The sequence below is a fragment of the Schistocerca nitens genome, chromosome 7 (assembly GCF_023898315.1).
Source record: "Schistocerca nitens isolate TAMUIC-IGC-003100 chromosome 7, iqSchNite1.1, whole genome shotgun sequence".
Lineage (NCBI taxonomy): Eukaryota > Metazoa > Arthropoda > Insecta > Orthoptera > Acrididae > Schistocerca > Schistocerca nitens.
The window spans coordinates 352,543,845-352,615,933 of NC_064620.1; the positions used below are offsets into that span (position 1 = coordinate 352,543,845).

A 72,089-nucleotide genomic window follows, 5' to 3' on the forward strand; every position below is an offset into this window, starting at 1 on the left:
GATCCAGAGTTTGAAGTCATTCTTGGCACTCTGTAGGATGGAGCAGTGGTTGTTACACTGGACTTGCATTTGGGAGCATGACAGTTCAAATGTCCATCCGGCCATGCAGATTTAGATTTCCGTGGTTTTCCCAAACCCATTACGAGAATTTCCGGGATGATTCTTTCGAAAGAGCGTGGCCGATTCCCTTCCCCGTCCTCCTAGTAATCCGACGTCGTGTTCCGTCCCTAACGACCTCACGTCGACGGGACGTAAAAAAAGGTATCAGACATAAAATCAGACTATACCATTGAATACCATATGAGCAATTTCTGTGTTTTTGATTCTAGTTGAATAGAACAGAAACAAAATTGATAATGTATTCAGAAACAGCTCTCAGGAGAGATAAGCTAACTGGACAAAAAAAATTAATCACCCTTAGATAAATCATTACATGCAACATTTAATACCGTGTTCTTCCACTCCTGGCCTTGATAACAGCCTGGATTCGTTTAGGAAGCGAGTGCCCAAGTTTTTTCAGATTCTTCGTATCCAAGTTAAGACTAACTGGGGATTTTATTGCGGAGTTCTACCAAATTGTGGGGATGCTGATGTAGAAGTTTAATCCATTGTTCCAACATGTCCCACAGATTTGCTATGGGGCTCAAGTCAGGTGATTTCGCAGACCAATTGTGAATTAATATGGTATGGAAGTGTTCAGAAATCCAGTCACCTATTCTTCCAACGCGAGATGGCCTACTCCACATGTTCATCACACGCAGTTCCCGTCGCATTATTCTCTAGGTAACATGTTGGGATGGAAGTTCGTTCATTACGGCAGCAATTCCTGTAGGGAATGGAAGCGATTTTCATTCAAAAGCCATGAAACGCCTCTCCTGTCTCTCTCAGTCAGGATCTTCTTCCGACCACAATTCTGACACTGCGTTTCTGGCCACTCGTGCTGCACCACTCCTTGTAGTCACGCTGAAACACAAACAAATCCAGCAACTTTACACGCATTATGTCCATGGCCACGGCCAAACACGATTACCCCTTTATGCCCCGCTGTCACGTCTTTCCTTTTACTCCTGTTTACGTTTTATGTCCGGTTGAAACATAAATGTCTCATTGATCATAAGTAACGTATGCTCACGTACAGACCTTGCGCATGCGGTGGAGCATGTGACTAGATCGCTGCATCATCGGTAATCGCGTAACGATTAATCTGTGCATGCGCACTGGAGTGACTACTTTCATATCCGTAGAGCTTACGTGGTAACTGTCGAATGATGAACGGCTTACCGCCTATTATTAGCGAACTCTGCTTCAGGCAGTACAAATCATATTTTTGTTGTTGATGTTATTGTTGTTGTGGTCTTCAGTCGCAAGACTAGTTTCATGTAATTCTGCATAATTTCTGCAACTTACATCCATTTGAAACTGCTTACTGTCTCCCTCTATTATTTTTTCCTACCTACATTACAAAACTGACGATTCGTTCATGCCTCAAGACGTGTCCTATCAATCCGGCACTACTTTTAGCCAAGCTACGCAATAAATTTATTTATTCACCTACTTAGATTCAGTACCTCCTCATTAGTCACTAGATCTACCAATCTAATCTTCAGCATTGTTCGTTAGCATCACGTTCCAGAACCTTCTGCTCTACCCGTCACCCTCGTTTCACTACTTTACGAGGCTAAAATCGAAGCGTCTACAGGTGAGACATCCACATTTTCATACAAAACTTCCTAACACTTAAATTAATATTTGATATATTTCCAATCCATATCTGGTAACTTCTGATACATCTCGGTAGAGCGCCTACGCATCCAGCAACCTGCACAACAAATAAATCAGGCAGGTCCCGTACCGAGTAGGAGCCAATCTGACGGCCGTCGAGCAGAAACCAGGTCAAGCCGGCAGTCACTAGTAGGTACCAGTTACGCAGCTAGAGGTCACAACGTACAGAAACCAGTTTCTTAAGCACAGACACGTGTTTAACACTGTTACGCGGAGTATTCTGCCGGGGGCAGCCCATTTAACGCCGCGCACAGACCACAGATTGCGGTCTTCACCGAGTACGAGTAAGCCGCTAGGACAGGCGCCGAGATCAACTGCTCTTCCGCAGTCAGGAACTTACTAGGCCACTTCTCGGAAAACACGTCCCAGTCAACCGCCAGCTACGCCACCGAATCGTACTCCCGGGGGAACCGCATGGCACCGGACGATTACCGTATAAACAATTTGGGCTTTTAAGTAATACTAGTTGTTATCTTTGGCTACACACTGTAAGTCCTCTGACTCAATGTGGACGTTAACTTGCAGTCATTAATGTTTAACTCCAAGAGCTGTAACTGACGTACTCGCCATTATCTAACATTAAACTAACAGCAGTCAGCATAATTTTCTTTAGTTTCAGTTCTTTCTAATACCGGCATTCCGCAAGAACAAATTAGTTGTTGTAACAAGTATTGTCTTTATTACAATTGGCCTCCTGTCAGGAGTTACTTTGTTTTCTGGGGTTTTAGCCATAAATTATTTGTTCTTGTTGTAATTAGGCCTTCAGCCCACAGCTCACCATCACTGGAAACAGACATGTGTTCATTTCAAGGAAATACGTTCTGCTTCTTTAACGTCTTGAAAAACTTCCTTGTCCGCTGAGTGTTGATATATCAACATCGACCATCATCTGCTCTTTGAATCATCTAGAGGTTGCTTGATAGTCTGATTTCAACAGCACCGGTCATCCTATGGAATACAACAACACGGAGATTCTGGCTTGCACGTCAAACTATTGAGATAGTGTTATTAAGGAAGCTGTTGAAATCAGACTATCAAGCAACCTAATTAACAGAGATAGTGGATTTTGTTTAAATGCTGCTTGGAATCCGGCTCTGTCTCTCCTCAAAAAACAGAGAGACAAAATTAGTGCTACCTCACCTGTTGGTTAATAGTAACCATCCATATTTCTGATGTTGGTTATCTTTGGTTGTGTTGACACTTGTTCTGTGTGTGGTATCTTCCTTGTTTCTCCTCTATGAACCGAGGTATTAAATTTGCTTGCACATTTTTTCTTCCTTGCATTTGTGCCTTGAGAATGGCAAGGTGTGCTCCTGTCGAAATATCGGCGGTGTCCGACGACGTCACCCGGCAGCAAACCCGTAGGTTATTTAAGTAGACCCATTTGACATAAACTCCTTGCAATAAATCAGCAATCACTGGTGTTCAAAGAGATTTATCATCCGTCTTGATAGCAATGATATTTTAAATCATTGCTTTTGATTCATCGTGAACCGTCCTCAGATGTGAATGTATCGGTTACAAGAATAAACCCGTCCAGCTACCAGTACATGCTACGTAACATAACTTTAAAAAAATGAAAATTTTCTGGTTGTTGGAATGGTTACTCGTGTAACCGATATGGCCACGAATTCCTCTCATGTGCCCACACTTTAGTCTCATCCTAGCAATTACAACCTACGTCGTCGATTATTTGCTGGATGTATTCATTATTTGCTGGATGTATTCCAGTCTTTGTCTTCCTCTACAGTTTTCATTTTTTACAGATTCCTTCAATATCATGGAAGTCATTCCCTGATGTCTTAACAGATGTCCTATCATTGTGTCCCTTCTCCTTATCAGTGTTTTCCACATACGCCTTTCCTCGCAGATTCTGCGGAGAACCTCCTCATTCCTTACCGTATCAGTTCATCTAATTTGACACATCGATACCAAAACACGAATTCTAATAGAAATCACACTACACACCTAAAGCAAACTCACGGAAAAGAGCGAACTGTGATATCGACAGTCTAAGTTGACCGATATAGGTTAACTTGACACACTCATACTAAAACATAAATTCTAGAAAGGAAAGCGTACTGTATACCAAACACAAATTCATGGCAACTAATGAAAGGGGATATCGACAATCTAAGTTGACTTATATAGCTGAAGTTGACACATCGATCCTACAAGATAAGTTCTAAAAGAAATCCCTCTACAAACCAAACGAAAAATCACGAAAACAAATAAAACGCGGTATCTACAAAATGAGTTCAGTTCTACAATAGCGTAAAAGGGCGACACCGAAACAGAAAAGCAACTTACAAATAAAAAAAACTTCATTCACTCAGAAAAAGAAATGTATCAGATACGAAATTCCAAAGTAAGGAGAGATCGAGCCTCATATACACATACCTCTTGCCATCATTCCTCTTCCCAAAACACGACAACCTCTGCTTTTGACCACCTGCGCGTCTAATGGTCCCCTATGCTTGAACTCCCTACAAACGTACATACAAAGCGAAAACCACTCAGTCACAGTAGTTTTATAAACTGTCTTGACAAATGTTATACCTCGCAGACGATTAGTAACAAAACATTAATACGTCAACATAACAATTGTATACAAACCAAATATTGACTTCACAAACCACCCCGCCTCATGTACCTGCCACAAGGTCATGAAGAGGGCATCTTGATCAATTTCACGTTTTAACCACATCTGTGGCATTTACAAACCACGTACTAATACCCAAATTTTGTAAAAACTTTACAGTACATTACAGATCCCGCGTCTCGTCCCTCAACATACTACTATTGAAAAGAACTGTTGAATCCATTATAGACACATACACGAAGCTCATTTAAAACCATAAAAACCAACTAATGAAACTGGTGAATAAACCACAGAACCAAAAGAAAAATACGGTGATCAGCCAGAATATTATGACCACCTACCAAATAGTCGGTAGCCGGCCGGTGTGGCCGTGCGGTTCTAAGCGCTTCAGTTTGGAACCGCGTGACCGCTACGGTCGCAGGTTCGAATCCTGCTTCGGGCATGGATGTGTGTGATGTTCTTAGTTAGGTTTAAGTAGTTCTAAGTTCTAGGGGACTGATGACCTTAGTAGTCAAGTCCCATAGTGCTCAGAGCCATTCCATTCAAATAGCCGGTATGTCCACCTTTGGCACAGATAACAGCGGCGCAGAATCGTAGTATGGAAGTAATGATGCCTTGTTAAGACGCTTGAGGGAGTTGGCACCACATCTGCATAAACAAGTACCATAATTCCTGTAAATTACAAGGAGGGGGGCAATGAGCTCTGACGCCAGATATGTTCGATCTGGTTCCGATCGGGTGCGCTGGGGGGGCAGCACATCATCTGGAACCCACCACTGTGATTCTCAAACCACTCCATCCCACTCCTGGCCTTGGGGCATGGCGTATTATCTTACTGAAAAACGCCACTGCCGTCGGGAAATACGATCGTCGTGAAAGGGTATCGTTGTCTGCAACCAGTTGATGATACTCCCTGGTCGTCACGGAGCTTCACTGTACCCGTGGATGCCCACATGAATGTTCCCTATATCATAATGGAGCCGCAGCCAGCTTGTCTCTGTCCCGTAGTTCAGATGTCAAGTAGCTGTTCCCGTGGAAGACGAAGGGTCGCGCCCTCCCATCGGCTTGATGAAGAATGTGTCGGGATTGTTCAGACATGCAACGCTCTGCCATTACGCCATCGTCGAGTGTCCATACTCACCTTTCCACTTCAGTTGTAGTTGTCGATGACGTGGTGTTAACATTGGCACACGCATGGATCGTCGGCTGCGAGTCCAATCCTTAGTTTTCGGTGCATTGTGTGGTCAAAAAATGCTACAGATGGCTCTAATCACTATGGGCTTAACATCTGAGGTCATCAGCCGCTGTGGCAGAGAGGTTCTAGGCTCTTCAATCTGGAACCGCGCTGCCGCTACGGTTGCACGTTCGAATCCTGCTTCGGGCATGGAAGTGTGTGATGTCCTTAGGTCAGTTAGGTTTAAATAGTTCTAAGTCTAGGGGACTCATGACTTCAGATGTTAATTTTCATAGTGCTTAGAGCCATTTGTCCGCCCCTCGTGGTCTCGCGGTAGCGTTCTCGCTTCCCGAGCACGGGGTCCCGGGTTCGATTCCCGGCGGGGTCACGGATTTTTCCTGCCTCGAGATGACTGGGTGTTGTTGTGTCGTCTTCATCATCATCATTCATCCCCATTACGGTCGGAGGAAGGCAACGGCAAACCACCTCCATTAGGACCTTGCCTAGTAAGGCGGTGCGGGTCTCCCGCATCGTTCCCCTACGCTCTGTAAAGAAGCATGGGACTTCATTTCCATTTTCTTTTTTTTTAGAGCCATTTGAACCATTATCAGTCCCCTAGACTTAGAACTACTTGAACCTAACTAACCTAAGGACATCACACACATCGCTGCCCGAGGCAGGATTCGAACCTGCGACCGTAGCAGCAGCGCGGTTCCGGACTGAAGCGCCTAGAACCGCTTGGCCACAGCGGACGGCTACTGTGTGGTCAGACCCAGTACTGAAGTCTGATGCTAGTTCCGCCACAGTTCGCTGCCTGTCCTGTTCTACAAGCCTATGAGGTCCGACACCTGTAATGGGGGGTGCTACCCAACCCCACGACGTCTGGAGGTGGTTTCACCACTTCTCGATCACGGAGTGGTGCATTTTCTGGAATGCTCGAGACGAGCCGCCGGGCCATCACTGTCTGTTCTCTGTCTGACACAGATCGGGTGCCTTCTCCATTCTATACAGATACAGCACGCTCACTGATACCACATGCACGGTGCGTGTGTCTGACTAGCAGTCATTCCTCGTCAGGTGACGCTGTCATCACCTGTACGTGTTTATATCGATATTTGTCGATGATTATAATTTTCTGCCTGATAAGTGTACGTACGTTACGTGAAGCAAAATCGCTGTTTACGCAAGTTAGACGTCTACAGATAACATTTAATAGCCGGTTGCTCACATACATGGCATCTACATATGACGTTGGAAGCCGTAGTTGATCCATATACTAATGCAGAGTACAGACGTGTTTTGCAGCTGTACACTCCAGGAACCTGACTCTACTTAATTTACGCGTTAATAAAAATGTTTACTAAGCAGCGATATTTTGAAGATCGAAAGAAGTTCACAGTGGTGAACTGCAGCAGCAAAATAGCAAAGCTTTAAACCTATTCGTACCCCGTGTCTAGAGAAGTAACCCGGAAGCCCTATAGAGCGGAAAATGTCGTAAATACGAGGGAAAAGTGGAACAGACCTGCTCGCGCTGGCCGTGACACCGTTTAGACCGGGATGAGAAGTTACGTGCGAGATGCTGGTCGGGAATGCCAATATCCACAGCAGGGCGGGTATCACGGTATCCCGGCGCTATCCTCCACCGCGACGCCTCAAAGCTGGGCACGGAGCGACAGCCGTAAATTTCCGCGGCACTTGCCGGGCTGCCCTACTCGTCTGCTGTGCGGCCGATCTGAGCGCTTCTTTCCGCCCGATTTGCCACCGGCTCTTCTCCCAGTAACGCTCCTCCCAGGGACGTCTGCGACACACAAAGGGCTCCCGTGGGATAAGCCAAATCACACCAGTTCGCTCACTGATGGAAATGTTCAGCTGTGAAAGTCTGTGAACACTTCATGCGCATGGCTGCTGAGAGTCAATAACGTAATCCGAGGAAAATGTTGAATGAAAACACCGTCAGGCGTCTAAATTTCCAGCTGCTATTTTATCTGAGCAACCAGTTTCACTGCTATATTACGCCATCTTCAGGCCCCATGACCATCGTTAAGAAAAATCCCGCCTCTGATCCAGTCAAAATAGGGGCCAGCATTCAGTGATTGGTATCCGCAGATGTTTACACGGTGATCTGCAGGTGGCGTAATGTAGCGCTGAAACTGCTTGCTCAAATAAAATAACTTCTAAGAATTTAGGTGGCTGAAAGTGATTTGATTCGACATTTTATAATAAAGAGCCGAGGTCCCGCAAAGATGGACTTACAGAGAATAGTCTGAGGAAAGTTTAGTTTCTTCCGTTGGTATTCATTCAGCAACATGCAATTACCTAAAGTATGAGAAAATGAACGTAGAGTGTCTGCAAGATTACAGGCGTTGCCAGCCAGTGGTTTGTTTACAAAACTCGTTCAGTTTCATATTCTTTTAAACTTTTCCTTTCACCACAACCGGTCCCAAACCAAGTAGTGGTTGTTAGGAATGTAACACATTAAATTATATAGCTCATTTAAACAATGTAATGAAGAAGTATGTAGGTGTATATCATTAGATTGAGTATGCTAAATTCATATTTTCGATCTTTTGTAAAGAAACAGGGGAGTCTCACTTAAAGTCCTTCTTGCTCTTTAATTGATCTCTTTTATCCGTTACGTTACACGTAAAAAATCCATGATTGTAGTTTTAGTTTAGTTCTGAATAATATTGTTGGTTCACACTTAAATAATTACTGTTCGCTTCAGTGCAATTCAGTTATCCGTATTAGCAAATTTTATGTTTCGTCTTAAAATTCCCGCTGCGAAGCGAAAGTTTGGCGAAGCAACGATTACTCGCCATTTGCGTGTTGTGAAATGCATAGTTGCGTCCTCACTTTGAGAATCTGCAGTATAATATTGTTTGCAAAACGGATTACGAATTATTTTGTTAAGCACTGCAACGTATTTCATCACATTGCGCTACAGTTTAACACAGTCAGCCATCATCTTACTAATCGCTGTCCCACAGCAATTACTGCGCCTAGCTTCATCAGAACAGGATAATCTAAGGTAACAGAGAGCGTACTGCGGATAAGTGGGACGTTTTGTTTGAATCTATCATCAATTTGAAATTACAACTGAGCATTTTTACTCCCACTGCACCGCTTGTTATATTCCCCCGGAAAGTATCGCAGGAGGAAGGTGTTTTTTTTTTTCTTTCTTTCTTTAAGAAATCGGACAAGTCTGAATAGGTCTCGCGCTCTCAAGGTTCCTCAGAAACTTAATTATCTATTTATGTAGAAAGATCTAGATTTTGATAATTGAATTTGCCAGTATCAAAATATGCGACATAAATGGCAATATCTTTTGATTGCACTGACGTAAAAGCTTAAATTTCTGATAGTGCCAAGGGGGCCACAAAGCGTCGTATTTGACATAAAAACTTTATGCCTCTACCGGTTCCTGAAAAAAAGGGCCATTAACAAATGGATAGACATACGAACAACAAAAGAAAACTATAACGGGTTCGTATTTCGCGGCTGACGTAAGGAACCCGAAAAATCTTCGTTCCCCTTGCTGCCCGGGTGGTAATATCTCGTAACGGCCCCTTGTCAGAGTTACAACGAAAACCTCAACGGCAGCTACATTGGAGGAGAGGAACTGTGATACGGCGGAAAAGGCTACCCCACCTCTTCTAGGAACAGAATTAAATCCAGGATAGTTGAGAATCTGAAGGCGTGGAGAAAGAAGAAACCTCCAGCAACAGCAAAGCCGGGCAGACCATGAGGCCTCAAGGTGGTAGCCTCGTTACATGACTCGCTCTGCTAAAGGTTGATAACCAGTGCAGACGACATCAACAGTTACTCGTAAAACTTCACATACTGTCCTTTTCTTGTTATTCTTCTTCTGTTTCTTCTTCCTAACAGACACTTTGCCTAGACCTTGGAGAGAAGAAGAAGCAAAAGTTTTAATTTTTAAAATTGGTGAATGGTAGTAGTTTCGCATGTTTCCATTTACTACTAGATATCACTGATATTTGAAAATGGTTAATAGTAGTTCATCCTGCGACAGATACTCTATTTAATAAATTTAATTCTGTGTTTCGCCGCAGCGCTGCGTCATTGATTTTAACGTGGCGACAGCTGTAGCATAAGGTGTAAAACTAACCCATAAAATGTACCACTGACAGTCTTTTATTGGAAAGTAGCGAGTAGATTTGACGCTTGCAAAAATGAAATGACTGTACTGTGATCATATGCTGTGAAACGTCCCATTAGAAAAATTATACATGACTGTGTTTAAACTGACACACAATATTTTTAGCGCAACGCAATCTGACTTTCAAAAATCCCTACAAAAGAATGGCCCTGACTAACATTAACCTATACCTTTCACAAATCACTTACCCCACAAAAATCTTCGTTACTCGAACTACTGCAATACAGCCAGCGCCACTACTGCCAGTTAAAAAAAATATTCAAACTACGGAAGGCACTAACTACTGATAGACACAGTTAGCAAATGAAAGATTTTAGTAGAGAACAAACAATGTATTTACCTTAATAGTGTTGAAAACTCATAATATACATAGCAGTTCATGACATCCAGATTTACAAATTTCAAAACTCCGCCATTTCTCTCCCCACATCCACCACTGCTGGCGGCTCACCTCCAACTGCGCGACGCTACACGCTGTTAACATCCAGCTGCCCAACACTACAATAGCAGACAACATTGCAAACTAGCCACAGTCTGCACACAGCACAGCCAGTGATTTTCATACAGAGCGCTATGTGGCGTTACCAATAAAAAAGCCTAAACAGCCTACTTACATGGCCCCCATGCTTCCCACAAAAAATTTTACAAATTGTTTTGGGCAGTGGCCAATACAGATTTGAAAAAAAAAATTCGTAATTACAATAACAAAGAAATCAAATGCACACACTTATTGATAAAATGTTGGTCAAAGTCCATAAAGACAGTCCTGATCGTTCATCACAGTAAAATTGCAGTGTTTTTCTCAAAGTCTCAGCAGTAACAGAAAATGCACATGGAAGTAGTGGATTTCCATGCAGTCTTGAAGAAGCAGCGGTGTCCTTCCAGCGGAAAGACAGTGCTGACTCTCGACATGCAGACAGGTAATGGGCCACAACAGAGCAAACCCACAGCAGAGTCAGTCGAAGTTTTGAAGAATATTGGTAGGTAGGTCATCACAGAACAGACCACTGTAGTCTTGTTAGAGATTACGATATTGGTGGGCCACCAGAGGTGCAGACCCACTGCAGTCCTTGTAGAAATAATGGTACTGGTGAGTCAGCAAAGGTGTAGACCCACTGTAGTCCTTGTAGAGATGGCCAGCAGCCGTCTGTTGTGACTGTGCAGGTGCACGATCACCATTGAAGAGTCTTGCGGATAATATAGCAAGTCCATAAACCACCACTTGTGCACTCACAAAGTTTTTGGATTTGTCCTTAGAACCAGCAATACTGTTATCCAGTCCCTTGCTGAATTATCAACACATGTGCAAAAATTAACAGTCCCAGCTTCTCACATATTGTGCTTTACTATGACCAACAGAAATGTGTGCAGTGAAATGAATGCTTACAAGTTACTTAATTTGATGAACTGGTGTCAATTACAATATTATAACATGAGAATACAATAACAAAGGTACAAAATACATCATTAAAGAACATAACAGTACAGATAACATTTGTAGTAATACAGGCTTTACAAAAGAATAGAAATATACATCAGTGTTACAAGAATTATGACATAAGTACATACCTAAAGATCAGAATATCTTTTGAAACATCACCTTCACATATGAGCAACAAAACAGAATAAATAATGTCTAAACATCTTCACAAAGTAAATAACATAGTATTAGAAAAATTCTACAACATAGCTCTCATCAGCTAAACACATAAAGACAGGAAAAACACAAATACACAAGGGTACACAAACACATAGAAGGATGACACAAAAGGAAAAGGACAGGGTTTGTTTTACTGCAGTATTTTGCATGGAGATCTCCCTTCGTTCATCATTATTCCCAAAAGTCCTATCTAAGCCTGCTTTCTGTATTCTGTTCACATCCTCTTTCAAAAATAGTTTTTCTCCACTGTACACTACTTTCTTTGGCCAAACCATTTTCTTATAGCTTCTCAATGCATTTCTTCCAATTCATCATAGTTAGTTTCTTATATAGTCTACCCCCTCTTAAGCTAACTTAAATCTACAAAGCTCAGATATATATACCAAGGGACGAGGCAATGCAGCAGCACATAACAAATTAACACAAACAGCAATGACAAAAATTCAAATTGGCAAAGCAAGCAGCATAAATTAGCAAAGCAAATGCAATATTACAACTAATATAAGGCAATGTGCAGCAAACAAGAAAAATAAATCAGTAGTAAAACTGGCTTAACAGAGTAATGTAAAGTGAAATTTCGTAGCACTATGCCTGGCAAACAGCAGCAGCAAATGCAATAACTTATATCTAAACATGACATAGCTCAAGCAGAAAAAATATTACAGTAAAAATGGCCATTTTAATACCTATGTCACATCTTAACACTAGAGTGATGCATCACCTTGACTAACTGTAAAAAAATTATTTTTGCAATTCCTGTGAAGGGAAATGTCTATTTGCGCTCTCTTTTCTACGAAAGTACATCATAAAATTATTCGTTACTGGGTCTGTAGACAGAAAATAGTGATATTAGTACATGTATTAAATTTTATAATAACCAATACTGCAGCTAGAAACAAGATATTAAAGAAAATGAGCAAATATGTACAAAGGAAGGCGTGAAACATCATTCATTAGCCGTATGGCATTTTATAAGATAGTAAAAAATCTCTCAACTAGAAAGACAGTAGTCATAATCAGGTTTATAGACATAAAAACATTTCTCGTCATTTCATTAGGCATTTCAGTAAATATCATAAATTAAGAGCTCCACAGTGTTATCATATGTTTTCAAGATTGAGCTTGTCGTATTTGCGACGCTTTCTACAAAGAAATCTCAATAGTGAGGATAATGGCCTCTTTTTTTTTCTACCTGTGCCTCTGAAAGGCACACACTAATGGCTTTTTTTTTTTCAGGCGACTGTCGCGCAGCTGGGTGCCCACGACGTATTACGTGCAGGTGGTCACTTAACTTTCTTACCGAAGTATTTACGACAGCAGTTTCCGCTACAGTGGCAGTCTCATATAAAAAAATTTCACAGGCTGAGAATTGGCGTTACAAATGTGTAAAAACAAAATCCTATAAATATAAGAGTGTTCAAAAAGTTTTCGTCGGCATTGTGATACATTCACACATTTTCACACATTTCATAACTCTTAAAGTACGATTCTTGGTTTCCAACATCCTTTTCCACAAATCAGAGTGCCTAACCACTACTCATTGTTCATATACGTATTAGTCGACACTTCTTCAATATTTCATCATAATAAATACGTAGCATAATCAAATTCCTCATATATGGTAGCATCATCTTATTGATCATAAACATACCTCAACAGCATAATACACATCGTCGTCATAAAAATAACATCGTAACACCTCAGTCAAATCCCAAAAACGTCGTAGCTTTCTGCAATAATTTAAAAACCTAAAAAAAAATCTCTGCACATTTCAATAGTGTCATGTACCTCAAACATACTTTAAAATCATGCTCCCTTACCAAATACATCATTCAAAGCTCTCATAGTATCACAATGGTTCCAAAAAATATGAACAGTTCACAAAGTACAGACAAAATACAATTTCATAAGTGTGAAGTTACCCAACTGTGTAACTGCGTAAACATGTGTCACTGATGTAGTAAAATAAATGTTTATCTCCCAGTTAAATGATCAGATAGCTGTGTAATTTGTGTGTTAGGGAAATATGGTACCGATGTGTAAAGTTGTATAAGCAAATACCATATTAGCTAGGGCTCCTTGTGCTTTCCAAACACATGGTACACAAAGTAAGCGTGTACCCCCCTGAGGATTAATGAATAATACCCTCAGGTGTTACAGATTACAGCAATGGAATGAAATGTATCATGGAAAACCTTTGTATCATTGTACTTCAAATATCTTTAAAAATAAATGTTTTAAGTACAAAATTAATCACTCAAATACGTGTACTGTAGCGCTAAACTGTGCGTCTTGTTGTAAGATAATCTCTGTGGAAGTGTCGTAGTTATCGTCCTCCGAAAGCTAAGTTCCGCAAAAGTCAATGTACTTACCTCATGATAAACAAAAGTTAAATGCTTTGCGTATAGATATCTTAGTTATTACGCTTATTGCCGTGATGAAGAAAGTACTGTGCTGTAACGTATTGTTGTGCTACGGAAAAGGCTGTCTCATTGTAGCTATACCACAAAAGTTACTACTAAAACATGTTTTACTTTCCAGAATAATTCAGAAAAACTGTGCAGATATGAAACAGAAACACCGCAAAAGCAACATTCTAAATTGTCACTCATTAGTAGCGTCGTGATAAAATCGTGTAGCTGTCACATAAACTAACCACTGTGTCATCTGGTATCTCACAGAAAGTACTTTAAAACCAGAATGTATTTTCAAGTAAACCAAAATGTTGCATTAAAATCTCATTAGCAGTACCAGTATATGTTCTAAGTATGTAAGTCTTATAGTCGTTACGCACTCGTGCAACTAACAAGCAAGAATGTACACACACAATAACACTGTGATGTCTGTTCACTATAACAATGCATTTGTAATTTCTGTTTAAATAAGTTCTCTTGGTTCTTGATTGGATATTTAACTTCAAACATTGTTGCATGGTAACAGTTTCTAACTCTGACAAAGCATACTAGTAATGTAAAGTGAAAAGTTATATGGCAAAGACAAAGTTAAAAAGCAGCTTATCTTTCAATAAACGGTTTTACATGTGAAATGTGGTGTAAACCTTTACTCTTCCTGGTACGCAGAGTTTCAACTTCAACGCAATTATCATGTGGTATACGTCGGATTCTGTAAGGTCCATTGTAAACTAGAAAGAATTTGTGACTCAAGTGTTTCTTCTTATATGACAATGAATGAGCTTTAATGAGAACTTTATGACCAATATATAATTTCTTTGCATTTGCTTTCCGTGTAGTTTTCTCCTTTTGTCTGCTGCAGATTTTATATTTTTAAGAGCCAAATCAATTATGTCTTTGTGTCGAAGTTTACGTGTATTCGGGAAAGGTACAAGCTCTCTGATTCTGTTCGGTGGTTCTTCATTCTTCAGTACAAGAGTAGGTGGTAAAGCAGTGGAATCATGAGGCATTTCATTCAGCACATTTTGAAATAAGTGAAATATCTGTCCCAATGCTGATGCTTTCTGTGACAATAAAATCTGCTAAGCTTATTGATTTCTTTCATAATCCGTTCAGACGGGTTACAATGTGGTGAGTACAATAAAATAAAAACAGGTTTGATTTTATGATTCCGAAGCATGCGTGACCTAACAGCAGATCTGAATTGCGGTCCGTTATCTGAAATGACTTTACTAACGTGTCCAACTTCACGTAAGAAATTTTTAACAAAGGCGTTGGATACAGACCGTCCAGTGAAAGAAACAAATTTTGAAGTAAGTTCAACAGCGACTAGAACGTACGAAAATCCATTAGATGTTCTGACAAGCGGTCCCAAGAGATCAACAGCAGCAAATTCTTTTAATTTGGAAGGAATGATAGGAAACAGTGGAGCACGATGGGAGATAGTAGATGGTTTCGCCTTTTGACAAAGCTTACAAATAGACAAGACTCTTCGAATTCTCTTTTCCATATTGTTAAAATAACAAGTCGTTCGAAGAATATGATAACATTTTTGTGGACCAAAATGTGCGTAGCTGAAATGAATGTACCAAATGAGCTTAACAAAATCGTCTGGAATGCAAAGTACCCATAGCTTGTCATCAACAGTGCAGCGTTTGAAGAGTATGTTGTTTCTAACCAGATAATAATGCCGAATCTGTGTGTGTGTCTTTTCATGCCATTTGCTCTTGATGTCTCTCCAAATCGGATCTTTATCTTGTTCATGAGCAATGTCCTTTAAAGATGTGGTGATGAAGTTTTCAAAGGCGACTTTCTGAATGTAAAGAATACTGAAATTTTTTTCGAGGTTTCCTTCTGTGTTACTTTTCTCAAGCCCAGCTGGTGCGCGTGACAGTGCGTCCGCAACAATGTTCTCCTTGCCGGGAATGTAGACTATTGTGAAGTGGAATTCTTGCAGAAACAATGCCCAACGTTTTAACCTGTCATGATTTAATTTTGAAGACATAAGAAATTGTAATGCACAATGATCACTGTATACTTTTACGTACTTACCAGAAAGAAAGAAACGGAATTTGTTATATGCCCAAACGATAGCTAAAGCTTCTAATTCAGTAACGGAATAATTTTTTTCAGATTTTGTTAGCACTCGGCTAGCAAAAGCAATGGTTTTCTGAACAGTAGTGTCATTTTCTGTGGCTTCTTGAAATAAATGGGCACCAAGACCGACTTTAGAAGAATCCGTGCTAAGACAGAAATCTTGTGACAGCTCTGGATGAGCTAGTATTGGCGCGAGGATCTAAGCCGTAAACCGATCCCACTTAATTCTGAGCCAGTTTTTAAAACTGTGCACTCTCTAAAGGCAAGGAATTTTGAAATCCAGCTGTTCAAAATGCCAATCCTAGCAGTAGGGCGCTGTTATGGTTGCGAAACTTGGAGTCTCCGAGAAAATACTAAAATAATCTTCTAGTTTTCGAGCGGAAAGTCTTAAGGAAGATCTGTGGTCTGATAGACAATGAGATCACTGGACAATGGAGGTGGTGGTGGTTAGTGTTTAACGTCCCGTCGACAACGTGGTCATTAGAGACGGAACGCAAGCTCGGGTTAGGGAAGGATTGGGAAGGAAATCGGCCGTGCCGTTTCAAAGGAACCATCCCGGCATTTGCCTGAAACGATTTAGGGAAATCACGGAAAACCTAAATCAGGATGGCCGGAGACGGGATTGAACCGTCGTCCTCCCGAATGCGAGTCCAGTGTGCTAACCACTGCGCCACCTCGCTCGGTACTGGACAATGGAGGATGCGGCATAGTTGTGAGTCCGAGGAGATCTAAGTCTGATGAGAATCAAACGACTTGTATGGGCGGGGCACGACCCTCCGGGGGATAACATCGATGGCCTTTGAAATCAATGGATTTTACGCCCCGTGGAAGAAGACTACTGGGCAGAAGAAAGAAAAAGTGGGGAGACGGAATCCACCAGGAATTGCTGCAGACTGGCATAGAGGATGACTGATGGCAGAAAGCAGGGAACAGAATCCCGTAGAAGAGGAGCCTTGCAACTGTGAGCGATTATTTGGGCCTGATCGTGCAAGAAAAGCAAAGTAAAGTTAGTAACCAAATCTAGGTCTGTTGTAGTTAATATTAACCTAGTCCTTTTTAAAGACTGTTACCATCAATTATTTAGAGGCACAGTGCCTGTGATTTCTTTTTGATTGTTCTGTATAGTTGGTCGTTTTCTTTTACAGGCTAAACTATAATGAAGTGAAAGTGAAATTATTGTCTGTTCAGTTGAACAGAGTGAGCAGTTTCTATTAGTAATTGGTGTGTGGACGTATGACATTTACTTATTTCATGTTTTGAAGTTAGCATTCTTTGGAGTGTAGTCACGCTTGTAGCAGTTGATTATTATTAACACAAAAACATAAGGTTTTGTAATATAATTTATATTAAGTGGAAGCTGGCAACTATGACGAAGTCTGTTAATTGTAATGTGTGAAAGCAATTCGAAAACATGAATAATGTCTTCCGAAGTGCTACACATAACAAATATATGTCTGCAGAATCTGCTAACTATACACAACAAGCTTCACAAATCTACAACAAAACACCACTGAATGTTAATATGCACCATCTGACGATGAGCTGCTAGGCATCTCGAAACGGTCATGGTTTACTGAAATATATCTATTTAAAAAGGCGACTGGTTGTGGTATTTTCTGAAAAACCTTTTCGTATTAGAGTCGCAGAGGTCCACATCCACAATAGGTAAAACTATTATTAACGTGATCAGATGCGTATTATAAGGCCCCAGTCAAGTATTTTATATGAAATACGGAAGTTAAAATTTGACCTGCCAAGATTTCTCATTATAATTTTGTTTGTGATGACCGGTTTCGCCAAATCCAAGCTGCCATTATCGTATCTGTAAAGCATACAGATCGAAAACTTACAAGCATAATCAGGTGTGATATAATAACACGGGTGCGTATTCTTACAAAATGGGTATATACAACATACCTTACGTTACGGCGTAAAGTCAAGCGCCGCGACGCCAGTTTGAAACGAGAGAGCAGAGAGAGCTGTGGAGAAGACGTCAGCCAATTGTACGCTGACCGGCCGCTCTCCAGGACGACAACGTGACGGCACCGACCTCTATTGTAAGAGGACATAAGCGCCACGCGGACTCGTCGCTGCACAGTTCTAGAGCAGCGTCAAGATTAGGTACTTCAACACCAGCTGTAATGCATACGTGCATTCCTTCACGTGTTTAGGCCAAGTATTACGCACATTTATGCGATCGGGAATGCTCAGTAGCAGCCAGGATACATGTACATCTGACAATTATGCGTCAGCAAGGAGCATTAATGATAATATCATAGGAGGCAATATTGTGCAACCTTAGTAGGGACAAGATCCAACTATTCGGGAGTAGGATCTTACGATCTCAGACAGTGTTCCGAGACAAACTTCCATCACAGTGTCCGAAAATGTTACGTCAAATCCGAGTAGCAACAGCGATCTAAACGCCCATTGGCTGAAAGTTTGGATATATGTAGGAAACCAGCGAAGTGGCCTTATTGGCTGAGGAAGAAAGGTGGGTCTTTCTTGTCCGTCGGGAAGACAGAGCGAGTTAGTAGGGGGGCGACACACAAAACCCACGCTACAGTAGCCTAACTGGGGGCGGCTCTGAAAGAACGTTCGCAAGGAAATATTCCAGCTATTAAACAAGATATAAAGTGAAGATAATAGTTAGCAGAACGCCACGTGTCCTGGGCAGTGTCTATCAAGAGTATGGAAAGTGAGGACTGTGTTAATGTGTTGTAAAGGGCTGAATATAATGGCGTAGCCCAGAGCCGCCATATTGTAAATTCTGTGACGTGTGTGTCAAAGTATTTTCGTTATTAAAACGAGTATAGTACAAAACATTGTTGATATTTAACAACTGGCATCCCGAAACACTCGACTTCAGCAGGATCACAACCTACATTGAACCTGGCGCCAGAGCGCTACTACTGTGCATCGAGGGACTACGGGACTGCCGAAGCATCAAGACACCAGGTTAGTGATACAGAAACCAGAGAAGTAAGGCAGAGTCGCTTCCTTCTCGCTACAATGCCACAGAGGGCATTGTACAGTGACTTAGGAATTGTATATATTGAAGAACATTGTTTATTCTGCATGTCGCCCTTTGCTTGCGACACATCTGTATTTTTCAAATTTAAGTATTGTAATTTATTTTCTGTAGTAAACTCATTAATACAATTTGCTTGAATTTTTGTCTAGGGATCTTAGTAAGCAGGTTTCCTAGACACCCCACATTTGACGAGTAGGTAGGATTCAACACCTTATACAGATACAAATGGTTCAAATGGCTCTGAGCACAATGGGACTTAACATCTGAGGTCATCAGTCTCGTAGAACTTAGAACTACTTAATCCTAACTAACCTAAGGACATCACACACATCCATGCCCGAGGCAGGATTCGAACATGCGACCGTGGCGGTCGCGCGGTTCCTGACTGAAGCGCCTAGAACCGATCGGCCACACCGGCCGGCTATACAGATACAACTCAATTCGAGTATACTCTCGTTCAGATTATATAATTACATACTAAAATGTAAATTTTGCATTGTTTTGTGCACTCCTTGGATGTAACTTCTTCATTAAGCTTCATATGTTACGACTGTATTTCTGTATGTTTACTATCACAATGCCACCTGCTGGTAGTTCGTAATATCTTTGCATTTAACTTGTGATCGTCATTCTTCTTTTATCTGTTGTGAGAATATAAACCTGTGCAACATGCATGATATTTTTTATACCCAAACAATCAGCACCCAGTTCTATAAAAGAAATTAGCAACCAGGTGCTTAAAAGAAATTTAATTTCTTAATTTGTTCAGGCACTTAGTGTACTTCTTCAGAAGATTATGGCTATCGCATTACTTGCGAAATCGCTTAAGAAATTAAATTTCTTTTATGTAACTGATTGCTCATTATTTCGGTACAAACAGCTACTATTGTTGAAGATGAATAAGACACTAATTATATGTTATGTAAATCTTGCTTTGTTGTTGACATGCCGAAGTATCAGTTTCTTCATTTTCCTAGAATGACGTGTTATGACATGACACTATATATTGCACATATGATGAAGATTTACTGAGGTGTATTTACTTAAGACATGTATTTTGTGAAAATATGCACCCCACCATATTATAATTATTCTGATTATGTACGTAATTTTCGATCTATATGCATTGCATATCCGATCATGGAAACTTATGTTTGCCAAAAGTGGTCATCATAATTTAAATTGCAATTAGCAAACTTTGCTAGTGAAGTTTTTGCATCCGTGTTTCATACTACTCTAGATCACCCTCGCACTTGAGCGAAGATATGTTTATGGTGAGAAATTAATAGTCTCAGAAATTTTTTACTGTCGCCTGCTGAAAGTGGTGGCTCAGCTGAGTCAAACTAAGTAAAAACTTCAGTTTTCAAATTTTAGCTCGGGGTATTAACCTTACTAGAAAGTAATTGAAAAAGGGAGCCACTATAAGTCTGACGACAGTATGCAATCATTCACTAGAATTAATTTTTTTTTTTCTGAGAGTCTTTTTGTTCTTTCTGAGAGCCTTTCTAGTCTGTTTGAGGAATATTACCACGCAATGCTGGCACGGGTACAGTAACCCCAACATAACGTTGATACACAAGGTGGTCGTGTTGGGAACAGGCAGTATGAACAAACTGGACCTCCAGAAAGGGAAGCGTGGCGCAGGACAGTTAGAGCGGTGCGTGCTCCAGAGCAGAGATTGCTGGCAGGCGCGGGAGTGCCGGCGCGTGGCCTGGACGTCGAGCCGCGGACCTCATTACACGAAGCCCGCGTCTGGCCCCTCTCTACACAGCCACGGCCGACATGCGCGCGGCCAGCGGACAAGTTTTAATTAACTGCAACCCCCTTCCGCGGGACAAAGCCGGTCGCCGCATCGCAACCCTGGCCCCAGCCTCGAGACCAGCTAGAAGTGGGGCGAGCGATAAATTCCCCGGCAGCAAATCGGCTCCGGAACAATTCTTTATTGAGGCGCGCCGCCGGCAGATGAGTCCTTTCCTCCCCAGCCCCCCCACCCACTTCTCCCCTTTCTAGCCACCCCCGCCCTCCCTCATCACCACCATTCTTTATCTCCCCTCCTTCATTCCCAGTTACCGCCCCTTACGACTTCATCCACATTCGCATTCCAGCGCCCGAGCACTTTAGCAATTACTCAGTGACGAATTAATTGTTCCCCGAAAAGAGCAGGAAACGCTGACACGAAGTGGAATCTGGTCACGAGGAATAGTCGTGACGAATCGTGACACTTTTTGCTCCATTTATCAACGTAGCTTGCCGAAGAATGTTGACAAGCAGGAAAACTGTTCGACCTCTTTTCCTCCGTGCTATGTGAAGTGAACGCGGCTGTTGAAGATTTTCGTCTGAAAGGAAGACAACAAATGCCAGTGCTAAGGTGATCCCCGATGTTTATTATGGCAGTGTCCTCATTCCATGTAAGACAAAGAATCTTATACGAAAATAGCCGGGGAGCTGGGAGAGTGTCACTTGTCACGAAGAAGTTAATATAGAGATAGAATATATTTCGAATGAGTATCATGGTAAGCGATCTTTTTATCATGTACTAGTAACACCAGAGTTACCTGGAAATGGTTTGCCACGCAACGTGGAAGGAACAAAAATGACTTTATGTCACGGTCCGAGAGGAAATGCTGTGTTTCTGTCTAAATCTTGAAGGAAACAGTATCAGCCAGCAACAGCATACGTGTAGAACACAGCTCTCAAGGTTGCTGATTGGCGGGAACACGAAACGTGTGGCTGTAAACACCAACGAGCATCAAAGAAAGATAATTATTAATAGCTATAAGGAAGTGTTATCATTATTGTTCAAAACTCATGTAACTTTTATAGCTGTGAATCAATGACAGGGTTGCATGTTTGTGTTTATCATTGGAGATTGGACGGTATTGCATGAACCAAAACTTGACCGACAAAACTTTGGAGATTGTTCAGAGAAATTTTCTGAATATTTTAGTGTAAAGGACCCGTGGCCGGCGGCGGCTCATTACAGAGTAATTCATTTCGTTTGACTGCTTACCCCTTGTACCGGCATAGTACTGATCTACAAAACAGCTCAAACGGCAACGACATGCGCTGTATGAATTGCTTGGAAACAAACTTATGCCATTCACTCACAGTCCTTGCTCTTTCCACCACTAAGACTTTCGTACTGAAGCTCATATTCAGTATTGCTCGGTCCTGCTTTTCCGGTAGTGTTAGCTGTACGTTAACAGTGGCACATAGCGGCATAGGTATGTTTACCAATGAAGAATCCAAGGACATGTATCTCCTCTATGGATTCACAGAATTCAGTGTGAAACTGACACGAGGACTCTATACTCAGCTGGTCCCACAGCGATGGCAACAACATCACAGTAGCTTTGCATATATGGATAGACGCCCATGGATACCGGATTATTTCGTGTTTGTGTGTTTTAACTATTCAATTACATGTTATTGGTTTTTTCAGTGTTGTGAAAGTATTTTCACAGAATCAAAAACAGTTTTGGAAACATAATCATCATCAGTGTTCTGCTAAAAGGCCGGTTTTCACATGGTAGTTCTCCAGGCTGCCCGGTCTTCTCCCATCCTCTTCAGGTCTGCATATTTCCTCTTCCCTTTATGTCGTCTATCATCTTGTATCTCCTTCTTCCTCTCAATCTTGTCCCACAAACCAATCCTTCCACAGCATCTGCTAGCAAGCACTACCTTCTCAATGAATGTCCCATCAGTTCTTTTTCCTTTCTCTTACAACCTTCAGCAGACATCTTCTCTCACCAACCCTTTCCAATACCCTTTCATTACTCACTATTTCCCTTCAGCTTATTCTCTCCATTCTCCTCCACATGCACATCTCAAATGCTTCTATCCTTTTTTCATCCTCTCGTCTCAGGGTCCATGTTTCAGCCCCATATAGTGCCACACTCCAAACTAAACATTTGCCAAGTCTTTTCCTTAGTCCGTTATCTAATTTGCCACATAAGAGTCTCCTCTTTCTGTTGAATGCCTCCTTCACTATGGCAATTCGAGTTTTCACCTCCTGGTGACATCTCAAGTCTTCATTTATTGTGCTTCCAAGTTATTTAAATGCACTTACTTGGCTAACGGTAGATTGTCCTATTTTAATGCTGGACAGTCTGCGTCTTGTACTGATGACCATACTCTTTGTTTTTGCTATGTTTATTTGCATCCCATATTCCACACAAGCTTCATTCAGATCTTTCAGTATGTTATTCACAGTCCGCTCACTTTCTGCCACACGTTTTGGAAACGAAACTAAATAAATCATAACTACGTTATTACTATGTAACAAGCCACAGGAGACCCCAGGTTGTTCATTTCAAAATACTCAAAAAATATCTGTGAACAAGCTCTCAAAGTTTGTTGTTGGCGTTCTCGTCTATCTTGTATATATACGGTGTTCGTCTTAGCTTGGAGCTACTAAATATCTGGAAAACAACACATTGTACGAAAAAAAATGTTGAAGGTTAAATATGAATATTAGCAAACTGGCACCTCATAACCAACCCTCCTGCGTGCTCGGGGAAAACTATGTATTTTCAAATGGAACACACTATTTTTCTCCCACATCCGGACTCTACGCCAAAAAATATGTGCGGTTAACTTACACCAACGTTTCCCATCGACAAATATCAAGTGTTCCAGTTTTTGCAATTAAGAACAGACGCATTTCATTCTACATATTTTATGATGTAAATGTAAACCATCGTCTTATAACGGTTGGTACTGATGTTCAAAAGTTACTTAAGTGTTACAAATGCAATAATACAATACAAATATGTGGCTGCACAATGACATTTCGGGCAAATAAGCCACTTGCATGGTAAAGCATCTTTCTGTTTCCTGCAGAATTGATTTTGGTGAGCCCCCAATCCGTTGGAATGTTTGATTTCGATGGCCGCACTCGAACACTGCCATCACAGTGACTGATTTAGGTTTGTGTTTCCATCCAACAGCCCTAGCTCCGCGCTGGCCGCTATGTAGCTGTTGGCGGAACACAAACCACAACCAGTAATTAAGTAAAATGACCATTAAGCGACAGTCAAAAGTGTACCTGCCAGGCACCGCAGTGGTAAGTGGCAAGCAGACTCACAGATATCAAACACTTATTGCGAACAGAAAACTACTGCAACCATGTCCTTGTTCCTGGATCACATTAAACGTAGTTTCGAACCAGACTATGAAACGGATAATCATATTGTACTGTACAATAAAATTTGCAACAGCAAAGCAAATTTCGAACTTGAGTATCAACCGTTATAGCATAGGTTTACATTTACACCGTAAATGAAACGTAGAATGAAATGGCCGGCAGCGGTGGCGGAGTGGTTCTGGGCACTTCAGTCTGGAACCATGCGGATGCTGCGGTCGCAGGTTCGAATCCTGCCTCGGGCATGGATGTGTGTGAATTCCTTAGGTTAGTTAGGTTTAAGTAGTTTCTAAGTCTAGGGAACTGATGACCTCAGATGTTAAGTCCCATAGCGCTTAGAGCCATTTGAACCGTTTTTAGAATGAAATGAGTCTGTTCTTAATTGCAAAGAAGGCACAGTTAATATGTGTCGTTATAGCTCTATCTACAACGAATGGAAAACAATGGTTTAAGCTAATTGTACATTTCTTGACGTAGAATTCGAAAATGCATTAAAATTTGGGGAGTTCCCAATTGTAAACACCAAGTTGATCCCGCCCACGCATGAGTGGTTAGGAGATGACCAGTTGCAGCACAGACAGATGATCTCTTTACCAATATTAACTTTTAACCTACAACTTTTTCCCGTAGATTGCTTCGTTCTCCAGATACTTAGCTGTCTTGTGTTAAGGCAAACACATTATATACAATGTGGTTATAATTAAACTTTCCCTATTTTACATGTTATAACATGGAAACTAACTACAGTACGAGTACCAAACTTGGTGGCATTAGTGTCAAGGTCAGGGGAAGAGAAATAATGCAGAACCATTTCAATTCAAACACTTTTAATGTGCTGCTACATCACAAACCGGTACCATTACTAGTACAAAAGAGGCTGAATATGGCGCCCATGTGCCCAGAAGAGTTTGCAAGAACAGGATTGCATTCTGCACAGCAGAACGAAGCATGTGCGTCGATATGCTAGCTGCCTCTCTTGATTTGCTGCGCTTCAGATCAGAACATGTGTGAATGCTCTTCTAGTAAACCCTGTCCTTCACGTAGCCCGAGAACCAGAGATCACAGAAAGTGACGTTCGTGCCGGTGAAGCAATTGGAAACGATCGGCTGATAATTCTGTCGTTTGCGCGACCGTCTGTACGTGATCACTGGGCTATACTGGGCGGTTGTAATTAAACTTTCCCTATTTAACACGTTATAACACGGAAACGAAGCAGGTGAACTTCACGAGCGATGTGCGGTGTGGCTCCATCTTGCATGAAAACTGTTGAATTCAAGTCGGCCGCTGTGGTCGAGCGGTTCTAGGCGCTTCGATCCGGAACCACGCGGCTGCTACGGTCGCAGGTTCGAATCCTGCCTTGGGCATGAATGTGGCTGATGTCCTTAGGTTAGGTAGGTTTAAGTAGTTCTAAGTCTAGGGGACTGATGCTTATGGCAATTTTGTTGAGTTCAGTGCGTCTCTCTCCTGCAGGAGGGGTATGACATACTGTCAAAGCATATCGCAGTACCGTCTTTAGTCCTTGAGTGCCAACCTGTTCAAAAAAGAATGGGTCAATGATGAACATGGCCGTGAAGCATCATACGGTAACACATTCACCGTACAGGCGAACTTCATGCAAAGAGACTGGAGGTGAAGATTCCCACACTTGTCAATTCTGTGCGTTCATCTCACTCTTCAGAGGAATATGAGCTTCATCTATCCACAGGATGGTCCAGGGCCAGACCTCGTCAACTTCAGTCCTTGCGAGAAAGCGTAGAGCGAAGTCAACACGTGGTTGTGCGTCCTGTGATGCAAGCTGTTGAAGGATATGGATCTTGTACGGATACCATTTGAAAATGGTTCGAAGCACCTTCCGTATAGTGGACCATGGGATGTTCAACTGTCGTGACGCAGCACGCGCACTGCCTGACGATCGGGAGCTGTACGTTGTCAGCCATAGCAACAACGATTTCATTAACCGCCTGTGGAGCAACCGGTCGTCGGCCTCTTCCCGGAGCGACACTCAGTTCTCCAGTTGATCTGAAATTCTTCATCATGCCCCCGCACAGCAGGTGGATAAAGAGGACCCTTCCGTAATCTTTTCAGCCGGCGATATTCTCAAAGTGCAGTTGCAGCATTACTGTTGTTTTGATAATAGAGCTTTACCAATAGTGCCCTGCTCCTTTTGTCCAAGCTCACTTTGACACGTCAACAAATGAACTGAATCACGATGACTGATCACGGCACCTGGTGGCCATAGTTGGAACTAGACGGCGGCGCCGTGACGCATGGAAATCATGTGCCACATACTCTCGACATTAATGCTACCAAGTATGGTACTCGTACGGTAATTAGTTACCGTGTTATGTCGTGTTAAATAGGGAAAGCTTAATTACAACCACCCGGTATACTACGGTGATCACGTACAGACGATCGCGCAACCGACCTCCGTGTGATCCTCTGCCTTGTGGAACCGTTCTGATTGTGGTATGCCTGGGCTTAGGGTTAACACACCTCCCTCCCCGCTGTTTTTTAGGCGTTGGAGCAGCTACTTCCCATTCAAGTAGGTCCTTAGTTGGCATCGCGAGCCTCACTGGATTCCGTTCAAGTCCTCCCAACAAAATAAAATTCCTGAGATTTCTAGGAACTGAACCTGGATCTTCGACATGGCATTTAGACGCAGCTGATCACGGAGTTACAGAGGCAAACCATAACTGACGTATTCACCGGGAATCGAATACAGAACCACCTCATCAGCATCCAGCCATCGAGTGAAAATGGCTACTGAAGGTGTTGACGTAATCTCTGCCCTCTCCCCTCCCCATTATCTGACCAAGCAGGATAAAAAGCACGCCAAGTGCACGGTGGAACATTGTACTACTCAGCATCACTGAGCCCTCGTCATTACTCATTGAATCAGTCAATATGACACGCTTCCATTTCCGCTGCCGTTATTCTCACGAAAACTTGACCATCGTTCGGGAATAGTGTGGACTACGTTACCGTTCTTATTGTCTCCGATTTCTATGTTGACGCCAATGATTTTATTGTTTCAATACAGTTGTAGGTGTAATCAATGATATTCAGCATCCGCTAGGCATGTTTGCCAACCGCAGTTCACTTTGGATCGGCCTAGTTTTTGTTGTACAGTTCCTGGTATATGTGCGAAAAAATGGCTCTGACCACTATGGGACTCAACATCTGAGGTCATCAGTCCCGTAGAACTTAAAGCTAACTAACCTAAGGGCATCACACACATACATGCACGAGGCAGGATACGAACCTGCGACCGTAGGGTATATGTGCGGTGATTTGATATATCTCGATTTGTTTTTATCTTGTGGATAGTACCCACAATACATTTCAAACCCTCTCCGTCTGTAATCTTCGAATTTTACTTGATCTTGCACTTGGGAGACGGTGACTGTCTTAGTTTGATGTTTGCAGACATTAACGTCGACAACATACTTTCCGTGAGGTAAAAAGGGAGGTCTTTTTCATTACGGAGGCTATGACAAGAAGTGCCCAAACACTCATGACTGTTTTCAGATCTGAGAGGTCGATCTAAACGAATCTTTAACAGCGCCGCTGACCGCTAGTAATAAATTCAGATTGTCCATTCCCGTCCGCTTGGTTGCGCGTTTCAACGTTTCTGTTGACTCTTGTTATCCCAGAGATGGTGACATTGTTTTCCCCAAACCATATATAGACAAATGTAACAAGGCCTCAGAGAGATAAAATTGCTACTGACACTTTCCATGAGTAGTACCGACAGTGTCATCAGACCAGATGCGATTTCACCTGGTGGATGCCTCGGCTGGGTACGAAGCTGTGTTAGTCAGGAAAATAGTGCAAGAACTTGAACGAAGTACACATATTAGAAAAGTAGTAAGACAGGGATGTAGTCTTCCGCCACATCAGTTAATATACAGTGTGGTCAACAAGTCTGAAAACCTTGTCAGTTTGTGCAGAGAAATTGGTGCTGCGAAATAATTGCTAAGAAAAAATTCAATATGTTGCACCGTTTTCGACTTAATTAGCACTGAAGTTAGCCAGTCATGTAGTTGTACGTGTAAATTCAATAATCCTGCCAGAAGCAGTGTCGCTAAACGTGTTCTGGTTTGGTTTCCTAGTATTGGACATGCGACAGTAATAATGAACGGACCCAAGCTAAAATCTGAGCTCTCATGCTCTAGCATTTACCCTACAAGAACAACTGATACTAATTATACCTGAAGGGCCGCTTGAGTGTGCGCGCAATAGCCTGACTGGCTGACTTCATTTCTTATTAACTGCCGGCCGGAGTGGCCGTGCGGTTCTAGGCGCTACAGTCTGGAGCCGAGCGACCGCTACGGTCGCAGGTTCGAATCCTGCCTCGGGCATGGATGTGTGTGATGTCCTTAGGTTAGTTAGGTTTAAGTAGTTCTAAGTTCTAGGGGACTGATGACCTCAGAAGTTAAGTCGCATAGTGCTCAGAGCCATTTGAACCATCTTATTAACTCGGAAACGACGCAACGTACCGATTATTTTTAACAATAATTTCTTAGCACAGCCTACCCTGCAACCTAATTAAAGCTTTTCTGGCGGTTTCCGACCACCATGTATACATCTAAGAAGCAATGACAGAAATAGAAAAAAGATTCAAAAGTGGGTTTAAAATTAACGGTCAAAGACAATAATAAGACGTTGATATCCTCAATGAAGGTTAGACAGCACAGCAAAACCGTCTGAATGGAGTGAAAAGCCCAATGAGCACACTACACGGACTGAGGGCAAACCGAGGAAGGATGAAAGTATTGCAGTGTAGCAGGAATGTGACTATTGTTAAATGTAACATAAAATTTTTGACGAAGTTAAGCATGTAAAGAAATACTCCTACCTTGGAGGTTAAGTGATCCATGATGGACAAGGCAAGGAGGACATAAAAACCGACTAGCAAAGGCAAAGAGGGCACTACTGGGCACAATACGTCTACTAATCTCTATCATAACCCTAATTTAAGAAAGAAATTCTGAGGATGTGTGTTTGGATTACAGCATTGTATGGTAGTGAAACTTGAACAGTCAGAAAACTTGATCAGAAGAGAAGAGGAGAGGAGAGAGGATAGAGAGGTGAGAGAGGAGAGAGAGAAGAGGGCAGACAAAGGAAGGAGGAGGGAGATGGGATGGGGAGGGATATGATTGAATAGAGGTGAAGAGGGGGTAGAAGAGGGGGAGAGAGTAGGTGGCGAGGGAGTAGGTGGCGAGAGAGTAGGTAGTGAGAGAGTAGGTGGCGAGAGAGGAGGTGGCGAGAGAGTAGGTGGCGAGAGAGGAGGTGGGGAGAGAGGAGGTTGGGAGAGGCGGTGGGGAGAGGGGGTACAGAGAGCGGGGTGAGGAGTGGGGGTGGGGAGATGGTGTTGTGGGGATATGGTGTTGAGGGGAGAGGGGGTTGGTTGAGGGGGTGGGGAGAGTGTATGTGCGGAGTGGGGGTATGAGGAGAGGGGCATGCGGAGAGTGGCATGAGGGGTGAGGGGGCATGAGGGGTGAGGAGGCATGAGGGGTAAGGAGGCATGAGGGGTAAGGAGGCATGAGGGGTAAGGAGGCAGGAGGGGTGAGGGGGCATGAGGGGTGAGGGGGCATGAGGGGTGAGGGGGCATGAGGGGTGAGGGGGCATGAGGGGTGAGGGGGCATCAAGGGTGAGGGGGTGTGAGAGGTGTGGGAGTGGCGTGGTGAGGGGGTGGCGGGGTGAGGGGGCGGCGGGGTGAGGGGGCAGCGGGGTGAGGGGGCGGCGGGGTGAGGGGGCGGCGGGGTGAGGGGGCGGCGGGGTGAGGGGGCGGCAGGGTGAGGGGGCGGCAGGGTGAGGGGGCGGCAGGGTGAGGGGGCGGCAGGGTGAGGGGGCGGCAGGGTGAGGGGGCGGCAGGGTGAGGGGGCGGCAGGGTGAGGGGGCGGCAGGGTGAGGGGGCGGCAGGGTGAGGGGGCGGCAGGGTGAGGGGGCGGCAGGGTGAGGGGGCGGCGGGGTGAGGGGGCGGCGGGGTGAGGGGGCGGCGGAGTGAGGGGGCGGCGGGGTGAGGGGGCGGCGGGGTGAGGGGGCGGCGGGGTGAGGGGGTGGCGGGGTGAGGGGGCGGCGGGGTGAGGGGCCGGCAGGGTGAGGGGGTGGCGGGGTGAGGGGGTGGTGGGGTGAGGGGGTGGCGGGGTGAGGGGGCGGCGGGGTGAGGGGGCGGCGGGGTGAGGGGGTGGCGGGGTGAGGGGGCGGCAGGGTGAGGGGGTGGTGTGGTGAGGGGGTGGTGGGGTGAGGGGGTGCAGGGTGAGGGGGTGGCAGGGTGAGGGGGTGGTGTGGTGAGGGGGCGGCGGGGTGAGGGGGCGGCGGGGTGAGGGGGCGGCGGGGTGAAGGGGTGGCGTGGTGAGGGGGCGGCGGGGTGAGGGGGCGGTGGGGTGAGGGGGCGGCGTGGTGAGGGGGCGGTGGGGTGAGGGGGCGGCGGGGTGAGGGGGCGGTGGGGTGAGGGGGCGGCGGGGTGAGGGGCAGCGGGGTGAGGGGCAGCGGGGTGAGGGCGGCGGTGTGAGGAGGCGGGGTGAGGAGGCGGGGTGAGGAGGCGGGGTGAGGAGGCGGGGTGAGGAGGCGGGGTGAGGAGAGGGGGTGGAGAGCAGGGATTGGAGAGCAGGGATTGGAGAGGGGGAGAAAGGAGAGGGGGAGAGAGGATAGGAGGTGGTGATGAGAGGGGAAAGAGGAGGGGCAGAGTGGAGAGGGGGAGGTTAGAGTGGGAGAGGAGGGATAGGAGAGGATAGGTGGGAGAGGAGAGGAGGGGAGAGCAGAGGAGTGGGAGAGCAGAGGAGGGGGATAGGAGGGGGAGAGAAGGAGAGACAGCTTGCAGAATTGCAACAAACTTTCCGAAATCAGTCTCATTAAATGGAATCTTTCCTCTACAAGAAGTTTCATCGAAATATAAGTACCAGTGAAGTTCACTAGTCGCTGTAGTTTTCGAATTATTCAAGAAAAAATTACAGACAGAATCTTCAAAATGCGTTTTTCTTGAATACTTCGAAATCCTTGGGTACATCGAAAATTTATCACAGTAGAAACTTTAACTAGATTAAACTTCCTACAGGAAGACCTGTTCATTTTCTTCAGTTGGACTAATAACAAGCGCTTAGCGAGCGAGAGAATATTAAAACCTTGCGTACCGTTTTTGAAGGCACTGTGGGTTGCATAGGTAGGGACAGATGATCACGCCATATACACTACTGGCCACAAAAATTGCTTCACCTGGAAGATGACGTGCTACAGACGAGAAATTTAACCGACAGGAGGAAGATGCTGTGATATGCAAATGATTAGCTTTTCAGAGCATTCACACAAGGTGGGCGTCGGTGGCGACACATACATCGTGCTGACATGAGGAAAGTTTCCAACCGATTTCTTATACACCAACAGCAGTTTACCGGCGTTGCCTGGTGAAACGTTGTTGTGATGCTTCGTGTAAGGAGGAGAAATGCGTACCATCACGTTTCCGACTTTGATAAAGGTCGGATTGTAGCCTATCGCGATTGCGGTTTATAATATCGCGACATTGCTGCTCGCGTTGGTTGAGATCCAATGACTGTAACGGATCGTGAACAACGTCTCGATCCCTGAGTCAACAGATAGGGACGTTTGCAAGACAACAACCATCTGCAGGAACAGATCGACGACGTTTGCAGTAGCATGGACTATCAGCGCGGAGACCATGGCTGCGGTTACCGTTGAGGCTGCATCACAGACAGGAGCGCCTGCGATGGTGTACACATCGACGAACCTGGGTGCACGAATGGCAAAACGTAATTTTTTCGGATGAATCCAGGTTCTGTTTACAGCATCACGATGGTCGGATCTGTGTTTGGCGACATCTCGGTGGAGGCACATTGGAAGCGTGTATTCGTCATCGCCATAGTGGCGTATCACCCGGTGTGATGGTATGGGGTGTCATTGGTTACACGTCTCGGTCACGTCTTGTTCGCATTGACGGCACTTTGAACAGTGGACGTTACATTTCAGATGTGTTACGACCCGTGGCTCTACTCTTCATTCGATCCCTGCGAAACCCTACATTTCAGCAGGATAATGCACGACCGCATGTTGCAGGTCCTGTACGCGCCTTTCTGGATACAGAAAATGTTCGACTGCTGCCCTGGCGAGCACATTCTCCAGATCTCTCACCAATTGAAAACGTCTGGTCAATGGTGGCCGAGGAACTGACTCGTCACAATACGCCAGTCACTACTCTTGAAGAACTGTGGTATCGTGTTGAAGCTGCATTGGCAGCTGCACCTGTACACTCCATCCAAGCTCTGTTTGACTCAATGCCCAGGCGTATCAAGGCCGTTATTACGGCCAGAGGTGGTTGTTCTGGGTACTGATCTCTCAGGATCTATGCACTCAAATTGCGTGAAAATGTAATCGAATGTCAGTTCTAGTATATTTGTCCAATGAAAACCCGTTTATCATCTGCATTTCTTCTTGGTGTAGCAATTTTCATGGCCAGTAGTGTATTTTATACAGCGTTCCCAAGCTGTAACGATTATGAAGCACGTTTCTCATTCTGAAATCGCATTTGAATGTTGTTTCTTAGTCAGAGGATCGAGGTAGCATGTAAGAAAGGGAAACGTCTTCCTGCAGATATCGGAATCGGACAGCGTCAGCACAATGCCCTTTCGATACCGGATTTATCGTTCCCAGGTATTGTTCCTAGTGTTCGTCGGTATCGGAAGATTGTCACGTCAATATGGAATATGGATTCATGACGAACACACTCAACGCCAAGCAATATCTCAGTGGCTAAGAACGAATAGCCCCAGAGAGGGCAGGATTATTGTTGGATGTCACGGACCTTGAGTCAAGGAATGGGCTTGCTTGCAGGAGGACAGGTATCTCCACGTGTAGTGCGCCGAAGTCATGAGTACCACTGACAGTCAGCAAGGTGACCACTTGACGCGGCAGCAGATAGAGGCGCGCAGCAGTGGAGCTGGCGCCGACTACTGGAGACAGGAGTGGCCTCACGTATTGTCTTTAGACAAAACAAAGTTCTCTGTACAGAATCGCGGTGGAGTAGAACAGTGCGGAAGCTCAGAGGAGAATGATCGTGGTCATATCACATTCGTCACCGTCGTATTGGAGCAGCGCTTCACGTGATGGTATGTGGGGTGTTTGGATAAACAGTACGATCACCTGCTGCTACTCATAACATTAATTTTTATCAAAATTATTCGTTAATTAGTGGATACAGAGAAGACCCAAAGTAATGAAAGCGTTTTCTGCTAAAATATAGACTTCCTGTCTTTACTTCACGCCGCTCGTAACAAAGATCAGAACATGTAATAAATCCAGAAATAGTTACTTCAACTTCTTGAAATTTTTCGAAATTTACGTAATTCGAACATCAGGAACAGCAAGTCAAAGTATTTTAAATTTATTAATTAAGGTTTCCTTCAAATCTGCAAATAATATTTTTGTTAGTGAATAGTTTCGAGCATTTTTGTTCATTCTCAAACCATCGGAAGCTACAATGTTATTAACAAAACACGACATACAACATTTCCAAACATTCTGCGTGCAGAGATTACAACATTGCAATGAATCTCGTGTGACATATTTACATTTGTAATACTTCGTTGTAAATAGTAGCTACGTTTGTTTCTACATCATATATATATATGATAAATGTTATTTGAGTGCATCAGGCGATTGTCTGAATACATTCAAAATTCGATAGGTGTCTTTATTTGTTTATATAAATTACAAATTTACAGGCTCCTGGATTTGCTTTTGTGTGTCCATAAGGTCTGACTCTCAGATATCATAATGTTACAGTTAAATACATAACTGCTTTTCTGAATCATGAACGACTATTAAAAGAGCAAAAATAACTGTATGTAAATTACGAGTGTCCGTTCGTCAACTTGTTCGGTTCCTCTGTCTTCCGTTTATATATTTCCCGTCTGAATAACAATGTTACTTGCGTGTATCAGGTGATTTTTTGATACATTTAATATTCTACAGGTGTCTTCAGTTGTTGATACACAAAAAAAAATTAACAAGCGCCTTTAGTTGTTTATTGTATGTCCATAAGGTCTGTTTCTCGGAGATGTGATAATATCTATGTATTTAGCTGTAACATCACGATCTGTGAGAGACAGACTTTATGGACACATGATAAACAACTAAAGGCGCATGCCATTATTTATATGAACAAGTAAACAGGCCTGTCGAATTTTGAATGTATCAAGATAATCGCCTGATGCACTCAAGTAACATATGTTATATTGATATGATGTAAAAACAAATATATTATGTGCAGTGAAACATTAACAATGCAGGTGTGTTATAGAATGTGAGACTGTTATAAGATATGCACAGGAAATGCTTAAAAATGTTGTATTTCTTGTGTTGTTAATAACATTGTACCTCCTAAGGCAAGACATGGTTAGAGAATAAACGAAAATGCTTGAAACTAGTCGCTGACAAAAATATTATTTCAAACTCTGACAGAAACCTTAGTTAATAATTTACAAATTTTGACAAGTTTTATTTCTACTCAAGACCATAGTATAGTGACAATACAATCATCATAAACATGATTATTATTACTATCGAATGATTGCGGAATGAACATTATCTACAATAGTCGCGTACGACATGAAGGAGGACTTGCTCTCGTAAACAAAACTATTGGGCCCCGGTAACCAAATAGAATTTTTTACTAATGTAAGGGCGTGAGGTATGGAAGGTTCAAAATGGCTCTGAGCACTATGGGACTTAGCTTCTGAGGTCATCAGTCTCCTAGACTTGGGACTACTTGAACCTAACTAACCTAAGGACATCACAAACATCCATGCCCGAGGCAGGATTCGAACCTGCGACCGTAGCGGTCGCGCGGTTCCAGACTGTAACGCCTAGAACCGCTCAGCCACGCGGCCGGCGAGGTATGGAAGGCCTCATTTGCTTACGACAGGGGTGGCTGCCGTTACTACTTTTGGAAAACTATAAATAAATATTCATATTACCCAGCTTCAATAGATATTATTACATCAAATATGAGCTTCATTCGATATAAGCTTCTCAGCACAAAATTTTCGGACAGATGGTACAACACAGTTCACTGGCGTCGTGCTGTTTCTTCGTAGGCATAAATGATAGCAGCAGCAGCAGCAACAGCCCGGAAACCTCCAGGCGAGGCTGTGCAGCTAGGTGGTAAGCTGGCGGGGAGTGATAACACCTGAGCTCACAGTCCGGCGTCGTCAGCTGGAAGAGACGCTGCCGCCAATTTCGCCTTGCCAGCATCAAAAGGCTAACTCCAGTGCGCCAACTCCGGCTGCGTTATGTGGCTCTTTGTCTCGTGGCATCTCCTCTGCCGGAGAGGGCCCCAGTTGGCGGGAGCGCGTCAGTCGCAGAGGTTCCTATTTGCTCGCTTTGAACGGCGAACATGAGAGCGCTGCTGCAGCACACGCCAGGTACGTGAACTGGCGATACCGATCTGGCACCGCAGCTAAACAGCTTACAGCTTACGCGTGCGCAGCGTGATGTGAGCTGTAGGTCAGGAGTGGATCGACGAGGGCCTGGGGCACACCAGCGAAGGGAACAGAGAGAGGAAGTGTGTGTGTGTGTGTGTGTGTGTGTGTGTGTGTGTGGGTGGGTGGGTGTGTGTGTGGGTGGGTGGGTGGGTGTAACAGAGAGATAGGTATGGAAGATGGGGAGCTCAAAAAGGGCGACAGAGACATGAAAGTGGTGTTCCGAGAACGGAACAGAACTGAATAGATGGGAAATAAATCTGTCTACAGAATCTTCTATTTAACGATGATGTACATTATACTGAAAACCGAATTTTTTTTTGTAGTGTGCAATGCTACCCAACGTGAAATTAAGGTGTAGTTGATACATGAGGTAGAAGTTAATTTATATAAAAGATAAATAAATCAGTCACTGATAGGTAACATCAATCTATGTCTTTGTTCTCTAAATGTAGAAATGGAAATTACTTAAAATGCAAGAAAACGTTCTTGAGTGAGTAATTTGCTAACTGAAACTGTAAAGTCTTTAAAAATAAATGCTACAATAGTAATAATAATTGGTTTAGCTTTATGGGTATTGCAATAAGCGGGTTGTTGTTGTTGTAGTTGTTGTTGTTGTTGTCGTCTTCAGTCCTAAGACTGGTTTGATGCAGCTCTCCATGCTACTCTATCCTGTGCAACCTTCTTCATCTCCTAGGACTTACTACAACCTACATCCTTCTGAATCTGCTTAGTGTATTCATTTCTTGGTCTCCCTCTACGATTTTTACCCTCCACGCTGCCCTCCAATGCTAAATTGGTGATCCCTTGATGCCTCAGAACATGTCCTACCGACCAATCCCTTCTTCTTGTCAAGTTGTACCACAAACTCCTCTTCTCCCCAATTCTATTCAATACCTCCTCATTAGTTATGTGATCTACCCATCTAATCTTCAGCATTCTTCTGTAGCACCCCATTTCGAAAGCTTCTATTCGCTTCTTGTCTAAACTATTTATCGTCCACGTTTCACTTCCATACATGGCTACACTCCATACAAATACTTTCAGAAACGACTTCCTAACACTTAAATCAATATTCGATGTTAACAAATTTCTCTTCTTCAAAAACGCTTTCCTTGCCATTGCCAGTCTACATTTTATATCCTCTCTACTTTGACCATCATCAGTTATTTTGCTCCCCAAAAAGCAAAACTCCTTTACTACTTTAAGTGTCTCATTTCCTAATCTAATTCCCTCGGCATCACCTACTTAATTTGACAACATTCCATTATCCTCGTTTTGCTTTTGTTGATGTTCATCTTGTATCCTCCTTTCAAGACACTGTCCATTCCGTTCAACTGCTCTTCCAAGTCCTTTGCTGTCTCTGACAGAATTACAATGTCATCGGCGAACCTCAAAGTTTTTATTTCTTCTCCATGGATTTTAATACCTACTCCGAACTTTTCTTTTGTTTCCTTTACTGCTCGCTGAATATACAGATTCAATATCATTGGGGAGAGGCTACAACCCTGTCTCACTCCCTTCCCAACGGATACTTGCCTTTCATGTCCCTCGACTCTTATAACTGCCATCTGGTTTCTGTACAAATTGTAAATGGCCTTTCGCTCCCTATATTTTACCCCTGCCACCTTCAGAATTTGAAAGAGAGTATTCCAGTCAACATTGTCAAAAGCTTTCTCTAAGTCTACAAATGCTAGAAACGTAGGTTTGCCTTTCCTTAATCTTTCTTCTAAGGTAAGTTGTAGAGTCAGTATTGCCTCACCTGTTCCAACATTTCCACGGAATCCAAACTGATCTTCCCCGAGGTCGGCTTCTACCAGTTTTCACTTTTTCTATTCGTCTGTAAAGAATTCGTGTTAGTATTTTGCAGCTGTCACTTATTAAACTGATAGTTCTGTAATTTTCGCGTCTGTCAACACCTGCTTTCTTTGGGATTGGAATTATTATATTCTTCTTGAAGTCTGAGGGTATTTCGCCTGTCTCATACATCTTGCTCACCAGATGGTACATTTTTGTCAGGACTGTCTCTCCCAAGGGCGTCAGTAGTTCCAATGGAACTAGAGAGCATTATTTAAGGCATCAAAGATCATTCGCAGTTCAACTGTTAAACAAATTTCTAAAATAGTTCATGAAGCTAACGTTATAATCTGAACAATCGCCTATACACACGAATATCTTAGCACATGAAATAGATACGGATTTAGTGCAAAGATTCTTCCACACTGCAGTCTGATATTTAGAACACTAAATTGCACATAATACATAGTCCGCAGAGAAAATAACTGTGTGGTAGTCTGTGAAGTGACTGATTGTAATGAGAAGAACGATAGACTTTAAACTCGTTACTTACGTATGAATAGGTTCGGTAATGTTGCAATTGGCTTGGACAACTACTTATTACGTCTTAATGACAGAAACACTTCTGATCTTAAAACTCCTCACGTTTGTCACAGCCATTCAGTCTCACACAGTTCTCAATCTATCCAAAAATAAGTGACGCAGTACCTGAACTTGAAGTGGATGCATTCCACATTCTCCCATTTTCCCCTTAATCCTTTCACGAAAACTTTTACCATTTTTCATTTAATTATGTTTAAGTCAAAACACTATCATGTATGCAAATGAACTGGAAACTGTTTCATTTATGATATGGCAGCTTATTAAGCTTCAAATCATCAAATCTCTGACACAGGGTGTAGCTTACTTTGTACGTCAGTTCACAGTTTTAAATTGACTCAATAACATTAATAACATATGCAGATAATAGAGCACAGTAAGTAATTGGAGCATAATACATTAAAATATTAGTACAATCTAATTTATATAGCACAATAGCTAACAAGAGCAATTTTAGATACGTAATAGAAAGAAGGAAGTAATTTACATTTATGTCACAAGTTCTTCACTTACTATGTAATAACACCAATCTTGCAATTGTGGTTTTACAGCCACTTTGAATTATTTTATTTCTATTACTGTCTTCATTTGGTGGGGAAGTTTATTGTAAAGTTTTTGCCAGTTTTCGTGGTCCATTTTGTCTGAGAGTTGCGTTTGTATACTCACAGTGCAGGTCCAATTTTAGCCTGGTGTCATATGTGTGGACTGCTTCATTTGTACACGCTACACTGTTTTAGCTCTGTGATTTTCCTTAGGTTACTATCTCAAGAAAATACAGACACGACATTGGTAGTGCCTGAATCGCTTTGAAAATGGGTCTGCAAGAGTTTCTGGACGTAGTATACGCAATTGCCCTTATGATCCTCTTCTTTCTGTGAAACCTCTTTTGCTTATTGGCAAATTGCTCCCAAAAACAATAGTTATTACTGGATCAAGGCCATTTGCATAAAGGTACTTTCAAACTATTTTTCACAGTTTTACATTTATGTAGCAACAAAACTTGTCATACCAAAAGAATCACAGCGATGTTACGCATCATTATTTTCACACTTCAGTCCGGTACTGTCTCACTACAGACCCAGACTCCAGCTGAATAACTGGTGATCGTTCACGCCAGCAACGAAGGCTATCTCTGGCGACAGAGTCACAGTAAAAACTTGCAAGAGCGGCACTCTCTATTAAGTGCACATATACTGAACTAAATTTTACGGCAGTATCCTTAGAAAATCAGCAAAGTTTACTTAACTAGATTTGACGGCAGTATGGTTAGAAGGTGAGCGAAGTTTACGTTCACAACCTACAAGGAGGATGCAGGGAGGAAGACAGAAGAGAAATTAAAGCCACAGATTTATTTGGCGTGTGCGTGTGACATCCTCGGCAGTCAGTTACCGATAGCATCTGTCCTTTGTATGTCTCTGTCATGTTGCTGGGAAACTGGAAGACGCCGGCCCGCAAGAGGGCGTATGAGCAGTGTCGGGTGGGGAGATAGGGAGGGGTGCGACAATCAAAATGGAGGCCAACGGCTGGCAGTAGTGTGGATAAGTGGAAATCCGGTTTTACCTAGGACGTGTGAACGCTCCACTGCACCCAACATAACTGGGAGGCAGCGTCCCAGCCTGTGGAGTATTACTGGCGCCAGTTATCAAGTTGGAATTTAACTGTCAGCAACTCTATCACTAAAGGAAGTGAGTCTGGATGGGGAACCAATGTGGGGCTTTATTGTGGTCTTCATAGTGAGCCCATTTCTGTAATGGGCAGCAAATTCCTACTTAAGTGACGTGTGGCGCACTGAAGGCATACGTTTTTATTTGTCTGTCGGCTACATGTTTACCCAATTTTCTATACATGTATTCTCGATTTATGGTAACGCTGGATCGTTATTTGGATTTTTATTCCCACTTAATCGCGTTACTTGGTAGCGTGGCCTGGTTGACTGTGTACGCAAGACCGCGCTTACTGTTAAAAACTTTCCATAAACTATTTGTCTGACATATTATCCTTTCAGTGCTTGCCAGCCTTCTTTGGTGTATTGTTGTTTTGTATTTTATTAGAATAGTCTTTCTCTTGACCTAGAAAAGAAACTTGTACGATCATTTATACTTCCAGTTATTGGTTATAGCGTGTTCTCCTCCAAAGTCTTTTCCAGAAAGGTTCACAGCGCCTCGAACTGTTTATGAACGCCTGTGCTCGATGTACCTGTGACGTTCCACCCTTTGATCATTTTTCACCATCACATGCACAGCTATCCTGGCTGTCTCTTTTATTGTTTTGTCAACCTAAACTGCCCCTCAAATCACTCCTCGACCCTAATGCTCAGAGAAAAATCGTCTCTGTCCCAACTAACTGTTCATCCACTTATCTCTGACTCCTTCTCAGTAGCAAGTACCTGACTGAAATAACCTCACTCTGTATATAAGAAAACTGAATAACATTTCCATCTTCAGAAGACAGTTAACGCAACAACAATGGCTACCATTGTTCCTGTGCATGCTCGTTATCCCTTTACATCCTTCTTTAGAACCAGATCTTCCTCATCTGCCAGTATTCTTAGCTGGGGGTGCAGTATCCTTAAATTTCCTTTCCTCAGAACTGGCTATATTAGAAAACATTATTTTTTACACCTATGATTTCATTTTATATCTACTACTGTCATCTTATTATTATTATTATTATTATTATTATTATTATTATATTATTACTATTAGTGTCAGCAACAGCAGAAGTGGGAGTATTGCCAATATTAATTTTATTACTTCCTAGTATTATTTACTCACATTGTGTCTACAGACTCAAATAATTTTAATACTTTCAGTCATATCAAAATTGTTATTTTGTGGGTATCTATGATGTAAAAATAGGCACTGTATGCGTAAAACACTGGCCCTATGTAAGAGAGGGTCTGATACCTGTAATGAGATCATGTTAAACAAATAATTGAAATAAATAATTCTTCTTATTAGTGTGGGATACATGACAGATTAGCCATTATTTAATACTTTGTTTATTGAATTCAAGATCTGAAACGGAAAACGACTTAACTCTATGATTTAGCCGGTCGCTGTGGCCGAGCGGTTCTGGGCGCTTCAGTCTGGAACCACGCGACCACTATTGTCACAGGTTCGAATCCTGCCTCGGGCATGGATGTGTGTGCTGTCCTTAGGTTAGTTAGGTTTAAGTATTTCTAAGTTCTAGGGGCCTGATGACCTCAGATGTTGAGTCCCATAGTGCTCAGAGCCATTTTTTTGTATGATTTAGTTTCTCCTCTAGCATAAATCACATCATTGGTAAGACAAATTCCTCGTATATCTGTGGCAAAGGCACCTACTTTTGGAAGATCACTGGCCAGATGATTGCAGTAAATCGGTATTACGTACTATTAGCTATTTGCGGAAGTAGCCACGGCATAATAATTATGTTGTGATTTGTTTGTTTTCCGTTACTGTCAGCAGAGCTTAGCTAATTCTTTCTGTTGAGTTGATTGGCTCCTGCAATTATTCACCTGCCTTCAGACCCCTGAGATTAAGTCTTTGCCTTATTTTGGCGTTCTATTTTTCAATCTTGTATGGTGTCAGCCAGGAGGCCTTTATCTTCATAATTAGTTTTCCTAATGATTTAAAGATTCTGGGCAATTTGCCGTAAAAAGGTCTCACAAATTTCATGTCTTGTACCTCGTGTTTTGATCGGTCGTTACGCGATCAAGCTCACTGTGTTTATAAGCTCAAAAGCCTACCTGTCCGCGGAGGCGTGCTTGGACTTAAGCTTAAAGCCCCTTAAAATAATTGCTGATTGGTGTCTTATATTCTTAATGGAATTTGGTGTAAATCTTAAAGCTGCTCCGCCAATTTTAATACTTGTGCGCATGGCCGAAGGCCGTTATTTCCGTTTCCTGTCTCTGTCCAACATGATATCAAAAATTTATGAGTACTGACATTTTTTTAACTTAAGATTGGTCAGCGTTGCCGTAAGTTACTTCTTGGGGGCGAGGCATCTTGTTCCTTAATGAAATTTGTAAGTAAAATTTTATTGCTTAAAAGGGCCAAGCCACTATAGCCATTTGTCATTGGGACCGAAGCCATTTGCGCAGTTGCTAAGTGTAGCTATTTGTTGTCTTTGGGGTTCCGCCAACATACAACGATCTTTATTATCTGTTTCCTTTTTTAAAATTATTATTCTGTTCCCATGCATTTTAAGGAATTTATTTATTGATGCGCATTATTTATTAGTTCCCGTGTGGTGTTGTCGGTCTCCCATCGCGCACCTCCCAAAGTGCCGGATAGGAGAGTGTTGTCCAGATATGGAAGGTACCAGGGAAATAAAAGACCTTGGGTGGACCAAACTAGTAGGTATGATGGCCAGTGGCTGTAAGATAAGCAGAGGAGCTCCCAACAATCAACTGCTGTCTTGCAGGCAGTAGAGGGATCTACAAAGGCTAAGAATGTTCCCCTAAAAATGGAGCCAGCTACCCGGCGAAAGGTAGGGGACAACCCCTCAAATGGTTGGGCGAAAGATTAACAACCTTCCCCAGTAAAAATCAGTTGTTGCGAATGCTAACAAAACAATAAGCTGGAAAGATATTTTGATGACGACCCCAGCAAACAAATAAAGGGTAAGAGATATGTACACAGGAACATGGAATGTGCGGAGCCTATACCAAGCTGGAGCACTACGCAAGTAAACAACCACGGTATAAAATTATTGGCTCTCCAGGAAATTAGGTAGAAGGGAAGCGACATAATAAACACGGAAAACTTCATTATCTTCCATAGTATCAGGAGGAAGAATACATTTTGAATAGGTTTTGTGGTCGTTAAAGAACTGGAACATGCTGTGATGCGTTTCCAACCAATTAATGACCGGATATCCATGTTAAGATTAAGGGGCAAATTTTTTCAACATAACAATTACAAATGTACATGCACCCACAGAGGAGGCATGTGAACAACAGAAGGACGAGTTTTATAGTGAGGTAAAACAATTGTAAATCAGGCTCCAACAAATGATGTTACGATCTTAATAGGAAACTCGAATGCAAAAATAGGAAAATAAGGGGCCTATCAGCCAACTACAGGGAGACATAGCCTCCATGAAATATCAAATGCTAATGGAATTAAGGTTGTAGATTGTATAAAATTATCACTGTCACCGGTACATCTTTTTGCCACACAAAGAGATACACAAATAAAAATGGATGTTACCCGATGGACAAAGTAGAAATTAGGTAGACCACATATTAATTGATCGGAGGCACGGATTGGTCATAATGGATGTTAGGAGCCAATGTGGAACTGACTGATATTCAGACCATCATCCAGTGAATAAAAAAAAAAAAAAAAAAAAAAAAAAAAGGCCACGAACAAACGAGTTTTCATATTAAGAAACTGAAGTTAGAAGAAATACGGAGAGCATATCAGACGAAAATATAAGAGGAGATTAAGAACGATACCAACACGTTAAACGAACATATAGAAATAATGTGGAAACGATGTAAGACTGGAATCCTCGATGCACCTAGAGAGGTTTTGAGACACGTACGGGCTCAGAGAAGAGTTGAGGAGCGTAACAGAGCACGAATGAAATTATTTGAGAGAAGAACTAGAGAAAATCTGAATTAATATAATGAGAAGCGCTGCGTTTTAAGCGGGTTTGCAGACAGGAGAAAGGAGCATCAGAAAACAAAACACTGGAAGAAATTGAACAGCTAGCTGAAGAGAAGCAAGTATGTGAAATCTGCCAACAGATTAAAGAACGGAAGACCGGGTTTCAAGCCAGAGCAAATATATGTAGGAGTAAAGAAGGTGATTTGATACGGTAGAGTAATAAAATACTTGACAGATGGGCAGAATGCTTCCAAGAATTGCTGAATCCAGAAGTAGAAGGATTAGAAGAAAAAGAACTGGTGCAAGTAACTTATTAGGTACCAGAGGTCTTAAAACCAGAAGCCACACTGGAGGAAGTGATATAAACCATTAAGAACTTAAAAAACAATAAGACACCTCTAGAAGATCAGATTCTGGCGGAACTTCTCAAATATGGTGGGGAAACACTGTGGAAATAACACATAAAGCAAAGCCGAGCATCTAGTAGGAGGAGAGCATCCCAGTTGAATGGAAAACGTTTATTTGTGCGCCATACATAAAAAAGGAGATAAATTAAAATGCAAGAACTACCCAGGAATCTCCCTGCTAAGTAGTACATATAAAGTGTTCTTCTAGGTTCTAACTAGGAGACTTACTCCCGATCTGGAAGAGAGAATTGGAAAGTATCAGAGAGATTTTAGAAGAAATATGTCAACAACTGACCAAATATTCACATCACGTATACTACTTAAAATGTTACGAACATCAAATAAACATACACAGGTTTATATCAATTTTAAAGAAGCATATAGCAGCATCTCAAGAATGGCATTGTGGAATGTAAAGAAAGAGCTGGAATACCTAAGAAGCTAGTTAAACCTACTATGATTACCCTTAGTGAAGCCAACCGTAAAGTAAAAATACAGGGCGAAACCTCCAGAGAAGTGAAGGGAAGAAGAGACTGAGAGAGGGTGACAATATTTCCCCACTGCCATTCAACCTCTGCCTGCAAAAAAACCGTAAGTCAGATAGAGTGAAATAGAGGAGGAACCGTTTTTAATCGTTCACGTGGTATTTAGCCTATGCTGACGATGTGGCATTGCTCGCACGAAACACTGCTGTGCTGGCCGATACCCAGCAACAACTGGAGAGAAGTACAAGGGAACTTTGCCTGGTAGTCAATGTCAAAAAGGCCAAATACATGCCAATGACCAACCAGCGAACCTACCAAATCTGCGGACAAAGAGTTTGAAAGGGAGAGAGACTTCAAGTACCTCGGATCGATTATCACCTCAACAGCGAGATGAATGCTATAATAGCAGCGGGCAACAGATACTACTTTGGCGCACTACCCATGCTTAGGAGCTCGCTTGTATCACGAAAATCTAAAATCCTCGTTTACAAAACAATTATAAGACCAGTTGTAAGGTGCCGAGAAATGGACCACCTTTGCAAATGAGGAAAGTATCCTTAGCACTTGCGAGAGAAAGGTTCTGCGTAAAATATACGGCCCAACATATGATCAAGAAGGTCGGCGCATCCGTACGAATGCAGAATTAGAACAACTTTTTGAAGAGCCTGACATTGTCACTACCATTAAAATAAGAAGACTGCGATGGACAGGGCATGTGGTCAGAATGGAGGAAGACAGATCACGTAAGAGGATTTTTGATGGCAAGGCTGGATGCTGACGACAAAGGGAAGTCCCAGAAAGAGATGTGTGGACAGAATTGAAGAAAACGTGAAATAGCTGGGTGTCAGAGGATGGAGACGGAAAGCCATGGACTGGATAGCATAGGAGGATGCTGTTATCCAGACCAAGGCCCTTTAAGTAATAAATAAGTAAGTAAGTAATTACAATTTACTGGCTATCAGTGCTCCCAGTATTACACTGTGTATATATCTAATTTTTAAGTGTTCTGGGGTTAGCTTTTTTGACTAGAAATCAAACCGCCTTCATTTCCGGATTAGAACTTCGCCAGTGCTCAAATTAAGAGTAAGAATCTTCCGCAATGGTAACCGAAGACTTCCACCGTAAGAAATGACCATCGTTCTGCCTACGGCCTTGTCAAAGAGGACAGAGGCTGAGGGTACTCTATTGCCTTTCTGGACGAAAACTGTCTCTAAAATGCGGAAGAATCAGCATTGAATAACAGCTTGACGATGTACGACGCAATGGATACCAATACATTAAAGACACATAATGCGTATCCACAGGACATATCGTCTGTAATTGGAGAAGTATCATGATGATCTCTCCATTGGAAAAAAAAACCTAGGTTAGTCTCTCATTTGGAGCTCCGTGTGCAGGCTGCCAGAGGGGACATGACCACAAGAAAAAGGTCAAATAATCAACGAAAGGATAACGTCCTGCAAGTTGAGGCGAGAAACGTCAAAAATTTTAAGGCAGTAGGGAAGCTACAAAATCTAAAAAGGGAAATGCTAAGGCTCAGTGTACATGTAGTAGGGATCAGTGAAGTGAACTGGAAAGGAGACACGAAGTTCTCGTTAGAAGAGCGTAGGGTAATACCAACAACAACAGAAAGTGGTGTAACGGAGTAGGGTTCGTTATGAAAAGGACGATATGGTAGAGAGTGTGGTACAGTGAACAGTTCAGTGATAAGCTTGTCCTCATCAAAATCTACAGAAAACCAACTCGGACAACAATAGTTCAGGTATGCATCCCAACGACGCAAGCAGGGGATGAAGAGGGGAGAAGGCATATGAGGATATTGATAGGATAATTCAGTACACGAAGAGAGATGAAAATCTAATAGTCATGGGGATTGGAATACGGTTGTAGACAAGGGGATAGAAGAAAGCATGATGGTCGGAATATGGGCTTGGTGGTACGAACGAGAAAGGAGAAAGACTAACTCAGTTCTGCAATAGATATCGGTTAGTATTAGCAAATACTCTCTTGAAAAATCACAAGATGAAGAAGTATACTTCGAAAAGGTCAGGTGGTACAGGTAGACTGCAGTTAGATTACATCATGGTCAGGCAGAGATTCCGCAATCAGATATTGATTTGTAAGGCGTACCTAGGAGCAGATATAGGCTCTATCACAATTTAATAATGACTGACAGTAACCTTAAGTTTAAGAGATTAGTCAGGAAGAATCAATACGCAAAGAAGAGGGGTGCAGAAGTATTAAACGATGAAGGGTACGCTCGAAGTTCTCTTAGGATATAGATAATGTGATAATCAGTAACTCAGTAGGCAGTTCAGTTGAAGACGTAGAATAGGGCACTCACACATGTTGAAAAGAAAAACATAGATACAAGGAAGGTAACTGCGAAGAAACCCTCGGTATCAGAAGAAACACTTCAGCTTGTCTAAGATAGAAAGAAGTACAAAAATGTGTAGGGAAGTTTAGGAATCAGGGAATAAAAACCAAGACTGAAATAAATAAGAAGTGCAGGGAAGCCAAGGAGAAATGACCGCATGAAAAATGTGAAGAAATCGAATGAGAAAAGACTGTCAGAAGGAATCATTAAGCATACAGAAAAGTCAAAACAACCTTCGGTGACATTAGAAGCAAGGGGTATAATGAGAGTTCCATTGTTAAAAGCAGAGAGAGAGGATAATTGGGACGAGTACATCGAAGGTCTCTGTGAGGGGAGGATGTGTCTGATGATGTGACAGGAGAAGAAACAGGAGTCGACTGGGAAGAGATGGGGTATCCAGTATTAGAATTAGAATTTAAAAGAGCTTTGGAAGACTTACGATCAAATGAGGCAGAGCGGGTAGAACATCCCATATGAATTTCTAAAGTCACTGGGGGAATGGCAAACAAACGATTGTTCACGTAGGTGTGTAGAATGTATGAGACTGGCGAAATATCATCAGATTTTTTTAAAAAATCATCCACACAATGCCGAAGGTTGTAAGAGCCGACATGTACGAGAATCATGAGACAATCAGCTTAAGATTTGCTGACAACAGTACTAGTAATATACAAATGAATGGAAAAAAAACTAAGGATGTGTTGAATGACGATCAATTTGGCGTTGGGAAATGTAAAGGAACCACAGAGGCAGTTCTGATGTTGCAGTTGATAATGAAGCACAGCTGAAGGGAAATAAAGACACGTACACAGGATTTGTCGTCCTAGAAATAACGTTTGGCAATGTAAAGTGATGCAAGACGTTCGAAATTCTGAGTAAAATAAGGGTATGGTATAGAGAAATATGGGTAATACACAATATGTGAAGAACCAAGAGGGAACAATAAGAGTCGAAGGCCAAGAACGAAGTGCTAGGACTGGAAGATTGTAAAAAAGGCATGTGGTTCAATCTAGGCGTCGAAGAAGTGGTGATGGATATAAAAGAAGGGTTCAAAATTGGGATTAAATTTCTAGGTCAAAGGATATCAATGATCCTATTCGCTGATGACATTGGTATAATCAGTGAAAATGAAGACGATTTACAGGATCTGATGAAAGAAACGAACAGTCGAATAATTACAGAATACGGACTGAGAGTAGATCGAAGAAAGCTGAAAGTAATTAGAAGTAGCATAAATGAGAACAGAGAGAAACTTAACACTGGAATTAGGGATCACTGAAGTACAAGAGATTAAAGAACTATGCTACACAGGCAGCAAAATAGTTCATGATGGAAAAAGCATGGAGAACATAAAAGGTCGACCAGCAGTTACAAAGAGCGCATTCCTGACCAACCGAAGTCTACTGGTATCAAACACAAACATAAATTTGAGGAAGAAATTTCTGATAATGTACGTTTGGAACACAGCATTGTATGGTAGTGAAACATGGACTGTGGGAAAACTAGAACAGAAGGGAATCCAAGCAACTGTGATGCGGAGCTACAGACGAATTGTGAAAATTACGTGCACTTTAAAATTAAGGAATGAAGGGGTTCTCCGCAAGGAGAACATAAAAGGTAGACCAGCACTTACAAAGAGCGCATTCCTGACCAACCGAAGTCTACTGGCATCAAACACAAACATAAATTTGAGGAAGAAATTTCTGATAATGTATGTTTGGAACACAGCATTGTATGGTAGTGAAACATGGACTGTGGGAAAACTAGAACAGAAGGGAATCCAAGCAACTGTGATGCGGAGCTACAGATGAATTGTGAAAATTACGTGCACTTTAAAATTAAGGAATGAAGGGGTTCTCCGCCGAATCGCCGAGGAAATTAGTGTATGGAAAACACTGATAAGAAGAAGGGACGGATGATCGGACATTTGTTAAGACATCAGGGAGTTACTTCCATCGTACTAGAGAGAACCGCAGAGGAAGACACGCACTGAAATAGATCCAGCAACTAATTGATGATGTATGTTGCATAAAACTGCCACTGCTTACGTGTATACAGTTCTGTTAACAAGCACCTTACCACTCTCCATCAGCCAGAGGTGTGAAGCGCATAATTTACTCCACTGCCATCGTATGAATTTATTTTTAATGCACATTTTATATTAACGACAATTGTCATTCTTTTTACTACACGCAGTATTTTGCTTCACATTCTGAACTCTGGCAGAGCTGAACTGCCCGCTGAGGAGCTACCAGCGTCTTCTCTTCGCTACGATACACACCTGTTGCTGACGTCATATCTCCGGCCGCAAATGCAGACGTAGGCCAAAATGCGTACTGACATTTAAACATTGATATCTCCGACAACACTACAGCTAAAATATTAAAAATTCAGATAGATATAGCCTAGTGCAGAATATTCTGTGCAGCTTTTGTTTGATAGTTCCATGGATATCCATTTTGTAAGGATTTGAATTTTTAATTACCAGTGTACAATTGATGTGCCTTTTGTCATAATGTAGTAAAGAATTAAAGCTGAAATTTTACAGCTTACATCTGCATAGAAGTCAGGTAAAACGTGTACAACAGATTTTTGTTCAATCTTATAGTTACTTTTAAATTAATTTTTCAGCTTTTTGTTAACGGAAAGTGCTCTATTTTTTCTCATACAGAAATGTGAACTTCTCTCAGACACAAGATAAAGAAAAACTGTTGTACAGGATTATTCAGCTAGTGTATATTAAGAACTATTTCAGTTTTGGGATTTTCGCTTTTAAAGTTCCTGAGGGAATTTACATTATATCTCAAAAAATCACACTATGGGAAATCTCATTTAAAGATTTCTTTTAGTTTTTAACGACGTTGCCATTCTCTAATCACTAACGCTCTCCATATTCATAATCTTCACTCTCTTCTTTATCTTCCTGGCTTATTCTCTTCCCGTGCCTCCTTTGCCTAGCCAGCTTTTGCTTATTTTCTTCTGCTGAGTGGTCCTTCTCAAGTCGTGCTTCATCTGTGCCTCTGATTATCCTCAGTGTGAATGCAGGTGGATAGAAGCCTAATCTTTGCAATCAGTCCTACCTTCATTTCCACTATTAAACACTCGACATGCATCACATGCGGCTATCTTCACAACATTTGAGGAGATAGATGTTGCTTTTGGGAAACGCACCCATGTAAGGTGATTGTACCTCTTATTTGTATTTTACGTTTTCCCATGTACACATTTTTTCAGCATTTCAGGATTGGGTAGATGTCTGAAAGTTGGTTTTATAGCATTTAAAACAGAAAGTGACAAACCATGCTTATGAATGTATGGCTTTCTACTGGCTTTTGACTGAAGATACTTGCACCACAATATGTCACAAAAGTCAGTGGTGCGGATTCTAATCTGTAGAATGTTTGTGGATGAATATTGCCCACACCACTTTCTGAATTATTCTCGCACTGTGTACATTTTTCCTGACAGCTTATCCATAATATATTTGTAGTGTGTGAATTTATTTGTCTGTCAATCTGTTAACACCTCCCAGTTACTTTCCATCTTCGAATTTCTTGCCCTTCATTTCTTTCTTCAGTCTGTCTGTCTCGCATTTGCTTTTGAACATGTCTCAAATATTCTAGTTTTTTTTTTTAATTTTAATTTCTGAACCGAAAGGAATTCTCCATAAAGCAGCTTCAGCACCAGAATCTCCATCCCCTAGAGACCTCACGTAGCTTACACCACATCGTTCAATTGGTATTTGGAATAGTTTCATCCCAGCTACTTCCATCTCACCACTTGATTCCTGGTAATTCTTACTGCACACTTCCTTTTGTTTCTGCTCCACTTTCGTTCTTCACTGCTGTCAGTGACAATGAAAGCAAAGTTTGCTCATTACTTGTAAGTTCAAAATTTTCCCTACTGACGAAGATGCTACTCTATGAAGTGATGCATGGCCCCTCTTCATCCAGGTTCCACCACAGGAGACGAACAGATCTGTCTTAACAGCACAATGACCTTCTTCCTCTTACCTTCTGGCATCTACAGCTTCCTCAACAGCTGCTTTCATGTTTTCCTTGCACTCAACCTTAACAGCACCGAGGAGTGTTCTGTTGCAATCAGTGAGCATAGGCACTGGTGAGGGCATGTTCACGAAGCCACAAAACAAATTGGGGTATATTACTTGGAATGCCAATTGTGGCATTGTCATCATACAGTGTAAGGCCCTTGGTACCACAGTTACCACAGGAAATGAAGCATTAGTCATATGGGCAAGTATTTCTACGTCAGTTAACCTAAATCCACCGTAAAATTCGTCTTTGGGACTGTACACATCATCATCAATTGTTTCACTGATTTTCGTCGATGAACTCGGTGATTTCATCAAAAGTTGTCCTTCATACTCAGGAGAAACGCTTATAGTACTCTTATTTAAACTTTGTGTGCCCTTACACGTGAAATTACATTTTCCCACTTTTTTTTTAATACAAGACTACAGTTACGATCCGTTTTGAGCAAAACTAAACACGAACTCAGTTTGTAACACGTGAACTACTTCAGGCACTTCCTTTCTTTAATGTGACAGATAAAATAACACAAAAAAGTCTAAGAGCATGGAAAAAAGGGCGTGGCAGGTGCAGACAACCAAATAATTTTTTAAACATATTTCTAGGCAGATTTATATTATGAAACCTTGAGAGACCATTCTTAATACATCAACCGAATAAATTAAGCAATAAAATGTTCCGAGTTTTTTCATGTTTTGCCCTACATCTGCCCTCAAGCAGCGTATCTTCCATGTTTGTTGATCACCGTAGATCTCGCACCTGGTAACTTTAGCCCAATAAACAGTATTTTATGTTCTGGAATTAGTTTGTCCTGTGAACAGAAATGATATTGTATAAACTTCATTGTGTGAACAACAATGAACCAATTACACAAATTTTTAGCATACAGAAAGTTGTGGGCAAACCCCTGTTACAAATGAAATTGCAACAATGTTGAATTGTCCCTGTTTTAACAGAGCAACATGAATTACTATCGCAGGTGATATGAACTCTTTTCCACCGTCCCTTCATGACATGTATCTCTATTTGATGGCACGATATGACCAATCACGTAAGTCACGTGCTGATCAACTCTAATGATGCAGAGCTGAGATTCACAATTCAAAATTAATCTCACTGAACGGCATTCCACACCTCACAGCACTTTCAACTATATCAGTTGCCAGGTACACACAGACAAAAAATAGAATAACATTAATTAAAGAACGCAAACGAAGGCTTTCTAAAACACTTTGCATAGAAAAGCTTCAACGCTGAGGACTATGATTTTAATTTATTCAGTTTCGGCCAATACTTCAAATGTCCTTCATCATGGTACGTAATTCTTTTGTAATTACAATAAAAACCAAAACATTTGCGAGAAACCCTTCATAGAACTGTATCAGAAAGCACCTAACAAAAACATTGTATAAACTGAAAACAGGAAATAACATCAAGCAAAAGCTATTTGGTAGAACTTGGGGAGCAGCGGCTTCCACCCAGTGTTCTTCTGCCTTGAGTCTTCTCAATCGCTGATTATTATCCCCAGTTTGGCTAAAGAGCCCACATGCACAAAAAACTGACGTCCGGCTAAATAACTCTACAAGAAACCACATTGCATACCTTGAGAGTCATATTCCATTCTCTCAACTACGATGCATAAATCCTCTTAGGAACAAGCCCAAAAATATTGTAATCAACGGAAATTTTCTAGTCCATCACGATATTGATGACGCCAGACCTAACCGACTCCGATCTACACGACCACCGACAAATACAGCAAGCATTGCTCTGGAAGACGAGTCCAACCCTACTAAAGCATGAGCTCGAGAACGGACTGTAAAACAAAATAATAGCACATGTATCATTCATTCTCGGGCTTCTAGCCGCGTCTGTTCTGAGTAAAACGTCTGTCAGTTGGTCCTGACGAAGAGAATAGTGGCAGTCACCAGTCACCGAAAACTTGAGGTTTTACCCCGAAATGATGCGGTAAGACGTCTGAGGATGTTGTATACAAAGTGTCGTCGAGAAAAACCTTGTTCTCAAAATAACAAAATGCCATGTATCACTCGAAAACCGCAGGGTTTTTGACATGGCGTGCAAAATACGAGGCCGTTCAATAAGTAATGCAACACATATTTGCCAAAGGAGTGAGGAATAACATGGTTTACTGGAATGCCGAATGAAACCAACCTGCTCCAGAGAAAAGAATGTGTTGCATTACTACAGGACGCATCTCGTATGTTTCAAGATAGACAATTAGAAACCTACATGACAGCGTGCAATTTTTTATGGAAATGGTGTACGCAATCACCCCCATTTTCTGACAGCAGAGAATCACAAAGCATAAGGCATATCACAGAAAAGTACGTCTCAGGTCTATATCAATAAAAGACTACCTGTAGCCGACCCCAGAACCGAGATTTTCCTTTATCCGTTTTATATTTATTATACCCTACATCCTGTTATTAGTTCTTTGTATGTAAATTTTGTAATGTGTCAAGATGCCATGCGACGAATAAAACAAACCCACTGATGACGCTTAGATGCGAAAACTCATCTGGTGTAACACTTTCATAAATTGCAATATGTTTAAGATAGAAAAAATTATAATTGATATATAACAGCTACTACGCTACAATGGAAAACGTCATCCAAAAAATTTAAAGAAACTGTCCAATTATTTGTGAAATGATTTTGCTTAGTGTCAGAAGTAAATGAAAAATTGGATACGCCTCTGAATTGTGCTCGAAATCATGTACAGCATATGAAGTACATCTAATGTTCGTGTAACCTAATTTACTTCAAACTTTTACAAATATCATTTCACAGAACATTCAACAGTCTTTTAAATTTTTCTTACTTTCAAGTTTTGTTTGAAAGGCATGAAATGTAATAAACTATCCAGCCACCTTAACGCGACTACCTGTCAAAACTCTGAGTAACAGAATGCAGCGCGGACCGCACCGAGACGACCAGAAGATGAGTCAATGAAACCCTGGAAGGTACCGACAGATATGTGGAGCAATGCCGACTACAGTACGACGGCCAGTTGCGCTAGGTTTCTCGGCTGAGAGTCCGCAGCGCGAACAGCCCAATCGAAGTGTTCCCAAAGATTCTCGATTGGGTCATATCTGGGGAGTTAGGTGGCCAGGGAAGTACGAGAAAATATTCCTGGTTCTCTTAGAACCATGCGCGTGTAGTGCGAGCTGTGTGACACATGGTTTTGTTCTGCTGGTAGATGCCGCTGTGCCTAAGGAAAAAAACTGCTTGTAGGGATGGACATGGTCCCATGGGAAATATCCACACTTGTGCTGATCCATTGTGCCTTTCGGAACTACAAGATCACTCAGGAAATGGAACGCAGACATTCTCCAAACCATAATACTATCTCCGGCCTGAAACCTTTCGACGATTTCTGCATGGTGTTGGCTTTCAGAAATTTCACGCCAACGTCCATCTGTCCGATGCAACATCAGACGTGATACATATGAAAAGGCAACCGGTCGCCAGATAGCGCACGTCTAGTTGTGGGACTGGGTTACAAATTCCCCATCGTTGATCGCCTATGAATATCAGTCATCTATGCAGACACATACGCAGCAGCGTTCGCCGAACGGGTGCGTTAGCAGTTACTGTTGATAAGCCCTTAGTTCATATCGGTGGTCAGTTGCTCAATAGGTGGACGTCTGCCTACAGGTACACATCTCTGTAGCCATCATTCTCAGATGTCAGCAATGGCCCATGCTGCACTACAGATGCCTCGCGGCCAGCTTTGGGTATCACCAAATTGGCAGGCACGTTGTAAGCCATGGTGGCACGTAATCTGTTAACAAAGGTAGCTGTTTGATACATGGTTCCAATCTTGCCGCAAAAGCCAATAATCATACACTTTTGGATGTGAGAAAAATCACTCTGTCTTCACGTTACGACAACGTCTGCACTGTTTCCTGTGTCCCTCCTGCATGATTCATATATCATCCACTGCTAATGCTGCCACTTGCCGTCTGTGAGTGGTTATTGCACTTTGATGTCGAACGTAGGCAGTGGTCACATTAATGTGACTGGACCGTGTATTACAATGTTATTGCTTTATTGCTGTATCCCACGGGACAAATCGATTCCACGCGGTGCAGCTCAGTCATTTGGGTTGCCTGTGGAGCAGGCGTTAAGTGGCGAGATGAAATATAGCAAATGCTGTAGTTCTGTTTAAGCCTACAGTGAGGGACATCACTGCCGACCTACTTTGCATAGTCCATCATGTGGATGATAAATAGAACTCGGTATAATTATGCTCGCTGCATACGTGGGCTGCACAGCTTGAAAACGAGGTTGACTGGAGAGTCAATTGGTGCCTTTGGCCTTGTAGTTAAAACGAGCGTCAGTGCATACAATCTGAAAGCAGTCTTCGAGAGGTACCAATCGTCAATCCATTGAGCGTTTCGAGATTGAACATACAACGACGTAACACGTCAATCAGGTTTTTGTAATTTATTGTATCCATAGTACGCAAAGTTAGGCCTCAAATATAAATCGCCGAACGTAGCACGACTCATCTCACAAAAATTCCCGAAAAAATCAACTTTGAATTTTTGAGGTATTATTTAATACCTCAAATTCAGATAAATATCTCATGCTTCATACGGATTTCCGGTAGAATGCTCGTCTGCCTTGTGGGCAGCTCAGGTTCGATTCCTGGCCAATACATGTTTTTAAAGAAAAGTACTTGTTCTACGAGCATTTCCGTGAGGAATAAAATACATAAAGATAAAATAATGTAATTTGTAATATTTTTAAACTAAACGATTATCACTACTAATGTTTTATAAGAGATTGACAGTTAAGTATTTATAATACAATGAAAACCTGGTTTTTGTTTGTGTTATGTAACTATAAACGGAAGACAAATGAAAAGAAGACACATGGAAAACGTCTGATTCCTGGCTGAAAAACGTTTGTAGACAACGAACGTCTTCCTGAAGCGTAAAACACTTACAAATTTGAAAATAAAACATCGGTAGCGCGCGAGACTGGTAATTTCTGGATCGATGGTTCTAGTCTCATTTTGAACATTATTTTTTTGTCTTTTCCCGTTCAGTTCCAATACCTTCGTCATTTAAATATAAAATTCATGAACTATATGCTATTGTTATTTCTGTAAGAGCAGTAAAATGGAAATGAGACACATGGGAAAAAGTAAACTGTTCATTATTTCAAAAGTAATCGCCATAGCTGTTAACAGATTGATCCCACTGTGAAACAAGACGGTCAGTGTCTTCGTGGAAAAGTGTTTGTGGCTGCTTACAGAATCCTGATTGTAGCCAGGCATGCGATCTTCATCGAAATCAAATGTCTTTTTTCAGGGCTCCTGTGGCGTAGTCGAAACGGCCTCCCAACAAAATGCACGTCCACATGTTCCCAAGTTTGTCTGGAGTACGCTGCTTAATTTTCGCTCGGAAGCCCTTACACGTTCTCCATACAGTTCCGATCTCTTCCTATGCGGTTTCCGTATTTTTGGAGCCCTAAATAAAGGAATTTGTAACCTTAGATTTGCTTCGGTTCAGCCGGCCTCTGTGGCCGAGCGGTTCTAGGCGCTTCAGTCCAGAACCGCGCTGCTGTTACGGTCGCAGATTCGAATCCTGTCTCAGGCATGGATGTGTGTGATGTCCTTAGGTTAGTTCGGTTTAAGTAGTTCTAAGTTCTTGGGGACTGATGACCTCAGATGTTAAGTCCCATAGTGCTTAGAGGCATTTGAACCATTATTAGCTTCGGTATAAGAGGTGCACTTCAGGCTCTGTAGGCAATCGCAAACATTTTTCCATGAAGCTGGTGATCTCTTGACTCACAGGGTAATGCATTTATTGAAGAATACGGTCATTATTTTTGAAATAAAAAACAGTTCATTTACTTTTTACCTATGTCTCGTTTTCATGTAACTGTCTCTTAGACAAATAAGAACACATGCATTATTGTTTTAAAAACTACAGTTAGCATATATTTAATGAATATTATATACAAATGAAGAAGGTATTCGAACTGAACGGAAAAAAGACGACAAACACAATTATCTGAATAAGACTAGAACCAGCGAACCAGTGATTACCAGTCTCGAGGGAGGACGTGTTTTTTTTCCACCTTTATGTATTTTGCGCTTCACTGAAATGCCTGTAGAACATGCACGCTTGTGTAAAAACATTTTTCACCCAGGAATCAAATGCAAGCCACCTAAGCGATAAGCGAGGATTCTGTCGTAGAGATTGATTTAAGATGCAGAGGTACTCGGAAAACTTCACTCGATATCCTCGAAAATGCTTGAGAGTTGCATCGAACTTCTTTCCGTGACATATTTGAGGCTTAAACTCCACGTACCAGAAATATAAAAAAAACTAGCCTTTTCCTGACAGCTTCACCCATGTATACATTCGACAATTATATTGAGCACACTTCCTCCCGCTGCGTCCACTTCTTCCTCCCTCTTTCTGTCCACCTCACCGTCCCATCTATCTCCTCCTCCCAACACTCTCTGTCCCATTGTCTCCTCCTCTCTTGCTCACAGTCCATTTCATCCACCCCTCTCCGACCATATCTTCTTCCCCTCCCCCTGACGATATCTTGATGTCACCCTCTCTTTCCATCTCTGCCTCCCCCATTTTCCACCTTCCCACTAACCCTCTACACCTTCCACCTACATCATGCATCTACCCCTCCTCCCCTCTCTCGGTCCATTTACTCCGTCCCTTGTTCTGTCCACCCCATCCTCTGTTCATTTCAACCTGTCCGAGTCATTTTCACCATCACATGAAGCCACTGCCGTAAAGTTCAATAAAGAAGGCCAATACAAGACACCAGTAATACAGGACAGGCTACACATCATGGGCTTGAAAATAATTTTTTGTCCCTGATATGCAGGCCACCATGCAAAACATATTGCTAAAGCAAGCTGATATTACTCCACCTAAACACACCTGTGATGCAAAGCAGCTTACGTGTTGGGACCTGGAAAAAACTTTCTTGCCTCTGACAACTATGCTGACCTGCAGAGCAAGTTGATTTGCCAGGCCAATACTGTTGTCACATAACATGCCTGTTCTGCAGGGTAGCCTGTATGGCAGAGTCTGCAAAAGACATGTTTTCGCCCATACATCCACTCCTCTTGTGCTGCTATAAACTCCGTAGTGTTATACTTATTATGCCTGCTGTTTCTGTAAACTAATATATTTCCTTTTGTGTGCGTTAAGAGTTGCAGTATGCTGGGACCTAGCAAACCTCGTTGCTAAAAGACACCCTTCAACAAATCACAGTACAGCACCTAAAATTTTTCGATCTGTTGCGTACCTCAACTGGATAACCTCTAAAAGTCTTACAAAAACCCACAACAGATTCGGCAGAAGCTAACTCAGCTCTTGTCACCCTGATGACGCGGTAGATGCTGTTTGAGGCACTCGGCAGTATTTTTACATCCGCGACCACAGCGCTCGAGAGTCGGCAGTGAATCTCCATTTGGCGCCACTTAGCCGGGACCCCGGCCGCTCCACGCGCCGGCCGCCACGCCTGAGTTATGCACGGACCTCCCCGGGGACTGAGTTATTAAGCGGCTGCGGCGGGCCCGAATTTAGTGGTCTGCGGGGAGCGTCCCTCTGATGCCGCCAGTACTAAACGCCGGTCGGGTGACGACTATTCGGCCATACTGCAAGCGCGGCGCTGCACTGCCGCGGGAAGGTCGTGCGAGGGCGCAGGAGCTGCGTCACCCCGTAAGCTAACGACGCGCTGTTAAGTGCTTCGCGGCAGTTAACTGCTGCCTTAAATCGCTTGTGAAATTGGTATTAGACGTGTCTGGCGTTATATTGCCTATTACGGACCGTTCGTGAACGAGCTCGGATATTTGGGTCGCTGGGCGGTTTTATCACTACGTAGTCGCCTAAGTGAAACTTTGTCCTTTCAGAATGATCTTTCTATCCGCATTCTGCTTGTCGTCCTCTTTGTTATTATACATCTACTGAGATGTTGATAACTCTGTGACGACAGGGTATACCACTGATAAACCTCACAAATGTTCCGTCATCCTACGGGTGGAACACCAGATAACTGTACGTTGCTAGATCAAGGGAGCGTGTCACGTGATGTGGTAAGTGCGACTAGGACCCGAACGTCTAGGGTCCCGTAAAAAATTATCTGGACAGAGAGTTCATCCATCCCAGGAATCTAGAATATTTCGATTTTTGCCTGTTATGGATGTCCATACAGGCAAGATACGCGTCTCCCTACTCTTGGAAACAAAACGGTTTTTAACAGGACAGTCGGATGACAAACCACAAAAAATTCTTTTCGTGTAATGTCATTACATATTAACAGTTTTGTGGTTTTTTCCTTCTCTTCTTCTGTGAAACCATGCTTCTTGCAAGATACACGTCTACTGTGCGGCTCGTCTCAGCGGAGGTTCGAGTCCTCCCTCGGGCATGGGTGTATGTGTTCGTCCTTAGGATAATTTAGGTGAAGTAGTGCGTAAGCTTAGGGACTGATGACCTTAGCATTTAAGTCCCATAAGATTTCACACACATTTGAACATTTTTTTGATACCCGTCTACCAATTCATCGAAACAAAAGGTTCTTAACAGGACAGTCGGATGACAAACCACAGAAAATTCTTTTCATATAATGTCATTACATATTAACAGTTTTGGGTTTTTTTTTCCTTCTCTTCTTCTGTGAAACCATGCTTCTTGCCAAACATCATGATTCTAGGTCAACGGCAGGCACCCTATTGGTTTTGATGAGTGAGTTTGCGAGTAACTGGCCGTATATTTTGATCCCACTGACTGAGAAGCTTTTTTTCGACTGTCAAGGTTCAGAGGGCTCTAAGCACTATGGGACTTAACATCTGAGGTCATCAGTACCCTGTGTTTAGAACTACTGAAGCCTAACCAACCTATGGACATCACACACTGCCATGTTCGAGGCAGGATTCGGACCTGCGACCGTAGCAGCAGCGCGATTCAGGACTGAAGCGCCTAGAACCGCCTTGACCCTACAGCTTAATATGTGACATAAGTTTCAACTTGATACATCTAACCATTTCTGAGAAAAGGGCTCTTTAAGACGGACGGGTAACGAAGTGATCTTCTATGGGTTCCGATTTTATCAACTGTGGTATGGTACTGAAAAAGGAGCAGTCTTAAGGAAAGCACAGGAGACCTGCATGATGAACGATAGGCCTCCATCACTGATGTTGTGTTCGCCAAATATTTTTGGTGTGAAACACATAAATGTGACAGCAAAGTAACCCCTCCTACCAAATATAGTGGCTGTTGTGAGTTGACTTGCTTGCTGCAGCAGCTATGCTGGCTCGTCACAGCGTCAAACAGGGTTATGCAAACATTACAGCAAAATGTCGGCAACACAGATTAGCGACAGTTTACAATAATTTATTAACAGAGACGTAGGTCTAGTCGATTAGTATCACTACTGCCTATGTTCGACATCAACGTGCAGTAATCACTCAAAGATTGCAGGTGGCAGTGCTGATAGGGGAGGATATATAAAGCGTGTCAGGGGGATGCGGTAAACAGTTCAGTCGTTCTCGTAATGCGGAAACATAGCGATTTATCAGATGTCGAAAAGGGCTGAACATTTGCTTTCGGGCCAAGGCTGCAACGGATATGTTTGTAAACTGCTCGCGTGCCCGCGTGGTTAAAGTATACCGTGCATGGTAAAATGTTCCTATCCAAGTCCGGCGCCGAAACAACTGTAGTGCACAGGAGTGAACGAAGGCTGCGGAGATGTGTACGGGGAACAGACGCGAAACTGTTGAGCAGCTGAGCTACCAACAGTGTCTCCACAGCGACCGTTCAGGGAACGTAGTTGCATGTGAGTCCCTGCGGCAGGTGCCTGTTCCACACACCAATGGCGACTGCATCTCACCAGCGATGAAAACTGGAAGTTTCCAGGGAGCCTTTTCGGATGAAGCACGTTTGATGCTCCATCGTACAAATGTCCTTTAGCGTGTGCGGCCCTGCATCAGTCATCGAAAGGATCGATGTCCGAGGAGGGAGCGTTATGGGTTGGGGATTGTTTTCGTGACATTTTCTCAGTGAACTTGTCATCTCTGTATCAACACAAGTATGTTTCTATCCTTGATTACAGTGTCCACTACTACGTACATTTTGTTTCTCCTCGGTGCGATAGCATTTATCAGCAGGACAGTGCACCGTGCCACTCACCTAGCAGTCTACAAGTGTGACTCGAAAAGCACCAGGATGATTTTACCGTGCTCGCCTGGCCACTAAACTGTCCAGATTCAAACTCTGTGGAGCCGGCTCTATAGGGTTCTTCGAGTCGTAGAGCCTCAACCGAGAAACCTAGAACAGTTTGCCACGGCACGGAAGTCGACATTGCTCCACACCGCTGTCGGTACCTTCTCACCGACTCTCTTCTTGCAAGTCCGTGGTGCAAACGGTGTTTCTTCAGGATTTTTACAGTTGGTCACAATCTGACTGTCCTTTATAATATTTAACAGTAGTTTGAAGATGGTGCGTAGAATGAGGTGAATGTTCACTTGCACTGACCTACCTTTAACTTTGTTCCAGTCCTAAATTCAGTAAACCATAACTACGACCACTTGTAGAAAGTCAAGTACGCTCTTCTTCGCCACGCCTATAGACACGGTCTTCATGATAGCTTGAGGTACTGCTAATACTGTGCGATAGTGAGTTGATACTTTCTGAGTTGAGCCGTTAAGTTCTGCTCATATCCGCTTTTTGAAAGTATCTCTATACTGCAAGGCAGAAGCATCAAACTGCCCTCGACATGGGGGCTGTCTGTTAGTGACAAGCTTGAAGTCAGCTAGAGCCGAGTACTAGGCAGTTAGGCCCTCCTCCATTTATGACCGTCTTCCGCATGTTTTGGAGGACACAGCAGCTGACGAAAGTTTCTTGTCGACTTACGAAACGCGTTGAGTTCCCACATGTTAAACAACTGTTTTGTAGGAACAAACAGTGTTTCGGGAAGCACCCATCGTGAAAACCCAGCTTCCTTTGTTCGTTTAGCAAAGAAAGAAAGCACCAGAATACGGAGCTTGGGTTAATCCCGTGTTTATTGATCAGTGATTACTTTCAACATTTTCACCATCAATATCACGACACACATTCCATTTTTCGGCAGTGGGGCGAAACACAGTATGAAGCTCTACTGGTGTTATGGCAGCAGCAGCTTGTTTAAGACGGTTGCTGAGCGCCTGCAGTGTCTTAAGGCGTCGGCTTAACGCACTTCCTCTGATAAATGCCCATACAAAGAAAAAGAAGTCCATCGGCGTGAGGTCAGGGGAAAGGGCCCGCGCCCCCAACCCATCTCCCAGGGAATTGTGAATTCAGGAACGTGCGAAAATCTACGGGTTAACGACATGGTGTCCGATCTTGCTGAAAGTAAATGTATCCTGAAGCTTATCCTGGATAAGCTGTGGCAACAGAAAATTTGGAAACATGTCTTGATACACTGTCCCATGTATTGCTTTTTCAGAAAAGAAAAACGGTCCGTAAACATTGTCACATGTGATGCCCATCCAAACATTAATCTTCGGAAAGTCTCGCATGACCTCAATATGTTCCACCACTAGCAGTGTGTTAGCCCAGATAATGCAGTTGTGCCTGTTAACCTTTCCACAAATGTGGAAGGACGCTTCATCGCGGAATATGATTCAGGGCGTTACACACTTCGTGTGCAACGACCAGCTCGGTGCACATAGACGTTCTGCAATATCTTCTTCGTGTAGATGCTGGAGAACCTGCAGATGATACTTCTTCTTTAGGGTATACTGTAAAACCTTTTGTACCGTCGAACACGGAATGTTCAACTCCACTGAAAGACGCGGCACTGATTTTGGGCTCCTTTCAATAGTGTCCTGATGGCTTCATTGCAGGTTGACGGAGGTCCTTCTCCGGGCTCCCTTGCAAACGATCAAAATGGTTCAAATGGCTCTGAACACTATGGGACTTAACATCTGTGGTCATCAGTCCCCTAGGACTTACAACTATTTAAACCTAACTAACCTAAGGATATCACACACATCCATGCCCGAGGCAGGATTCGAACCTGCGACCGTAGCGGTCGCGTGGTTCCGGACTGAAGCGTCTAGAACCGCTCGGTCACCCCGGCCAGGAACATTCATCCGGTAAACAATGAAACACATGTTTAATAGTTAGCATGTGATTAATGCATGATATCAGGCAACAAAGTATGCAAAAAATATGTTAGATGTACCAGCAATGATCTACCATATACAACCTACTCATAAAGTATGTCTTATATTGAGCGTATTCCGATTTCTTTGCAGTGGAAGTTGAGTACAAATTGAAAATAAGAAAACGCTTCTGGATAGCGGCTCGAATCCAAGGCCTTCTGATTACCACTCTGCACTTCCCGCTGCGCTAATACTTGCTTGGAGTCTAAGACAACGTAAATGGCTCATGCCCCACTCAACCTGCGCCAAAAATGCATACACCGTAAATTTGGACGAAACCCGTGATGACGAGAAGTGGGAGTCCTCTTATCAGATTAGCGTCGAAGTGGCGCTCTTCCACTGCATTCAGTGAACCCACACACAAGGTGCAGCTCTTCATCGATAATGCTATCCTTACTGGTGCGTATCACTGTCGACGTACAACACTGCTGCAAAGGCAAACGCGAGGCAGAACCAAGCAGTACTAAAAATCGGCCTTGCCTTCATCAAGAGTATATACTGCAGTGTGTTTTCAAACAAACCAGCGCATACAATAGGCATTTGCGCTGTAGTGCAACACAGACTCAAAGATAAATGACGGCAATAAATCAATTACTGTGTGACGCGTCACCGGAGACCACGGGTCAACTGTACCAAAATACTCATAAAGATCCCTGAAAGTCCGCAGCTCGTGGTCGTGCGGTAGCGTTCTCGCTTCCCACGCCCGGGTTCCCGGGTTCGATTCCCGGCGGGGTCAGGGATTTTCTCTGCCTCGTGATGACTGGGTGTTGTGTGCTGTCCTTAAGTTAGTTAGGTTTAAGTAGTTCTAAGTTCTAGGGGACTGATGACCATAGAAGTTAAGTCCCATAGTGCTCAGAGCCATTTGAACCATTTGATCCCTGAAAATCCTCCGAAATGTTGTCGATGGTTCCTGGTTTCACCTTGTATAAGGTGATGCCAACGGCTTTGCTGCGGTGGATTCGCTGGTCCCCATAAAATCACCCAGGTTAAGCAACCTCGATCGGGGCTTATACTTGAATGGGTGATCGATCGGGTTTACGTGCGCCTTCATTCTGCATTCGATGACTCCGTTGGGCTTAGGATGACACGGCGATCGGTTGGTACTGTTGGACCTTCAGAGCCCAGTTCAGATTGAGTTTACTTTTTATGTTTAAGATGAGCCACCAGCATACCCCGAAGCATTTTAATGACAAGTTTTCTTGCATCGCTTTCACCCGCGGAAAGTTGAAACGGTACAGTAGTTTCCGCTCTATAAGCAGCAGGTTTCGCTGCTCGCTCGCACCGGGAAATAGAAACAGAGGCGGCTCCGCAGCCAATTTTATTACACGACGCGGCCGGCCGCGGGTGCAACAGAACCCATGTGGACGGGTAGAAAGAAATGGTTCAAAAATGGTTCAAATGGCTCTGAGCACTATGGGACTCAACTTCTGAGGTCATCAGTCCCCTAGAACTTAGAACTACTTAAACCTAACTGACCTAAGGACATCACACACATCCATGCCCGAGGCAGGATTCGAAACGGCGACCGTAGCGGTCTCGCGGTTCCAGACTGTAGCGCCTAGAACCGCACGGCCACTCCGGCCGGCGGGTGGAAAGAAATGTGTCAGGCTTCATAATACGTATTTACATGTGTCGTGTATTATGCATTTCTTGTACGTGAATGTGAATCTGCACATGAACTTTCCTAATCCTCCTCACACCTTTCCGTAAAGCGTGGCCAAATCTTTGTTGGGAAGTAGTTCTGTAGTATAGTAGTGCCAACCTTACTCCTGGCTAGGGGATCAGAGAGACAGCACAGGCAGGTAAAAGTTAAAGACGTTCCAGAGTCACAAGATTTGGTGTGGAGAGGTTGGTCACGGGCAAGTGGTTCGACCATCCCCTCCACCGGGGCCCAGGAAGACCTCCGGGTGCCCGCCATATTCAGGGAGGGTTACAGAAGACGGGTAAGTGAGCAGACGTGCCCTCAGTACGTTTGTCTCAATGTTCACGCATGGAAGAGAGGTATTTGAATATTTGTACTAATTCTTTTATTTCCAGCTTCGGATTGTGTAAGGAAATGAATGATCTCGTTAATTTAGGAAATTTGACCCCCTGTGTTAATGTATCTGGTCCCCAGTTTGCCTGTTATCCTCCTCACGTAGTGGATGTCCTATGTAACATATTGGGAGGCTTTGGTGGTATACATTTGGCCAACGCAATTCCGTCTTACCCGTTGAAATGTGCGTGCAGATTAGTATATAATATACCCGAGCTATAAGTTGTAAAACTGTAATATCTGTAAACTGAAACAATTGCTGCAATCGCTGTAAAGTCGAGTGATAATGTTTAAAATAAATAGGTAATCAACTGTCATCAATGTTTAACATACCTTAAAAATCACAAAGAAGTCAAGTTAAAGGAATTTATTTAAAATAAAAGCTATAGAATGCAGGGACCCACACATCAGCGTGTGAGCCCTCCAGCCCCTTGCCTACTATCGTACAGAAAGGGCACGCTCTCTAGGTAGCGCTCTAAAGCTCCCCTCCCCAGTTATCCGTTGCGCAATTTTGATTCAGGGCTTGACGACATCAACTTTCATCTGGCCTCCCTAGGCAAGGAGGAGGTTAAACGGTAAACTTTCAAAGTGTCAACATATTTTTTTAAGGAAAACGTCTTTCTTGATGCAATCTATTTTATTTTTCCAGATGCGTTTCGGGTTTCACACTGAGGCATTTTCAGTGGACTTAATATCATGCTCGAGGTAGTCGAAAGCTATAATACGGAATTCATTTACGATACTTTAATGTAAAATGCGAAATGCTTCCGAACAAAGAAAATAGATTGCAGCTATAAGACGGCGTTTGAATTCTTTTTAAAAAAAGAAGTTTTTTTATGAGTTTGACAGCGGCCGAGGAAATCTACGTATTCAGCTCTGTGTTACACAGAAGTTCGTCCACCTTCGTAATTGAATGGTATTTCAGCTTACAAGCTGTGTGTTTGTGTGTGTGTGTGTGTGTGTGTGTGTGTGTGTGTGTGTGTGTAGTGTGGTTAATTGGAAGAAAGAATTGGAAATCATTTATTAACAATGAAGATAATGAAAGCAGGTGAAATCATAATCTCCAAAGTGAACGTTTCGCAGTAAAGAAGACAGCTGTCTAAAAATTTTAATAATGGCTCTACCGACAAACATTTGGACATCCTCTCGTGGCAGGCATTGAAAAGGAAAATACCCAAGACGATGGAGAAAGTAAAGATACACGAAAGACCTAAATTCAAGAAATTTTTTAGGTTGTGAACTACAGTCACCTTGTATCTACGCGAAACTTACTAGACTCGAATCTTAAGGCGTGTGTCAAAAAATTTAAGGATCCCGTGAAGTGAAAGTGGGAGAGATATGAGACTAAAGTCAAGTTTGAAGAAAGGTACAAAGCAGGCTAAAACAGGTCGATCTTCTGAAAACTGCGATTCTAATTGTATTTTATTTGCTTGTGAAAACTGTTAAAAATTTCTGAAATCTCAAATATATAGGTTCGATTTCCAGTATTGCTAGGAACCTTTCTCCCCCTCTCCCTGTTTTGAGTGTGGAACTATTTTTGCGGATGGAAGTAAATGAGTCGGCTGCATCTTATGTAGTATCCCTCAGCAATGGGATGCGTTCTCTGTCACCAACAGAAATGCACCTCAGCTGTGTCTCCCCATTCCCTTTCCTCCTCCTCCCCCCCCCCTTCCTCGCCACTACTTCTCCTAGCAGTATGTATCATTCCGCCCCTGTATCTAACGGCGTTGTGCTTCTCTTTTCGTGCGACAGCTTCCCCAACTCCGCAAACTGCGCAGAAGTTTATGGCCTTTCGCGCTAATTTTATTTTCTTTCCTCCATTTCGCACTTTCTCGCATCCTAGTGGTAATTACTCCGAAAGAACTCCGCGAGGTACTTGACATTCCCGGCTGCATTTTATTGCTGCTGGGTTTCCGCACTTGGGGCTATTCTAGGCATTACTGGATAATACCTCTCCGCTTACAGCGAGCACAGCATCAGTGTTGACGGGGTGGCATCCTTAAATGTCTGCACAACTTCAACAGCAATCAGTATCACATTACACTGTGTTTAAAATTAAATGAACTATTGTCGCACAACCTCAGCAAGCATGCGCAGCACTTCCTACAAAGATGAAAAAACATTTTGATATGGCAATAATTTCTTACTGCTCTTAAAAATGTTTATTTTCGTACAATATATAAAAAAAGAATTGTACTTCGTTCAATAATGTTCAAATGTGTGTGAATTTCTAAGGGACAAAACTGCTGAGGTCATCGGTCCCTAGACTTACACACTAGTTAAACTAACTTATGCTAAGAACAACACACACACACACACACAGACCTATGCTCGAGGGAGGACTCGAACCTCCGGCGGGAGGGGCCGCGCAATCTTTGACATTGCGCCTCAAACCGCGTGGCAGCTGTACTTGCAACACAGTATCTACAGAAATAAATGATAATTAATTGAACCCTCAGCTCCGACAGGTGTTGTTGATATACCTCGATGGGGACAGCTGAGAATGTGTGCCCCAACCGGGACTCGAACCCGGAATCTCCTGCTTACATGGCAGACCTCTATTCATCTGAGCCACCGACGACCCAGATGAATAGCGCGACTGCAGGGACTTATCCCTTGCAGGCTCCCCGTGAGACCCATATTCCCAATTGTCCACATTCTACATACGTAATGTACCTAATAGGTATTTGCCCATCCACTCATTACTCGCTCACACTAAGGTGACGATTCCCGTAAGAGTTCGGCCAACCTGTGCGCATTCGCACAGACGCAGGTCAATAGCTGGGTAGCCTTTAACTACATATACGAAGATAGTAACTGTTCTCAACAGAAAAGATACCATTGATGATCGTGCAGCTTCTCTAGAATAAATGGTAATTAATTATCATTTATTCTAGAGAAGCTGCACGGTCATCAATGGTATCTGTTCTTTCGAGAACAATTACTATCTTCATATATCTACAGAAATATTATTTAGTTACTGTTATAATTATTACAGTGTTCTGTTTCTCATATCTGAGCTACACATAGCATTTCTTATATACTTTCTATTTCTTTGGTTAATAATGGAGCATACAGTTGCTGAAGTTAATGTAGTTTTGTCGTTCTCACAATGATAATTTACATTCTATGACATAATCTAAACTGTAATATGACTGAGAATACCCTGTGTAATTATACAGGGTACAACGAGTATAAGGACCGACGGATCTACTGTTGACTGCAGACAGTGTACTGAACAATATTACATCAGTATTTACGTCATTTGCAGACTAACAATTATAGCTATTACAAGTCGTATGTCTTTAGGTAGGTTAGTCCCTGCAAGTACCGTTATGCTTATTTTGCCCTAGACAACAGGTTAGGTGCTGAAGTGTGAACGCATGGATGCAAACCGTTTAGTGTATGGCGTAGTCCACTTGATGGCGCAGTATGACTGCAGGAAACATCAAGTCGTAAGGTTTGTGATTTGCTTGTGTGAACAATGTTGGGGGCAGATAAAAACAACCAACCACATACAAAAATATCTGCACTCACACACATTACATCCTGTATAATGCATGTAAACGTGATCAGGAACTGTCAGTCAGACAAAGTGGTTGTATATGCTTATTTGCAGATAATATTCTGTCTTGCTTGGACAGAATGCTGTGAAGTGCATATCAAACCGCTCGCTGACTCAGCCCGGTGGAGATGGGGATGCAAATGAACGGGTGCACACTCACTGTTGCGTGGCTGGGTGATTGGTCTGCAAATTCATCGCTGTTGCAAACAGGCTGGCCTTCTTTTTCTTCGAATAAAAACACTGATACACTGTTACGAGAAATCCAGCCAGAGGGAAACATCAATCGTACTCTGTGTTCACAAATGAGAGCCAGAGCGTATCTCGTAAGCTGTATTTTTTTTATCCACTTGTTAATGGAGACAGTGCGTCGTTTCAGAAAGTATTTCTGTGCTAGTAACTGTCGTCGAATATAGAGAGCATTTTTTTTTTTTTTTTTTTGCAAGAAATTTGTTGGTCAGTGACGTCGACGTAACAGCCAGACATGTTCTGAGTGCTCTGTATTGTACTCATAGTTTCTCCAGTTTCTTTAATACATATTTTAGCGCGTACTCGTAGAACATTCACCCATGATTTGGCATAGAGGTTATTTACAAATTGTAGAGAATATCAGATCATGCGGCACAAGAATAGAAATAAAACTCCTGATATATCAAGCTATCTTCAGCTCTGAGCATTCTTACCGTTAGTCCTTCAAGACAGTGGAATATCTGAAAGCAGTTATCATTACGAAACACTTTCATTGGGTGACTAAGTGAGAAATAAATATGTAGACACGGAGAATAAAGATGTAGAATCCTAATAATGTTTATTTTATTTAAAAAATCCTTAAGAGTTTTCATACAAAAACTTCGTAGGCATTTCTCTTCAGCAGGCTCTCGTAATACAATTAGACTATCACCTTCCATCGCACTGCCATAGTAACAACACTTACATTCCGCCACCCCCCCCCCCTCCCTTCCCTTAGATATCGCTAGTAGCACACGTTGGCCCTTTATTCAGGAGCTAATAAACAAAAATACATTTTTTATGAAACCACCGAGGCGCCCTAAGGCCGCGAACTCCTGAAGCCGCGACACACAGTTTGAAAACCGCTGTTCCAATTTCTTATCAATGATATGGGAAGTCATAAGGTGCTGTAGTGAGTCCTTTTCTTGTGCTCAGATGACAATGGCAGATGGTGAGAGGATAATATGTGGTCTGCTCATCGGCACGCCGCTCTTCTCGTGGCGTGGTCAGAGTTGGTCGATCAGTACCTATCGGTAAGTATGGTTTCTCCCGCGTTAGCATTCGGTCCAACATCGTACATGTGTCTCATCCAAATGGCTCCTGTGCCTCAATATACTTCAATTCGCCCATTCGGACACATGCAGACCCACAATGAAGCCCCTTTGAAACTCTGCCTTGTTCTGGTACCACTGTTTCACAGGAGAACACCTGATTCTGCGTGGTCCTTCACAGTACTCGCTACTATTTTGACGCTTTTTTTTATCATCAGTCTTATCACTGATTTGATGCAGCCCGCCACGAATTCCTCTCCTGTGCTAACCTCTTCACCTCAGACTAGGACTTGCAATCTACGTCCTCAATTATTTGCAGGATGTATTCCTGTCTTCCTCTACAGTTTTTGCCTCCACAGTTCCATCTAGTACCATGGAAGTCATTCCCTCACGTCTTAACAGAGGTCCTATCATCCCGTCCCTTTGCCTTATCAGTGTTTTCCACATGTTCCTTTCCTCTCCGATTCTGTGCAGAACCTCATTCGTCTTTAGCACGACATCTCAAATGCTTCTATTCTCTTATGTTCCCGTTTTCCCACAGTCCATGTTTTACTACCATACAATGCTGGGCTCTAGACGTACATCCTCAGAAATTTCTTCCTCAAATTAAGGCCGATATTTGATATTATTAGACTTCTCTTGGACAGGAATGCTCTTTTTGTCATTGCTAGTCTGCTTTTGATGTCCTCCTTGCTCCGTCCGTCATTGGTTATTTTACTGCCTAGGTAGCAGAATTCCTTAACTTCATTGACTTCGTGACCATCAATCCTGATATTCAGTTTCTCGCTGTTCTCATTTCTACTACTTCTCATTACCTTCGTCTTTCTCCGATTTACTCTCAAACCATACTGTGTACTCAGACTGTTCATTCCGTTCAACAGATCATTTAATTCTTCTTCACTTTCACTCAAAAAAGCAATGTCATCAGCGAATCGTATCACAGATATATTTTCACCTTGAATTTAAACTCAATTCCTGAGCCTTTCTTTTATTTCCATCATTCCTTCCTCAATGTACAGATTGAACAGTCTGAACGAAAGGCTACATTCTTCTCTTACACCATTTCTAATACGAGCATTTAGTTCTTGGTCGTCCACTCTTATTATTCCCTCTTGGCTTTTGTACATATTGTATATGACTGGTCTCTCCCTATAACATACCCCTACTTTTTCAGAATTTCGAACATCTTGCACCATTTTACACTGTCGAACGCTTTTCCAGGTCGACAAATCCTATGAACGTCACTTGATTTTTTTTTTAGTCTTGCTTCCATTATCAACCGCAATGTCAGAATTGCGTCTCTCATGCCTTTACCTTTCCTAAAACCAAACTGATCGTCATCTAGCGCATCCTCAATTTTCTTTTCCATTCTTCTGTATATTATTCTAGTAAGCAACGTGGATGCATGAGCTGTTAAGCTAATTGTGAGATAATTCTCGCATTTGTCAATTCTTTCCGTGTTCGGAATTGTGTGAATGATGCTTTTCCGAAAGCCAGATAGTATGTCGCTGACTTTGACGCTTAGTACACCCATTACACGAGCAGTCAGGCCCTATAATATGGGAATGTGGTGACGACATTAATTTACTGTTAAAGAAAATAAATACCCACACCCGCTAATTATTTTATTGCACTACCAGTTCAGGTCCCTCACTGGTACGGTCTTCAGGTTCCTATACACAAGGCTAGATAAGTTGTCTAAACGTCCACGCTATTATAGGGGTAACTAATCTCAGCTGGTTTACGTAGATTTCTAGAAATTCTGTCAGTATATACTCTCCACATCTCGAATGATAAATATTGAAGTTTCATAAATCAACAAAAGGCAATTGAAACTAATGACCCCTGCAATAGAGTTTAGATGATTTAACTAGCTACGCGTATAGGGGTCTGCAGATGGTGCCACCGAGGGGCTGAAACTGGAAATCCAATAAAAAATGGTTCAAATGGATTTGAGCACTATGGGACTTAACTGCTGAGGTCATCAGTCCCCTAGAACTTAGAACTACTTAAACTAACCTAAGGACATCACACACATCCATGCCCCTAGGCAGGATTCGAACCTGCGACCGTAGCGGTCGCGCTGTTACATACTGTAGCACCTAGAACCGCTT

At 42.6% G+C, this 72,089-nt stretch overlaps 1 protein-coding gene across 1 annotated transcript; it reads right to left on the reverse strand.

Annotated features, from left to right (window-relative positions):
• Window positions 1–29,727: 29,727 nt before the first annotated feature.
• Window positions 29,728–50,967, reverse strand: LOC126195616 (uncharacterized). The gene is made up of 2 exons (XM_049934242.1): window positions 50,852–50,967; window positions 29,728–30,955 (listed from the first exon to the last, which is right to left on the reverse strand). Exons 1-2 carry the CDS (start codon window positions 50,965–50,967, stop codon window positions 29,728–29,730), a joined length of 1,344 nt encoding a protein of 447 aa, XP_049790199.1.
• Window positions 50,968–72,089: the final 21,122 nt, after the last annotated feature.

Coding starts and splice junctions, on each gene's coding strand:
- LOC126195616 (XM_049934242.1), bottom strand. CDS start 50,967: ATGCCCTCACCAGTGCCTATGCTCACTGATTGCAACAGAACACTCCTC. Junction 30,956..50,851: donor GAAGCTGTAGATGCCAGAAG/GTAAGAGGAAGA, acceptor AACTTCTTGTAG/AGGAAAGATTCCATTTAATG.